Source organism: Phragmites australis, chromosome 11 (genome assembly GCF_958298935.1).
Source record: "Phragmites australis chromosome 11, lpPhrAust1.1, whole genome shotgun sequence".
Lineage (NCBI taxonomy): Eukaryota > Viridiplantae > Streptophyta > Magnoliopsida > Poales > Poaceae > Phragmites > Phragmites australis.
The window spans coordinates 30,627,374-30,696,720 of NC_084931.1; the positions used below are offsets into that span (position 1 = coordinate 30,627,374).

The window sequence follows — 69,347 nt, forward strand, 5'->3', positions numbered from 1 at the left end:
TGGTTGATGCATTAGTATAGTTGGTTGCATACAACTTTCAGCTACAATCTCTGAGTTACTGCGTGAATCTCTAACTAACTGTATGACAAAAACCTGTAGCTGTAAGCGAATTAATCACGGTGCTTAACTTATGTCTACCCTACTCGAGGCACAATTACATACTTTGGAAAGCAAACAATAATCCAAGTAGTGCTCGCTCAACGAGATAATCATCAAAATCAAACGTGTAGTTCTGCAAATGAGTGGTGTGTCGTATTTCCCTTTAGCAGCCGTGAGTAGGAGCCAGGGGCGGAGCCACAGTCATTCCTTGGGGTCCTTCGGCCCCGATGACTTCTGGCAAAAGCCTTTGCAAACACAGAGTAGACGATGACAACGACGACAGCAGCAGTCTTTGTCCTAAGTAAGTTGAGGTAATTTAGAAATAAAATCTACAAGATCCAACTAAAACTAATGAGACAAAAAATTTGTTTTATGCTGACGCCAGTGTCTCAAATTTCCTGATTCGCCCTGTCGAGCTATACCGTGGGAACAGGTGCATGCTGTTGTTCATTACTCATTAGCTGTTTATTTGAGCTGGCCAGGGGCTGTATAATATTGGTTGGATGTTATTATTAAATTTGGACAGTGATATCAAGCTTAGCGGTAGCTCATGTGTTCCTCCCTGTTACAAGTCTGTAGTGCATAAAACCTCTGAATCAGTGATAAACAGTGACTCGACTACTCCAGCTGCTCCAGCTGGCGAGTGGTGACATAAAATTTCCACTGGTTTTCGTGTCATAATTCATGGATGGGAGAAAGACATGCATCTTTTCAGCAAACCTTATCATACCTAGCTAGCATGATCATCAGTTAGCCACAATCCTCTTCCATGAAGACTGTTAATGTACTAGGTTTTCAATTCACAATTCATTTCTATAGTTGTGTACTCTTGCTAATGTTTTTTTCTCTCTTTCATGAAGATCTTTTTTTCTTGGAAATTAGTTTCTCAGCTTTCGCTAGACCTCGCATCAATCTGTCGCTGATTTTCTTCAATGTTAAGAATTTCAGAATGTTTATTATCACCAGTCCTGCATGTTATGATTTAAGTCTTGCATGTTGTGATTTATTTTTTAAGTTCTACATCTTCGATCTTTAGTAGGTATTATATACGTGTGATGACGTGAGGGTGTGACTGAGTCTACGTGTTGTAATAGGTTTGTAAAAATAATATCTTGATTTGGTCGGATACTCAAACTCGTGCCGACCCTCCAGCATGCTAAAAGGAAAGCACGTGGGAACAAATCCTAATCATGAATCAAGCAAATCAAACACAAAAGGTACAATACAAAGGCATTCCGTATTAGTTTGCACCAATAATTCTGCCCTGTGTTAATGCCAAGATTGATCTGACAATCTGACCATTCTCCTTTTAAATACCTCCAATCTCCTTCACTCTCCTTCCATCCTGTGCCATAAACGAAATAGACCGATAGGAGTAGTACTCGCAAGCTAGTCGTGAAAGACAAGGGCAAGGACGCCTGAGTTTTACAAAACGAGAAAAGAGTACACGCCGAGATGGATGAGCAGTGATCAGTCGTCGCCGATGGAGTCGAGTGGTGGCCCATGTCCTCCTGGAGATGGCGCTCCAGCGGTGAGCGCCAAGAAGCTGTGGCGCGTGATGCGCGCCGTCTACCTCGTCCTCGTCAAGAAACACCAGCCCAAGCTCGCGGCGCTCGGCGTTCACCTGCACCACCTGCTCTCCAGCAGGCGCGACCACCGCGGCAGCCTCGCCGCGGCTCGGGAACTGCACCCGGCGCTGACGTACCTGTCTTCGCTGTCGTGCCGGTCCATGGACCCGGTCGCCGCGGTGGTGCACCCTTACCCGCGCGGCCACGGCCACGGCCACCGCCGCGCGTCGTCGTCTGCGCCGGCTGGCTCCCTCTCCTCCATATCGTGCCGGTCCATGGACCCCGCCGCCGCCGTGTGCCAGTACCAGTACCGTCCCCGCGAGGTCCAGTTCAGCTGCAAGAGCACGCCGCTGCACAAGCGCCGCCGCCGCGAGCAGCGGCGCCTGCGCCTGCAGTACGGCGCCGATGGTCACGACCATTCGTCGGTGCCGGAGATAGAAAGCTACGGATCGGCCGCGGCGGTGACGAGGCTGTTCGAGCTGATGGACGTGAAGGAGGCGGCCGAGGCGACGGACGTCGACTACGACGATGCCGACCTGGACCTGGAGAGCGCGGTGGCGTGGCCGGCGCTGTCGATCGGGCCGGCGCCGCGGCAGGTGCGCATCACGGACTCGCCGTTCCTGGCAAGGGAGGAGGGCGAAGAGGAGGGGAGGGGTCTGGTGGACAGGCGCGCCGACGAGTTCATCATGTGGTTCCACGAGCAGCTGCGCACGCAGCAGCAGCAGCGCAGCACGACGCACTACTGGGTCAGATAAGCTAGTGGGTGAAGAGCAGAGCAGAATACGGCCTCCAGTCTTGTGAATCGTTCATGCATGATCATGATCAATGCATGGATTATTATATAAGAGTACATGCATAGATCGATGTGCGCATGAACGTTCCTACTTTTTGATAATCGATGTACACGATCCAGTTGCAGTATGCTTGATTTTTGTTGTTTTGAAACACAGTTCCTGAACCTGTTCATTTCTTATAAGCTTGTTAAACTTGGCTATTTTAATTTTACATTCCTAGTTGAGTCCTAAATATGTGGTGAAATGATTGTGCATATTTATTAGATGCATCCGATGAACTCAAGTTGGGCACTGAGCTAGGATTCTTGGACTGTGCTATTTTATGAGCGCGCTGGTACAATAACTCGCAACTTCTTTATAGAAAATTTTTCCCTCCGCAAATTTTTTCGAAAGTTTTCAAAAAAATTATCAAGATAAGTTTTCTGAATATATTTTTCGAATAAGTTTTTTGAAAAAATTAACGAGAAAAGTTTTGAGAAAGAATTTGCTCCGAAAACTTATTTGAAAAAAAAAATCTAGAAATAAAAGTGGGTCTGTCATGAGGGCGGCGTGAGCAAAGTAACGTGGGCACGTGAAAAAGAACCGCTCGTTTAGCTTGCTGGTGGTTGTGCCGCTTTGCTGGGGATCGGTACACGCTGAGAAGTCACTGCCAAATCTAAACTGAATTTGTGTCAAGACTTCGGAGAACAAAATGGGACAGTCTACATATATGCATCACGTTAGTTCCCACTTGGTACTAGCCTATATAGCAGTAGCCAAGTACACACTATAGACCTTAAAAAAGTACACACTATAGAGAGAGATATCGCTGGTGTGTATAGTACCTGCTTGTCAAGCTATCATACTGCACATATCCTGCACCATTTTGAGGTCGTACTGTTTTCACGCATGCATGCACATATCATACTGCATGCATCACCTACTAAAAATCACACGGATTTTCACGCATGAACCGAAAGAATGGCATCGCAATTTTCTAACGCATTTGGAGTCCGTGAAATACTACCTGTGGCGGAAAAAAAGGGTTCATGTTGTTTTGTCTAGAAAGACAGAAACTGTAAGAAATAAGCAAATCCTTATTCGTAAGGACATGTTTGATAAAAATCTAATTTTAAGAATTATTGGAACTGTACGTCTCTAGCTCTAAAAATTTATAAAACTGAAGTTGTGAGTATATTATGGTGGTTTAGTTGAGTTATCTTATTTTAATTTTAGATTAAATATAGAGACTTAAATCACTTTATTCTAATTTACAAGCTTAAGACTAGAGATGAAATTAAAGTCTAATCCACTCTGGTGCACTACTCTAACATATATTGAATGAGGCATACACTTCCGGGAAGTATAAAAGGTAGGATGTGAACCTACAAATGATAAAAAAAATAGGACGCTAGTGCCAGTGCACCAGGTAGCCCTATTGGGCTCGCCCCTACTCCAGATCTTAAGTGGATCTTTGAGTGAACCTGCTAAACGTGGCCTAAATCATAATCATATTAGTAATAATAATTATAGTAAGTGAGGATATGACACTTGTCGTATTTCTGTTGAAAAAAAAGTCACTGTCTTGGTAGTATTTTCGATCTATGATTTCCAGCCAGTGCAATAATATTTCTGGTGCTTTTTTGTAAGAAGTATGGATTGTTTCCCTTATTCGTGACGGAAGTTTAAAGTTCAGAGCATAATGTCCGTCCACTATTAGTTTATTCGTTCATGAAGAAATGAAGGAACTGATAGCTGCCTGGAACCAGATGTCTTAAGTTTCACAAGTTGAGCGGGGCTGCTGTTTTTCAAAGAAAGTGCAGAGAATGAGATAAACATCTCATTTTCGGACTGCAGAGGAACTGATACCTCAATTTAATTTTTAAAAGTTGCACTCCCTACTGTGTTTGATCTCTGGTAGTGTATCATATGCCTTTTCTATTTGGCTTAGTTTATGCTTGTGAACTTGTGATACTCCTGCATGCAAATTTCAGCTCACAAATTGCCTCAGGAACGTATGCAAGTTTGCATGTCCGGTTTCTCAGTTTGTGTAGCAGTGTCTGTATGGACTGACTTTCAAGTTGATCATGAGCTCTCCTTCTCTTTTGGAAGCTATCATTTCAAGGTGATCGTGAGCTTTCCTTCTCTTTTAGACTCTCTCGTAATTCCAAGGTCATCATGAAGCGGAGTAGCGGACAATTTAATTCTGATGGTTCTCTCGGACCTACAGTCACACTTACAGGCAAACGGCAAGGGACGTTTCCTTGAGCCAGGACCACAGATCATCAATTGCCTCGCAATTAGTTCGAACAAATCACTGACCATCCAGTTTCAGCCTCGCTCACGCATCGAAGAAATCGCCACACGTCGCGTCAACATTGCGAGCAAATTATCACGAATCATTGTCGCTAGTAATTATCAACCCCATCGTTGAAATTTCGAAAGCAGGAAAAACCCAAGAATTCCGTATGTTTTCGGTCTTCCATGCGTGGTGGATTGGAGAGGAAGTCATCCCCGTATGCAGCACCATGTCCACGAAAGGCTTGTAGACATCAGAAATATCACACGCAACAAGGGTGGATCTTCATGGGGGCGAGGGCCGGAGCGGGAGGGGCTTAAGCCCCTTACCGGCTGCCACTTCCCTATAGCTCATCGAATCCCCTCTCTATTTTTTTTTGTAAAATAAGGAAAAGAAGGGAGATGAGGTGGAGAAAAAGGAGAATAAAGTGAAAGTGGTCAGAACATTTAGATTTGTTTTGGAGAGAGTTAGAATAGAGAGATGTGAGCAAAAGCGGATGACTGGCGCCAGAGATGAGGGCGAACGCGTGCGCCCTCACGGTGGATCCCACCACGAACCGCCTGCAGGGCAAGGAACCTGCAGCGGGGGTGGCCACCAGATCTGGCGTGCTGGCTTACGAGTACGCAATAGGGCGCAATCAGATCACCCCATGGGAGGGGGACATCGACGCTGTTCAAAGGAGGCAGAGGGAGCATGGGCTTCGTATTCAGCGAGATCGATGCTGCTTGTCTGTAACCTCGAATCCAAGTGTCCATGGGGGGCTTGGGGATTCTACTCTGTAGAGCCCATTAACTTATCACTCGCAAGGTCGAAGGTGGAACGCAACAGAGTGGGACATTCTTTCGCCTCTCCGTCATCCGGGTCCTTCGCTGCCGAACCTAAATGGCTCGTCCTCGTGGAGAGGAAAGCCATGGCGGCCGAGCTTCGACAGTCCATGTTCGCTTCGAAATCCAAGGAGAATGACCTTGAATGCATGGAGATGGAGCCGGAGGAATCTAGGATGTTGCCCCCATCGTCTTAAGCTCCGGCGATGAGGATGCCGGAAGGAGCAAAGGGGATGAGGTCTCAAGTGGATTCGAGAATGGCCCAATCGCCCAATGATTTGGATATGGGCTGGATTGGACCGATCCTAGGCCCGGGCTCGTGGAAGGACATGTCAAAGCCTGAGCACATAGGAGCAGGCACGCGAGACGCCAGTCTCTCTCTCAAGGGGATATTTAACCACTCAGTCCGGATAATGTCGAAACCTTGGATCTAGATCTCGAAACAAAGCGTCATTCTTAGCTTTGGCATCCTAGCGTCAGCGGCAGAGATCCGGAGGTTAGGAGCTACTGCGCGCAGAGTGAAGAAAATCAGTGAGCCTCCACTCCTCGAGAAATCGTTCCTACAAGCGGTTCTGCAAGGGGCGATGAATCGGAAGATGAATGTAGGCCAACAGGACCAGCACGGGAAAAGAGGAGGAAAGAGGAAGACTAGATAGAGGAGGATGATTTGCTGGAGCCAGACTTCAAACGCGAGCAAGATTTGCAAAACAAGCTCCAATGAGGTTTGACCTCGCCCACATATGTTCTCTCCGTTTCCCCCCTCAAGGTTCTAGAGGCCAAGGAGGCTGCTACCAGACCACATGTAAAGATTGGGACTACGTTGGCCAAGGGGGATGAGGGAGCTGCCCTATCAGTCAAGATGGCCGCGACGGTCGTCTGCCTGGTCAATGCGGCCGTGGTCAAGGAGGACGCGAAGGCAATCCGCTAGACCAAAGAGGCCACGTAAGTGGAATATCCGAACAAGACGATCATGATGGTGCTAGAGGCCCACCTGCATGATGGCAGGAAGGCCAAGGTTCTTCCCAAGGTTAGGGTTCTTGGTCCCAAGACAATCCCAAGACTGACCACACTCGCCAGGATCCCAAAGGTAAATCCCCCAAACCCATCACCCCTGAAGAAGAAATGCTTTGCTTTCGATGTCAAACTGTTGGTCATCATCATATGCATTGTAACAATGAACCGTTTTGCTACAAATGCAAAAAATCTAGTCACATGATGGTTGATTGTCTAGTTAACAACAACAAAAAAAAAATCAGAATGTTTGGTTTTACTCTATAAAAGTTGGTAATGATAAGAAAAAAAAAGCAGTTTTCAACTCTAGTTTGGTCATGGTTTTTCAAGGTGAACCCACCGTGAGAAAATTAGAAGAGGAATTAAAGTTTATGATTGACCCAAAATAGGATTGGAATGTCAGGAAACTGGACACAAACAATTTTGTGGTTGTTTTCCCTAGTAAAGAGGCCTTGCACACCATGGCTAGAATGATATCGATGGAATTGAGATCTCTCAAGGTTAAATTATCTAGATATGATAGAGATGCTGCCGTGGTGAACATATTGCAGATAGTTTGATCAATGTGTATGTAATACCAGTTTATGCTCAGGAGGAAGATGTGGTCAAGGAGATCACATCTATAGTAGCTGAGCCCCAAGTTGTCGATGAGTTGAGCCTGATTAGGGAGGACCCAGTCAAGGTCAAGGTGAACTGCTTGAACCCTTATAAAACTCGACATTTTGTCAGGGTATATTTTGACAGGGAGGGGCATGACATCAGGTTTGTGACTGAAGGACTATTTGGTAAAGGGCCCAAAAAGGGACCAAAACTAGATGAACCCAAAGATGATGACATCAATGATGATGAAAGTGAATTTGATGACTCTTCTATTTGGGAAGGTGTTGAAACTGAGATGAATAAGACACCCAAAAAGATGCCAAGAAGAAGGAGCAACAACCAAAGGAAAATAATGGCAACCAAGAGGTTGTGCAAGCCATACCTCTTGCTATGTTTGACCCCAAGGTGTGGATCACCATGACTTGGGAAGATCACATGCAATTGGGGGCCAAGGCGCTGCCATACTCGACTACAAGGGATTTTCAAGCCCCTCTATCTTCTCAGCCCTTGCTAGAAGGCAAGGTCATCCTAAAGACTACTTCTGAGAAAAACATAGAGATTGAGGGGATTCAACTCTGCTTTTTATTAAGGGACATGAGGAATCTATTGCCGAATCCACCCCTGTTTTTATGGATCAGGACAAGGTGGATGTGAACCCTGAGGGCAATTTCAGTACCATGGGTAAGGACATTGGGGAGGGTACAAATACCCAGGTTGATCTGAATCTGTCCAGAAGGGAGGCCCGAGAAAAGGAACAAGTAATGGAGGAACATGTGATTCTTGATGGCCACATTTTGGTGCACAGTAGGGAGGGAGCACACTGCTTGGAGGCCAATAAATGGCCAGCACTTCTTAGCCTTGGAGAAAGAGATTATCTTCCTCACAATAACAGCTTTGGGGATGATGCAACTAGGAACAACATGGAACATACCCCAACACAGTGTGATAGGGAGGGGGGCACAGTCAAGGCCTCCATGGAGGAGACTCTGCTTGACAGATGTGACAAGGACACTACTCAGATAGTGTCCTCTAACTCTGAAAAAGAAGATCTAGGGTGGACCATCTCGAGAGAGCAAGTCAAAAGGAGAACTAGAGGTGGTAGACAAACTGCTATTGCCACCAGGTTCAGAAAGAAGTTCCCTAGGTATGGGGTCCCCCATCCAAGAGAAGGCCATCAACAGAATGAGAGTCAAGAACCTTGAAAAAACAGGTACTCCCTCTAACAATCCATTTACTGTACTGAATAATGCTTATGATATATATCTTTTTGAAGTTATCAATAAACTAGATGTAGAAGTAGATAATCCAACTGAACTTATCTCAACATTTAAGTCAAAAGAAAGGGCTAGGGCAGCCATAATAGAAGCTAATTACATGGAGTATTTAGCCAAGCTTGCTGAGAAAGCCTCCTCTCATAGTGAGGGAGGAAACTCAGTTGAGCTTATGGAGATCGTTGATAACACTACCAAGGGCTATGAGGCAGTGAAGGACAAGAACTTAGAATTGGATAAATATGCTCCTAAGCCTAGAAGATGCAAGAGTGCTCATGAAAACTCTATTTTGGAATGTTAGAGGGCTGGGTAAACCATCTAGAAGAAAACAAATTCAAGATTATATTTTCAGAAAATATTGGATGTTGTGGGGTTACAAGAGACCACTAAGAATGATTTCACTAGAAAGGAACTACCTGACATTTCTGGTCACATCCCTTTCACTTGGCAATGGTTGCCTACAAAGGGGCATTCAAGTGGAATCTTCATGGGTGTGAGGGAGTAAATACTTATTTGGTTCCCAACCAGATAGAGGGATCCACTTGAAGCTTCAGTTTTAAAGTTAGAATGAGCAAGTTGCTCCTCAGGACAAGGAGTCCTTGGAGCACCCCTTTAAGAGAGAGGACTTAGACAGGGCAATCCAGACCATGGGGTCGACTCTGCTTCTGGTCCTAATGGGTTTAGTGTTTCTTTTTTTCCAGAAATTTTGGTATGTTATTGTGGGGAACCATCCAAATAGTATTCTAATTAATAATCAGGATGATCATTTGCTTAATCACGACCATGATGATTAACCGGAATACCATCCTAGTAGTCCCGATATGTGTTTTGTGTCCAAGATCAGAATATATATCTTTCCAACATATAGCATCACAACAAAGCTTAAGAAAAAGCGAGTAATTAAATTATATTATAAGCATTATTATTTATAACACTTTATAGACATATTACGCAGTGGAAAAGTAAAATCTATGAACAACAACTAGATGAAGCCATATGCCCTTAGTCTCCACCTGAAAGCACGCCACTCGAGTAGATAGCACTACTCTTGCCCGCCGCTAGCATGGCAGACATGAAGTAGCCGACAACTAATCTTTCCTCACTTGCAAACCTGAACGAGTAGTGTAAGTATGAAGTTACTTGCAAGACTTAATCTATATTGGGTACATATAATAACCCGACTCTAAGGATTATGCAATTGGGTCATTAGCAAGGAGTATGCCACAAAGTTAAGTAAATTCATATGCGTAAGCAACCTTAACACCTAGGTGTGAGTACCTATACTAAACCACAACTATGTTTCTACCTTTTAACCAACCACTTACACATAAAAGTAAGTGGAACCATCTCATATAAACAACTACCATCACCCATTATAACCAACATGTTATACCAAAACTCTAAAGTTAGAACTCTACGACCGATGCAGATGGACAGAATCTTGCTCAATAAGCGAGAGTGCAGCAATTTGAATTGATTTTTACATCATGCACAGGGTACTCCTAGACCAACACGACACGAGACCAACGCCTACACAACCCGTCAGCTACGAGTGATGATTCACGTACCAACCGTTTACGTACCCATCCCGAACCTTTGTCCCTATGCCTGATGTATGTGGAGGCCACCGAGACCCCAAACGTACTACGATTTACCGGCGCTTCTCGGTGCCTTTACAAGCCCTTGCTCACACCCTTGGAGCATACGTCAAATGAACGCGACGACTTATGGTACTTAGCTTACCTGTCTCATATCCGAGTATGTGGTAAATACGAAAAAGTGCTAAAGTCAACAACACCGACGATCGGTGCTTAACCGATGCAAACGGTCTATAGCATCCAGGTTCCTCTTTCGAACTACACCGAGGAACTCCTACGGTGTAGAAGATACCCCTAGCACCGCCTGCATCTCGCCTCATTCTCACATCTCATACAACCCAACATCATAATCAATATTATTGTGGACAATAAGTAAACCCTAAGCTCGCGAACAATGGTTGCCCTATCGCTCGACTTCTACCGAGGATCTATACATTTCTAAGCATTTCAAATAACTCTTAAGTTAGACATCAACAATGTTATCAAGGCTACAAGGATATGGATCATCAACAACTCAAGGTAGAAGTAATGCAAATCAATATAGGTTCTACCCATATAAGTCTGACATCAACATCGCTCAACATGCAAACATACATATGCGACAACTTATCAATTTAGATTCCATTCAATTCAAATTAAAGGGTGTAATATGCTTAGATGCTTGACTTGCTACTCCCAGTGCTTCGCTCACGATCAGAACCGATCTGGTGTCCAACTCGACCATGAAGAAAGATGTCGCATTACTCTCTAAATAGAATATAAACGCATTGAATAAATAAATGAATGATGGAAAAGTGTGCATAGTATGCATGCTTGAGTATTAAGAGAGCGCCGAGTTTTGAAAACATTTGCAAAAGAACGTCAAACGACTCGGGCTGGAAAAGGTTCGAACCTCGGATAAGGCGACCTAAGCTCATAAGGCTTTGAGTAACTGGTAGACAGACTGCCGATGTGTAGAAGGTTTTGGTCTTTGGTGGTCAGATCGACCCTAGTGACGATCTGGTTCCTGACTAAGGGTTTAACTGAGGATTTGGTCTCCAATATGGTGGTCAAACCACGAGTACATGCCGACAGCACCTTTGCAAGGTTGCGGACAAAGGCTTCGGTGAGGTCTTCTACCACAAAGGGTACCAAAATACTCTAGGGAACTAGTGTAGTGCTTCTAGGGTGGTTTGGATAACTTTCACGAGCCAAAGTTAGAAAACTCCACAAATAGGATCTAAGCTAAGGTTGAACTTAGGTCTAAACGAAATGAGGACCGATTCGATCTCGAGAATGACAGGGAAACGGTAGGGGATACCTCACCTTAGTGTAGGGAAGCTTTCTAGTGGACCAATCCACTCCGAAGATGCTCTGATTTGGAGATCAGGCTTCAGGGTGGCGTATGGGCTTGTGGTTGGATGAACTTTCCTCCGGCGAGAAAGAAGAGGGGATGAGCTCGGGGAAACCTCCAGGGAACTCGAGGGAGTCCCCTCCACCAATCTCCGGTCGTCAAAGTCATCGAGGTGATCTCTTCTTCTCTCTCTAAGGCTGGAGTGAGGGGGGAGAGTGAGAGAGCAAAAGAAAAGAAAGAGAGAGAGAGAGAGTGTGTGTGTGTGTGTGATCGATCCCCTTAATGGGTGCTCTGTGTACTAGCGGTCAGATCACAGGGAGCCTCAATCAGACCGCGGGAGCGGTTTGATGCTCCTAAGTTATTTTCACTCTCAAATATTCATATGTATGTGGGGGAAATACGTGAAGGTTCAAAACACATAAATTTTGAAACACATTTAAACTCAAGTTGATAATAAATCGCACAAAACATAATACAATTATGATTAGGCATGCCTAATTGCGTAACTAACATTTTGGGATGTGACAGTTAACAAGGGTGATATGTATGCTATGTTACAAGACTTCAATGATGGCAATTTGGATATCAAGAGACTTAACTATGGAGTTATAACTCTAATTCCAAAAAAATTTAGACCAAAAATATTAGACAATATAGGCCCATTTGCCTCCTATATATGGACTACAAAGCCTTCACAAAGATGATGACTGATAGGCTGAGCCATGTGGCTGACAGGGTTATCGATGAATGCCAGTCAGCTTTTATCAAAGGGAGAAACATCTTGAAGGGGGTGGTCATTGTTCATGAGATTATCCATGAGCTAAGACATTCTAAAAAAATAGAGTCTACTTCTCAATATTAACTTTGAAAAAGCCTATGATAAGGTTAGATGGGATGTCCTCAAAGAAGTTATGACTGGGAAGGGTTTCCCTGAAAGATGGACAATTTGGGTGATGCAAACTGTTTAAGGAGGACAAATATGCATTAATGTAAATAGCCAAAGGGGCTCTTATTTTAAAACTTACCAAGGCCTCAAACAGGAGGATCCATTGTCTCCTATTCTCTTCAACCTGGTGGTAGAGGTTCTGGGCTCAATGTTGATTAAGGCTAGAGATAGAGGTTGGGTCTTAGGTCTGATGGAACATCTTATTCCAAGAGGATTACACATGTCCAATATGCAGATAATACGGTGATTATGATTGATTGCTCAGAGGACAACATTCTGAATCTGAAAGTCATTTTTACTATTTTGAATGGATGTTTGGACTTAAAATAAACTTCTACAAAAGTGAGGCTTTTGTGTTTGGGGTTGACCAAGAAACAAAAGAGAAATGTGCCAACATGCTTAACTGCAAATTAGGGGTCATGCCAATCAAATATCTCGGGATCCCAATTGATGATCAGTGTATAGGTCTGGTTGTTTTTGATCCTTGGTACAAAAGCTTTGGAAAGGACTGGATGCTTGGAAAGAGAAAAACATATCCTCAGGGGAGGCTTGTTTTAACTAACACCCACCTGAGTAGTCTCCCCATATACATCATAGGTTTTTATCTCCTCCATGATGGAACCCATAGCAGAATGGACTCTATTAGGATCAAATTTTTCTAGAGAGGTGCCCACGATACTTTCAAATATCATTTGATCAAATGGGAGGCTGCATATAGACCAAAAGACCAAGGAGGTATGGGTATCATCAACACACAAGTGATGAATTAATGCTTAATGGTGAAATGGATTTAAAAAATCCTGAATAATGGAGATGACCTATGGTGCAAACTATTAAGGGCAAAGTATATGAGATATGGGGATTTTTTTAGCTCTAAGAGGAAAGGTTTTCTCAATTCTAGCAAGGTCTGCACAAGGTTAAGCATCTTTTTTAATGGGGGTCATCTACAAAGTTTACAATGGGAAAATGATTAGATTTTGGATTGATGAATGGGTTCATACCACCCCTTAAAGTCCAATTCCCTGATCTTTACAATATGACCTCGGATGCAACTGCCAAGGTGACTGATTGCTTTGAGAATGACACCTTCAAGATCAATTTCAGGAGAGCTCTGACCCCCTCAGAGTTAGGGAGTGTTGAGGAGTTAATGACGTTGATAAACTCCATTCATTTGGATGAGCTGGACAATGAAATAGATTGGGCGCTGAAGAAGTCCAGGAATTTCACAACTAAATCCTTATACTATTTTATCTTGGATGGTGGGATAAGAAGCACAATCAGTAGGAAAATTTTGAAAAGCAAAGCCCCTCCAAAAATTAAGGTTTTCCTCTGACAGATGTTTAACAATAGACTCCAAACGGCAACCACTTTTAAAAAAGAGGTTGGAAGGGCAATGATGCCTACTGTATCTGTGGCAATAAAGAAAATGCAAATCACATTTTCTTCCAATGCGTTCTTGCTATCTTCACATGGAGTGGATTAAGGAAATGCTTTGGTTGGCCTAGACAACCTAGGAACCTTGATGAATTTACTATTGGTTGGCCAAGTGGAAATTTAATCTATCGGCAAATATGGGTTTGTTCCTCTTTGTAGGGTTGTACTGGGTGATATGGCGGGTTTGCAACAAGATGACGATTGAGAGGATCTTCCCCAACAAGCCGATTAATATTCTTCTCAACTGTCTTTCTTACTTGCAGAAGTGAAAAATATTGCTCAAGGAGGACGACAAGGAGAAATGTGACGCAGCTCTAGTGCAACTTATGGAGTGGTGCAACAGCTTCCAACCTAGTCATACTACCCAATTTAATATCTGGGAGTACTTGGAGGAGAAGTCTAGAAGGTTGGAGACCTACCAATGATTTACAGTGGTTCCCTCACCCCATTCGTTTGTGCTGCTAGGATCTAATGTGGTGAGCCCTACCTTTGTTGCTATGCTATTTAGCTACTATGTGTTTGCCCGAGTCCTATATAATGGTTGTGCTTAGTTTTCTAGTTGTGCTGCTTGTATCTTGTTTTTATCTCTAGCTGTATCTAGTTTTTTTTGTCTTTGTTCGTGGATACTGTTATCTGTATGATCCTATATTAGTTTTTAATATAAACTGAGTTAATCTCGTTTGAAAAAAGGAGAATAAAGAAGATCAGCTTCTTTTACGCCTCCACTGCATTCGCCACTGGGCTAAATACGCGCTTTTGGTGTGAAATCCTTGCACCGGTAGAGCGGGATAGAACACCGCCTTACGAAACCGTAGATGTGTTGGATGTTGCGGTTGCTGAAAAACTTGGCTATTCATGCGACCATATTTAATTCCCGGTGCAATCCAGTCCACGAATCCGGCCACGGCACGCACCTAACCTGTGTAATCCAGGCTCCCCTGGTTGGGGGTTGCATTCTCACCACGCAATAATGCACAGCGCGCAAATGACTGGGCGTAGGCGAGCGGGCCGGCGCGCATAGAATTCACACGCCCCCTTGCTTGCAGGAGGTGGACGCAAATTGATGAGCGGAAAGAGTTTGCGCCTATGCGCAATGATCGAGCGAGCGAGAGGACCGGGCGACGGGGTGGTGGCATCGAGGTGGCGTGACGGGAAGGGGCTGGTGCACGTTGCTTTCTCGTGCGTTACGGATGGGCGCCGGCTCGGCACACGCTCTCCCGTGCCATGCCGATTTCGGAGGCGGAAGAGAACCGAGACTGAGATTGTTGGGGCTTGAACGATATATGGCGGGAGGTGAAGCTGGAACGATAGAATGAAAGCTCGAAGTCTCAAACTCAACCGTTGGATCAAATGATCGGATGGCAATATGAGATGATGCTAATCTTGCGAACGAGCACGGAGCTCGATGGCAAGACACAAGGATGTAATCGAACTCTCCTAGATTTGATTTTCGAGTGTCGCATACCTCCAATTTAACCTCTAATGTAAGGCCCAAGTAAGGGGGCTGGGTGTTAAAAGAAAATTTGACGCTAATCACTAGAGACTCAAACCACGTTCTCCACACACACAAAAAAAGATAGACTCGAACCGCTCAGAAGGCTCTTTGACCGGAAATGGCGTTGGAAAGGTTATCACATCCTGAATCAAATACGCCTTCGTGATACGTGGACGTATAGGCCGCCGACGGCTCCAACTTTTCGTCTTTCTGAGACGCTGACGGTACAACCGAGCCCGTCTTCCACCCAATTCCAGACCTGCTAATCCTCTCAACAACCACTCGCTCCTACCGGTCAGTCAGAAATTCATAATGGTAGTTCGTGGCTTCGTGCACGTGCCGTGAGACCAGCCGCTACGCCTCGTGGAACGCGCCAGCCAAGCTCTATGCGCCCTTTGGCTCTCATGTCATGCATCACACGCCCACCGCAACGGCTCGATGGAGGCGGCAACGTTCTGCTTCGTCTCGCTCCTCACGTTCTGTTTCCTCTGTCTCTTGCTCAAGCCACACTCGCTCAATATCGTATCCATTGTGATCATACTCTCAATTCGCGGTGTTGTAACTGGCATTCTTCGATTCACTGATGGGCAGCGTCCATGGCGTTGATGCTGGGGTATTACGGCTCCGTGGAGCTGGCCGTCGGCCCGGGATGCTCGCGGCTTGTGCAGGCCAGCTCGGTCTTTGTGCGGGGCATCAAGGTGAGCAGTCAGCAGTCTGAGCACTGTGCTGGCACGGTCGAATTCTGCGTAAGCTAGCCGGGCAAGAGGTGTTTACTCTGGTGTGATTCCGTGTTCCGTGTTGAATTGCAGGTGAGGGTCGACGAAGGTTCACAAGGGAATGGGGGGCGGCTGGAGCTCTACGGGCTGGCCGGGGCTCCGCCGCTGGACGTGCCGGCCGAGTGGTCGGAGGCTCGCCGCGTCGTCGTGCCCGTCAACTCTCACAGGGTATTGTCGCGTTATCATTCGTCTCTGAATCCAGGGTCTAGGGTTATCCTAATTTACAGAACTATTCTTTAGTTGTGATGGTAGATCGAAGGTGTCATGAAAAATTTAATCCTCTTTGTTTTAGTTTTACTAGTATGCTTTAATAGTCTTCAGTTGTTTACTTTTTCAGCTATGATAAAGAGGCTAAACGGTCGATAACTTCTATAGGCCAGTTGTTTCAAGTTTCACTTGTGCTGAAAATCCTAATACAACTATCGATTAGGCTACTGAACCGGTTAATTAGCAAATTCCTCGGCAAAATACTTGTGTACTGTCATAAGATCAATAAGTAAGAATTATAACTACAATAACAAACTCTATCACGTCATATTTTTTTATCTAATAATTATTATCAGTATTGGTAAGTTGATCCCTCAATGTTTGATTACCGACTCCGCCACGTCATAGAGTACTTGCTTCAGAAGTTTAGAACGTTGGTAGTCCAGGACCCCGATCCTCTGAGGGGAGAAGGCAATGCGTTTACTGTAGCAATTGAAAGCGAGTAGATGAACAGTACTTCGTAGTGGTACTGTAGCATTTGATAGCTAAGAAGTGTACTAATGTATTTTACTGTAGCTCTCAACTGCAGAGGATCCGATCGGTCAGGAAAGTACCAACCGAGTCTATCTTCTAACTAGTGTTACCTTCGTGTCGTGCAGGAATGGGTATATATCCTGAACAAGGGAGCTCAAATAGAAGTCGCTTACAGTGTCAAGTCTGAAACTGACGCGCCTTATCCACTCTGCGTCATCATTGCACAAGGTAAGACAGCTTCAGCAATAAACAGAAGCCATCCTTGGTCCCAAAAGAATAGAGGGAAGAAGATATGCCAAGGGGTTGACAGCTAAGTTCATAGAACTTCGTTTCTCTTAACTGCAAGATGCCATATAATACACCACTTGCTGATAAACTAGTATATGAGTAGCCAGCATCAGTTAAATAATGACTTGATTGCAATCGCAAAAAGGAAAAAAAAAAGATGAATCTGAAAAAAACGAATCCATCATCTGAATTTTATCGAAGAAATTAGGTTCATAGATTCTGAGACTAGACTTACAGTAGTACTGCCACTCATCTGCCCCGATACCGAGAAATCAGAAAAAAAATGAATCCATTGTATGTTTGGCGCCATTCTTTTTTTTGCTTTTAAAATCTGGTTGTGTTGTGGTTTTCCATATACAGGTAAGGAAAGCTTCATACAGTGGACTGAGAAGCCATCAGTACACAATACCACAGTGTCTTGGCACTTAGTGCAGGGTAAGCACTGTCATTGCGACTAAGAACTAGTTCAGTAATATTCCAAATACTGATGCGATTAGACTGCCGAACCACAGGAAATGGAACAATTGAGCAGACCGTCGATCTGTCCTCTGAGTACTACATTGCCGTCCACAACTTAAACGATCGTCAGGACACAACGGTAAAGTAGCCATCATTAGGTGAAAGCCTGGAGTTCCTAAATGCTGTGCAACAGCATTGGCTTTTCTTCTGAAGGTTTCATTCGGCAGGTGCAGCTGGACTTCGGATTCAGGACCTTGTCCTACAACACCACTGGAGCAGAGTACAGATGCTCACCGGCTCAACATATTTGCACCTACATATTACCATTTTTAGGACAAAATGTTGCAGTCCTGTCATCCGGTCTGAAAGAGGTAACAGTAAGCATTCACTCATAATCTTCAGCTTCTTTCACATTCCATTTTTTTTATACACCCAAGTTCATGTCCACTTTAGTTGCACCCACTGTTGTACTGATACGTAACCTTTCATCAGAGACTGGATTCTGACGAACAATACGTGAAAGTGTCATACGAACCTCGCTGGATAGTGTACGTTGTTGGATCAGGTACTAGCTCAAACAGAGGTAAAATGTTCACATATCCTGTGCTATGATTGCCAACTAAATCCCTCGTGCATTTGCAGCCGTCTTGGCTGTTGCGCTGCTTCTCTTGTACGAGATACTGAACATGCTGTTCGGCGCCTGCACCGGAGGCGGCGGCGGCCACGGCGGTGCGGACCGGAGAGCGCCACTTCTTGCGAACAAAGAGGAGGACAGCGCGAGCCTGGGCTCGTCCTACGACTCCGTTTCGCACGACGGCGACGACGAGGGCGCGGAGGAAAGGGGGGAGGGCGGCCGCGAAGGCTGCGTGGTGTGCTGCGACGCCCCCAAGGACTGCTTCTTCCTCCCGTGCGGGCATTCCGCCACCTGCTACGCGTGCGGTGCGAGGTATGATCCGGACTTTGAAGCGCACGTGCGATGCTATCGTATGGTGACAGGTTGGGTCCTTGAACGGGGGATACAAACGGTGTTGCAGGATCGTGGAAGAAGGTAGCAGCTGCCCGTTCTGCCGGAGGAAACTGAAGAAAGTGAGAAGGATCTTCGCTGTCTAACTGACCTGACGGCCGGCTTCTCTTGTGATCTCGTTCTGTGCCGGTGGCCAGCGTGCTGCGTGTGCTTCAACTTCTGGTGGTGTTTCTGGCCAAGGCTGGCAGGAGCAAAAAAAAAAAAAAAAAAAAAGTAAACAACGAACGCCCACCGTGGGGCTCGAACCCACGACCACAAGGTTAAGAGCCTTGCGCTCTACCGACTGAGCTAGACGGGCTTTTGAGATGGCGTTAATTATAGAACGTAATAAACAATATAATTCAAGACGCAACTATGTACTAAGAGCGTCAATAAGCACTCTGGCGTAACTTTCTTTGTCAGCTATGTCGAGTCTGGAGAAGCTTTTGTTTCAAAAGAATCGATCACCATTCAAAAATCATTTTCAAAGTTCATTAGGAACATGATTACACGACCGCGTGACAAGTTGGCCAAGGTTTTAAGATTGCAGGATGTGTCAGAAGTCAGAACTGCGGCAAATAAACCAAATGGAATAACAAGCACATAAGCTAAACTTGTAGCGCTATACAGTCTATCATCTTAATATTTAAGGAAAAAAATCATCCATGTTCTTTTTCTAAGCCAAAAAATTACCATGTTAATAAAAAAATATAGATCACTCATTGTTATAAATATCTAACGGTCAAGATTAAACTAAAAATTATCCATATCAAATACGATTAATAAATAGCTAAATTAGTAATTAAAAATTATAGAAAATATATTATCCTAATATTTGAAGGAGAAATGAGACTTTACATTCGCTCTTAAAGTCACAAAATTACCTTATTAATCGGGAAAAAAATATAGATCACTTATTGTTATAAACATCTAACGGTCTAGATTAACCAAAAAGTTCATATATCAAATATGATTAATAAATAGCTAAATTTGTAATTTAAAAATATAGAAAATATATTATCTTAATATTTAAAAGGAAAAATGAGCCTCCACGTTCGCTCTCAAGTTCACGAAATTACCACATTAATAAAAAAAATTTAAACCACTCATTGTTATTAGCATCTAATAATCTCGATTAAACCAAAGAATCAATATCAAATATAATTAATAAATAGCTAAATTCAGAATTAAAAATTATAAAAAATTAACAGTTCAATTTCCATACAGTTTGGAAAGCAAAATATATAAATAAAGAGTCTAAATAAAATAAAATAAATAATAATTGAAATTAGGGTTAGAATAGAAAAAAAGAAGAATGCATATCAAATATAGCCCTAGAAAAAATAAATTATTATAAAAATCAAATACCTAAATAAAGAGACCATATAAAATACAATTAATTAATAGATAAAATTCATAATAAAAAATATTGAAAAAATAAAATTCTTACTAAGATAATTGATTAAGAATCATCGTGTATGTCGGAGGATTAACTCCAGTCGCAGAGATCCCGAGAGACCCTTTTTTAGAGATTCGGCCGGGGGGATGATCCTGAATACGTTCGTCGGAGAAATAAATGGGAATGAATGCAACGGCCGGTGGTGGGGGTGTTGACCTAGTGCAAGAAAAAGTAAATGCACCGGAATTTAGACAGGTTCGGGCCACACGGGGGGCGTAATACCCTACTCCTATATGGATATTATAACTGTCCTGAGGAAGTCCCCCAAGGATGTTGCTGGTTACAAGAATCTTGATCTATCTAAGAGCCTGGGGCTCCTTGTTCTTCGGCTGTGTTGTGACTGGGCTCAGCCTTCCCTGCCGTGTTTCTCTTGCGCTGTGTTCTTGTCTATGCTTCAGGATCTATTCCAGATGAATTCAGCTTCACCCTCCCTCGTTTTATGCCGCCAGCTGCTTTAAGTACCCGTCGGCCGTAACGTGCCCCGAACGAAAGGGGGGGCACGAGTTCCGAGACACCATAAATGGAAAGGGCGTCATCATTTCCTCTAGGCGAAGTGACCGGGGGTGAAAAATGCGTCGCACGCCCGGTCATCCATCACAATAAATGCCCTGGCAACGGGCGCCGTGGAGAGGGCCCACTGGGCAGCCGCAGACCAGCCCGACGTGCCCGCCCTGTCTTGTTCCCCTGCCACAGCAGCGCGGTAGACGGAACGCCTTGGTCCTTACGACGTTATCTTGAGACAGGCCGGATGGCACGGGACGGGACCCGTGCAATTAATAACCCCACGCCTCTCTGCCAGAACGTGGCAGGAACTAACGCTGAGCGCGGCTGTCGGTGTATCTGGAACCGGGGGTCCCTGAGTCCCGAGGCCAGGCCAGCCATCCGCCACGTGTCACCATCCCGCGAGGTCCCTCCTGTGGGGTGAGGAAAGTCCAAGTTCCGGGAGAAGGTGCTCGGGGTCACAGTCCCTGATCCCTGAGCACCTCAGTTCCCCGATGATCCGCAGAGTCTAAGTACCGGGAAAAAATGCTCGGGGAGGTGCCCGGTCACCCCCGAGCGCTCTAGTCCCCCGACGATCAGAAAAGCTAAGTTCCGGGAGAGAGTGCTCGGGGGCTGCGTGCGGCAGCCCCCGAGCGCCCGGTTCCCCGAGGGTCAATGAGAAAGTGCTCGGGAGAGAGTGCTCGGGGCTGCGCGTGGCAGTCCCCGGGCTCTCGGTTCCCCGAAATGTCTGTGGAAAAGTGCTCGGGAGAGAGTGCTCGAGGTTGCACGTGGCAACCCCCGAGCACTCGGTTCCCCGAATGTTCGTGCGAGAGTGCTCGGGAGAGAGTGCTCAGGGGTACTGTTCACCTCCCCGAGCACTCTATCCCGAGAATACCTTTCCTTGTCCTCGGGGAACCGAGTGCTCGGGGATACTGTTCACCTCCCCCGAGCACTTTCTCCCGGGCACACTTGTACGGATCCTCGGGGAACCGAGTGCTGGGGGGTTGCCGCACGCAGCCCCGAGCACTCTCTCCCGGAACTTAGCTCTCCTGGTCGTCGGGGGACTAGGGTGCTCGGGGGTGACCGTACACTTTCCCGAACACTTTCTTCCCGGTACTTGGATTCCGTGGATCATTGGGGAACTGGGGTACTCGGGGGGCCATCGATTGTGGCCCCGAGCGTCTTCTCCCGGGACTTGATCTTTTCTCATCTTGCATGAGAGACCCCGCGGGATGGCGCCATGTGGCGGATGGCTGGCCTAGCCTCGGGATTCGGGGACCCCCGGTTCCTGATACACTGACAGTGTAGCTTAAGGTTGTCGCATCAAACAGTCAGCAAGCAAAACACAATACGCAAGGCAAACCTATTCTAATTTTGATTGAGTTAACACATAATTTTAATAGTTGATCAAAATATATATGAATCAAATCAATATATATACGATTTGGAGACAAGTTTAGAGCATAAATAATTTGCTTTTTCACTAATATAATTTTATGTCTTCTTCTAATGTTATGTGTTTTATAACCAAATGACACTGGCAATTTTGAATCAAAATTTATGGTGACAACAAATTACATTGAAGCTAGCCATACTATTAACATGTGTCACTTTATTAATTTTCTATATTTTCAACCACAAAGGTAAAATATGAATCTTCAATCTTTGTATCTCCAGCCTTCGCTACATATTGTGTGAGTGTCTCTGTGATGCAAGAGTATATATGCATTAGTTGTACTGATTTCTAAATAAAAGTAGAGTATGAATCAGCGTCCCTAATCTACAGTTCTGGTATCAAAATTGACTGTGGGTCCTCTGATTAGAGGATTTATTTTTGGGAATCCCTATTTCGCGGTCGGCCTCTGCCGCGCGAGCTCGGGGTCACTCTCGCTGGTTGCTACGTGCCCTCCTCCCGCCAAATGCTGGTGAACCAGCATGTATGAGTCTCCTAATCTCCCAAACCTTTCAAATTGAGAGTGGAAAAGTTTCAATTCACAGCTTAAAAACTTATGATTCTTGAGGGAAAACTTTTGAGTGGAGGCCAGGAGCTTTCAAAACTTTCGATTCAAGGATAGGAACTCTCGGTTCAGGTCAAAATACTCCGATTGAGGTATCGTTTCTTAGGAAAAAAAATCTTTTGATTCGAGTTAAGGAGCTTCAAATTTGTGAGAAAAACTTTTGATCGGTGCCCAAAACCTTTCTATTTAAGAACAAGAACTTCCGAATCAGGTCGAAATACTTCCGATCAAACCAAATCCCCCCAAAAACCTTTCGACTCATGGAGCTTCACTGAAACAAACCACGGTCCTTGAGGAAGAAAGAAATAGGAATACAAAACAAAAATCAAGGGCTCGCCGGTGCTCGTGTGACGCAAAGCTCGCCGGGGCTCCCCAAGGCGATGCCGTGCTTGTTCCGAACGGCGGCGCGGCGTCTCGAGCCGAAGCCAGCGTGTCGAATGGGAGAGACGGCGAAGAGATGCGGAGGAAAAGGTGTGGACGTGGCTGTTCCACGCGTCATGCGGCAGGCTGCCGTCCGAGGTAGTCGGGGGATATAGCCCTATGCTGCCACGCGTCACGAGGAGGAGCGAGGCTGCGAGATGGACTTCTAGCGGGTGACCTCAAAACAAGTTTTTTGCATTTATTTTTTTTTACTGTACAGATGTACCATCGATGCGGGGTCGGGATAGTTCAGTTGGGACAGCGCCAGGCTCAAGATCTAAAGGCCTCGTGTTCATCCATACTCAACACATTATTTTTCGCATTCTTATATTTTTTATATAGAGAATTTAGTAGTCTGAATGAGGCGATGGTAGCCAATGAGATTTAAGGTTCGGGAAAAGAGTTTTCAGGATTGTTGATATGATTTCCAAGCTCAGAAGAATGTCTGAGGAAGCAGTCCGACCCGATAGAGGATGGCCAATGTAGGGTGACGGTGCCTCGCGTGATAAGGTAGCGCGATGAAAGCGGGGATCATGAGAGCGAGGGAGTCATCCGGAGGTTAAAAGACAGCTTTTCACTAAACCGATCAATATCAGGATAGCATGCAGCTAGCCAGTTTCCATGCCAACGCATGCTAGAACAAAAATCACAATCCTGAACCCCTGTCCCCAACCAAGTTACCAGTGCCGGCAGTGCATGAGATAGCAATACTGATATGATATGGTGTGGTTGAACCGGAAAAGCACAATAATTCCCAGCAAAGTAGGAATTACCCGGCAACAAATAAGCAGTATACCGATGTACAATATGCACCAGTCTTGACACACGTCAGAACATTTGGCACACAAATGGGCATTTCATGATGTTCGATCTGCCTAATCAAAAGATAAAACGAGATCAGGGCATTTTTTTGCCACTTAAATGTTTCAAATTTCTAGAGTCAAACGTACATCGGCCCTACAGCTACCCCATGATTTTTCACATTTCTTGAATTACAATGCACTTGCAAGATACAAACGAGCATCCGAACGGTGCTCTACTATTGCCATCTCTTAGAGCCTCTCGCTGACGAGCCTCCTGTAAACTGGTTTGTTGGAGCTTTGGTATGACCTGATCAATCAATAATTCAATATCATTCTCATTAGAATAGCCACATTATAATCCCATAGTATAACTTTTTTTGTGTGTTCTAGTGTGAGTCAATATATTTATCATTAGTATCACCACACATCATTCCTACATGTGCAAGTAGCATGAGTGCGTGGTAGTTTTCTAAATTTTGAATGTTCAATTGTCACAAAAAAATTTAGCAACTATTGTAACAACAGCCTATTATGTCAAAAAGTTGCATGCCTAGCAGCCTAGGTGGTTTACAATACATACTCGGAGTCTGCAAGACAGCATCCCTTGGTTTTGATCTGGACGGCTGCCCATTCTTTGTGAGAGAAAATCTGGTTATTCTTGATGGAACTCTATGCCTGTAATTGTTTATCTTTACCAAATAAGTAATCATACTTGCCAAAAGATGCAAAGCACTCATTATGATGAACAAAATCATAAAATGAAAAAAGCACAATTGACACCGAAATGAAGGTTTGCTAGAGGTGATTAAGCAAGTTGAAATGGCGTACATCCGTTCCGTTGTCATCTCAGCAGTTCTGTCTGAGTTGGAATACTCAGCTTCTCCCGCTGATAAACCATCGTCAGATGCGTTATCTTCATATTCTGCTTCATCCAAGCCCACATGTGTAGTGTCAGTGGGCGAATTATGATCATGATCTCCATTCACCTCGGCATAACTCTGCGGATCTGATAGAACTCTGTCAGTAGACTTAAGTATTCTTTCACCCAATAATAGTTGGCTCGGTTGGTTTATTGTGTTCATCAAGAAGCCAGCCCCATTTCTATCAAACGATAAATTTGTAGATTTAACTTTGTCTTTGATGAGTTGGAGCTGCTCAATTTCCGTATCTTTGCGTGAAATCGTATCTTTCAAAGATGCAACCTGGATAAAATATGTCAAATGTTGCTTTTACAAATTGAGATGTCAAAACATTCATAGTAAAAGATGGAACTGTCATCAGTAGCATGTATTATTAAAAATTTACATCACTATCAACATACAAGGTTTTCTAGATACCTAAAACGACATAAAGTTTGGAATTATAAAAGGCACAACGAAGGTTCAGACATTGATATTTTCCCCTTTCTTGTTTCCTTGTTATAATTGATCCAAAAGTATATTTGCAGCAGGCTTCTGTGACCTATTTCCCAAAACAACCCCTGAAGGACTGATGGTACTGGTTTCTGACTCCTTACGGTTTGTGGCAATTCTTAGGGGTAACTGGGAAAATAGTATTGAACAAATACTAGACACAATCACACAAACCTATAGAAAACTTAGCTAGCAAGAGCTTGGAACGAGTCTACTATTCTTTTAACAAAAACTGAAGGATTCCTAGTCATGCTGATTCTACCACATTTTCTGCACAAATATTGTGAAGAGCAGTATTAGCATCAATTGAACATGCAAAAAACTAATCAGAATAAGCTAATGTAGTCCATAGATTTTGAGTAACTAACTAAATGCAATCAACACAACCACTAGAGTTCTGAAATCGAGTCCTAAGCTGGGATAAGTGATCGTAGAATGCAAACGTACTTTGGAAGTTGAGCTTTGCTAAATACTAACATTACATTTATATAAAGGCCTGCCTTTTTTTTTTGACACGCGACTTATTTTAGGACTAAAAATAGCTCAGTAAGCATGCAAAAGGAAAACAAACAAACTCCAGTTAAATGACAAGTCAGAAGGATGCTGAAGTATAAGAACCTGTTCTAACAGCTCTTTTATATCTTTTCCCTCTTTGTTACTTCTCGCAGCACCTAACTCTACTCCAGACACCCTTTCAGCAAACTTTAAAGTGCTTATAGTTTCTGAATACGACTCAACATCAGGATTTATTTGAACAAACATTAGTGTCTTTGCTTGTCCACCTGCAAGAAAAAAAAATAGAGAAATACTGAAAAGAGTCACATAATCAACTTCATATCCATGATTTACTACTAGTAAGTATATATGTGATTACCTAAAGAACTTTGAAGAACTTGTGTTAGCTTGCTGTTTCTGTATGGCACATGGGCATTTTTCTGTGCCAAAGCAAAAATCACATCACCTAAAGCAGAGAGTGATCTGTTGATGTGTTGAGCCTCTTTTAATCTATCCCCAGTTGCTTCAGACCGCTCAACCCTTTCACTTCCAGCAAGATCAATGAGATGTAAACAGCCCCTAGAGGTGGATCCGTTCTTCAAATCCACCCCCCGAACATGTACAGTCAAAATGCTGCATGGAATAAATACTTTTAAAATAAGCTGAAATGCTTAAATACATGTACAAAAACTTCAGTTATCAGTTCGCTCAACCTGTGGGATCGGCTACTCCTTTCATTGAGAGCGGTTGAACCAACTGCTCTATTTGCTTGTCCAATTTCCATCAAGTCTAATACATCTGATGTTGATTTAACTTGATGCAAGCTTGCATCTGGGACAACAAGCCCATTAGGCTGAGAAGTGTTCCAAATTCCGAGTGTTTCTTTATGTTAAGGAAAATATCATTGATATTTTCGACTTAACAATAACATCACATTTTTACACAAGTCTATTTTGATTGAAAAGCACACAAGAAATGTAATGGAAAAGACTATAGTGACAGTTGAAAAAAGGATATCGTTTCTGTGCAATATTATTGGACAAAAGATCACGCACTTGTTCATTGTATATCTCAACCATTTGTACTCCCACCTCATAGGAGAAGGCGTTTCTCCTACTTAGTGAAATATCAAACAAATCATTCAAAGCTCGATAATTGACACCCCAATCTTGCTTCGATGTGCTAGGTCCACTCTAAAGAACAAAAAACATAGATAGCAAAGAAACAAAGATTATAATCAATAGTATTACTATTATAGAATAATTTAATCACAACATCCAAATTAGTTAATAGTTTTAAAAAAGATCCACGTTAGTTTGTACCATAGTGTAAGTTTTGCCAGAACCTGTCTGGCCGTATGCAAAAATACACACATTGAATCCATCGAGAACTGATCGAATCAAAGGTTGTATGTCTGAGAAAACCTCAGCTGTGAAATGAAAGAGAACAATCAAACTACAATGCTATTACTGTGAAACTAGACTATCAACAAGTTTTAAATTTGATAAAAACATACCTTGAGAAGACATTGGACTAAACACTTTGTTAAACTTGAACATCCGGTGTCCATCTTTTCCTTGCTTAAATGGATTTGAAATAAGAAGCTCACCATTTTCACCAATGTAGTCAACTGTGGTAGATTTTTTGTCTTGACCCGGAAGAAATGGTCTTACACGACAATATACCCTTATATTGCCTGAAAAGAAAAAAAGATTGATATAAAATAGTCACATCTAAAGCTGTGAGCTAACGTTATAGAGAATGTTTTGAGAAACAAAATACCTTTTAATTCTTGCACTTCATTGAACAACTTCTGGTTCTCGGCCAGAACTTTGTGATAATTTTCAGCAGCATCAAACAAACATTTCAAACCAGATCCTACACAAGTTTAAGCTTAAATTGACTATCAACCATTAAAGTAAATTGAGCTTTTATACAACACAAAGCAATAAACACGTACCTAAATTTGACATTTCATCTCTCCACTTCATTTGAAGGGTATAGATATCATTCTTTACTGATCGTGATGTTATCCTTATGTCCTATAATTTTTAGGTACTACCATGTAAATAAAATAACAGGACACAAATAAATTTAAAATGACTATAATAAACAAACCTTGACATGCAGTTGTTGATTATCCATGTAACTCTGAAAAATGTTCTCCTTCTTGTTCCACAATTGTGATTTTAACTCGGAGACAGACTCAACTTCTTCAATTTTCTTGTTTGATTGCAGTAAAAGATACTCAACTTCCTTAACTTTGTTAGTTAGCTGTTCCTCCATTTGCTTTGCCTTTCTTTCAATTTTCTCAAGCTGTTGTTCGTGCATTCTGCTCATATCTTCCATTTGATTCTTGAGGCTTGTTATAATGTTTTCGGAATGCTCTTTCTCTTTCATTAATCGAACAACATCTTGTTCACCAAGTTTTCTTCTCTCTTCAATTTTTGAATTATCATCCTATAAGAAAAAAGACACACGACAGTATGTTACTCCTAGCTAACATAACTTCTACTAACAATATAAGTGGTAAAAGAATGATGTTTACTGAGTCGTCCTTTTTATCGTGATCAGATGTTATGTTTTTTATGTTTTTACATTTCACTGATATAACAGTATAACTTAAGCATACAAAATGTAGTAAGTAAAGAACAAAGAGGAAAGTTCCAAAAATTTACGATGGGTCAAACCTTGATTATCCGAAGTCTGTTTATTGCCATCTGAAAGGGGGGGGGGGGGGACATATGTCAATATTATAAGAGGAGAAGGAAGCGTTTGAATAATCATAATTTTGTCTAATCATCAGGGAAATGAATCATTACCTGGTTTTCTTCATTTGTGCCATTTACTAATATTTCAAGTGCTTTAATTTTTGAACGGTACTTCTCTTCTCTTGTCTTGATGATAATATTTTGCTGCAGAAAGGGATAATCTAATTCAGGGCTAGTATTAATATGCCAAAAAAAGAAAATACATGTTTTAGAAGATTTCTTACACTTCTTATGTGCTCTGCTTGCATACAGAGACGACACTCAATCTCTTGAACGACTTTCCTCAGTAAGTAAACTACACGCTGTGGGGAGGAGGTTAAAGTTAAGCATTATTGTAAACAATCATCAATAGAAAGGAGTGGGGGACTGTAGTTCAAAATAAAGGCATACATGTGGTATTTCTCCCTTTTTCCTCTCTATGCTTTCATCCAAAATGCCATTAACAACACTAACAAGTGACTGAGTTGGTGCCTTCTGTGAGAATACTATTATTGTTAGGACAGGGAGACCAAATAACAGGGTAGCACAATGCAGCAATTTTGAGCAGTAGCCTTGAAGAACTTACATCTAAGCTGTTAGAATGCATCATCTCTGAAATCTTGCCAGCTGGAAGATCAGAATAGGATCCACGTTTTAATTGGAAAACTTCTCGAAACTTTTGTCCTGCAGGATATGTAACAATATACCACAGAATTGAAGGATATGGAAGCAGCAGCCCAACATAATGTGTGGCACTTGATACAAAGCGCAACATGTTATTGTGGATATAAAGCTTGGAAATGATATTAAATTAATACTGATAATTGTTTTTGCACAAACAATTTAAGATGTAACCTCACTTTGAATATTACTTTTCCAGATAATTCACGAAAATTATGTCTTAAAACAATATTTGCATACCAGAAAAGACAGATGTTTTATGCTGGGACTTGGGATGTGGCATACCATGTCTTCTGCCCTCTCCAGGGGATCTTTTCCCTTGTGCTGCACCAGGAACTTGAGGCCTGTCCATTTCCGGAACTCCCCATTGTTTTCTTACAGGAGTCTTGTCAACATCCAGTGGAGTACCATCACCTAATCGAGGATCCACGCTGTCCCTCAGAACCAAGAGACATTCCACTACAGAAGACATTGATCCCTGTAATCATCAAGTGTATGTGAGTTAACAGAATGTGTCAACCAGGAATATAGAAAATAGTATGTCACATCTTAGATTCACAAATAGATAAACTGGGGAATTTTACTCCAAATTTCCATTGCTTGCAAGTCTCGGAAACATTAAAATATTTGAATGCCATGACATGTTACGAGTTTACAACTATGTTGTGACCTATGAAGCTACAACCGATCTTTTTTGTAGTCTTGCTTCTTGAAAGCGGTCAGAAAAGTACAAAAACCAGAACTAACACCATGTCTTGTATCATGGAGCCAAAGCTTTTTGTTATCGCTGCAGTTCAGTCATAGCTACACATTGACATGATATCAAGATAAATCGCCTCTAGAAACACACTCTATACTTCTACTTATCTGTGCATAGCTGACTAGAAACATGTCAGAAGTACAAAAGTATGACCAACAATGTTAATCACCTTAGTATGAAGTACTGCAACAAGAATAGCATTCGTGCAATAAGAAATGAGCTTCAACAGTTATGGCAATTCAAAGCTCCTGCATGCATACCAACTACTTTGTGTGACGAGAACCCTCACCTCATCGAGATCCTTCACACTGAAACCTGGCAGCCCCATATCAGCAAGCACTGAGAGGAACTTCTTCACACTGCCCGACCTCTGATCCGACGATGCATAACTGCCCCACGACCCCTGAACAAAAAACGCAAGCACTCAAAGCACAAACATCATCTCCGCAGCTCAACAATAATAATAAAAAACATATTATCCTAGTACAAAAGGCTCACCTCAAGAACACCGGGGATGAGTGTGCTCACAATATGGCACAGGACCGTGCCGTCACTGAGCAGCTCTCGCAGCTCTTCATCGGACGAATCCGATGGCAAACTAAATTCCGGGAGTAAGGCATTGAGCCATTCAACCACCTCCGCACGCCGATTAGCTACAAAGGTTTTTACAACACCTTGTGAAATAATTAAGATAAAAATGACACACACTCCGAGTTCAACAGCCGCAAACTAGAATCTCAGAGCAAACAAAAGCATAACAGCAACGGCCTCGCACACTGATCTACTTAAGTAAATCTATTACTACCAGAGAAAAATCAAACATCGAGATCCAAACGATGAGACCCCCGAGCTAAAATTCAACTCTATAAACAGAAAACAAGAGCTTACAATCAGTCGGTTGCCTTAGCTCACCAATTGACAGCACAATCGCCCCAAAATCACGAGAGTTCTCTCTAACCCAAATATTGAGCTCCTAGGCTCGAATTTAACAACCCAATAGCACCCAGGTCAGTCGCCTCACCTGCGTGGATCCCCTCGACCTCGCCGTCCACGCTCCCCATTCCTCGCCGCCGGTGGCCCCGGCCCAGATCGAGTCTGCCGCCGGCGGGATTGGGCGGATTTGAGCTCCGGTCGAGGGCGAATCGGAGGGTTTCGGGGCAATGCGGCGCGGGGTTTTGCCTCTCCCCACGGGCGCCGGGCGCTTTGGGCTCTGTGCTCTTTGTTTCGTTTCGGAATGGTTCGTTGTTTTCTCGCGTAGGTCGGGGTCGGGGGATTTCGAATTGTTTTTGTTCGCATGTTGAATTGCCTCTCGCTCTTCCTGAACTTGCGCCTCCGTCACCGTTGCCGTTAGTTAGCGAGGCACTGAGCAGAGTGAGGCCCTTTTTCCCGGTATTTCCATGTGTTAGTTTGGTTTTTTAACTAAAAGCAGGAGCACTGTTATTTTATGTACAAAAGGTGTCTCGTTATTAAGGAAAAACGAGATCAAACCGTATAATGCTCGGTTACTTAGAAAAAATCAGACTAAAACAACAATAACTACGGGCAAATAAACTAGCTAAACTAAGCATGTAGCACCGTAGAGCGACCTAAGCCACAACACCTAAACAAGTAACTAGCTAAACTAGGCATCATGTCATCACATTTGCTGTCGATCTGACCAATATCGAACATAAGCTAGTAACCACCAAAACACAGGGAGGACCTCTATGGTAACATCTCCAAAGAAGACATGACGTTAAAGATGTCATTGTTGTCTATCAGAAAATCATAATTGGATTTTCACCTAGAGATCCCCAAATAGAAGGGAGGCAGGGGCGCTACGACGATGCCTCTAAGGAGAGGACTCATGTCATCATCGCTAGCACCAGCACCAAGTCAGGCAAGGCCTTTGTCCAGAGCCCATTCACCCTCCCGCCCACAGAGAGGATCCCCACATGGGCGAACCGCACACGCATTGATAGAAATCACTAGAGCCGTGATGGCGATGAAACAACAGCCAAATCCACGCACGCGCACCACTCACGAGGCCACCACCCAATCGCATAGCTATCCACATGCCAAATATGGGGGAATAGACATATCTTGTAAGGGGATGAGCTAGAGCGGCTTCAGAGGTCAGGATAGGGCGAGCGTCATGGGAAGAAGATTGGCGGCCGCAAATCGCGGTTGATGCATCACAAAACACAATGTCCCAACTCTCGGTGGCTCTGCACAGATCTTGCCATCGCGCCACCGACCACCGAAGAAGCCTGCGATGCGGCGATGAGCGCTAGTGCCACGGCCATCACGCGCACCATGCCCGAGGAATTTAGTTTATGGCTTCTTCAGAATACGGGGTATGAAAAACTCAATAATAGGAAATATATATGATCGAAGGTGTCAGGTTTTCTAAATCCTATGGAAAACATAGGGATATAGAAGAGAAACTCTTTGGAAGCACCGTAGAATTATTTCCAAGTGGTCTTACCTAATGTCTAATTTCTTATGGAGTTTAGGTATATGAAAGCAGCATATAAAATCTGTCCCCTAGCTAAACCAATGTCACAAAAGAGCCTCAAAGGAAAAATAGGATCTAGAATCCTACAAAAATCATTTGAGGACGTATGTTCAAATGGGCCTGAGAGATCGCACCTAATTTCCAATCATCCAAATAAGTGTTATGTTCCAACAAAAATGTCTGGAATTTAAATCGATATATCAATCTTCTTCTAACAACAATTACCACCCTTAGATAGCGAAGGTGGCTGAGACTCACATCGCACGTGAGAAGTGAGGCAGGAGACGAGGTATTGCTGGTAAGATCGACATAACTTGTTCTCCCTTGGAAACACCTAAGGAGCAGGCTATGGAATCCCTCGTCATGTGAGCTTCTAGATGGATGTTCCACTTAGAGATTTGATATATGGGATGTGTGTTTCTAGCTAAGGGAGAGGGCCGATATATCAGTTAGACTTCTCATTTTCTAAGATGATAAAAGCTACTGTATCTCGATTGATAAATCTTCCTATAAAATACTTCAAACCTGCGACTGCTTATTTAGGCTTGAACCCGACTGCAGCGCACACCCCTCTTTTAAGAAAAGCCTAGCTCCTTGAAGCTTGACCTTATCACACAAAAATTCATAACACACAAAATTTCATAACCACTGTTTCAATAGAAGATATGATAGTTCGTAAATCTTAGGACGTGAGCCTACTCAATTGATGGAAACTTTGTAATTTGATTTCTCTTCGGCTCCAACGCACATACATATTTTTCCTCTGTACCTAGTTGCAGTCTCATGTTCTCTTTTTGGGAAGGTTCACGAACTAACGACGTCAAATTTTCGGTCTCCAACAATCCACACAACGTGCCCGCCAGACGCTTTTGAAGCTTTGGGGAGCCCAAGTTCAAAGCCCCCCCGGACACTCGAAAATCACGGGTACACCCTCCCACGCTGCTCTCACCTAGCAGCCAGAATGGCACTTCCGTTAATCCATTGGGTCATGGGTCCAATACGGTTCAGCGAAGGGCAATCTGAGATCCTTCCATGGCCGGAATGTGGGGCCCACCTGGTGGCCGGCACGTTCGACAGAGCTGATGGCGTCAAACAATTCAATCGTGCTCCCGCCTTGTGCACTTGTGGGCTGTGGCTACGTGTTGGTTCTTCGGTTGGATACATTCAAACATAGTCAGGAAATTGTGCATTTGTGCCGCTGGGTCTTCGTTAAAAAAAAGGAAAATGATAAAACCCCACTTATATGACAGGAGGTTTTTATTTACTAACTCATAAAAAATTTCAACTTAATCTTACACTTATAAATTTAAAAGGTTTTTAGATATTTTCTTTAAATCCATATATCGTTTTCACCATCACACGTGTGCGTCACATGACCGCAAATTGTGTCACATGTCCTCCGTCAGCTCGTCCAGCGTGGTGAGCGTGCGGCTTTGCTTCTTTCCATAGCTCTCCACAACTCGGCTCCACTATATCGTGCTCCCCTCCCAAGCTTATCGCCCTAGCACCCCTACGCCCCTGCCATCAACCGTCGCCCCTCACCAAGACCTTTGTCGTTGCCCCTCCCCTTTCACCACTCCTCCCTAGGTACTAGATACGTCGAATTCGAAGGCGGTGCGCACGGGCTGGCGTCACGGGGATGTCGGCGGCGAGGTGTCGGCCGGCGCCCACCTTTTTCTCCAGGGCATGGGCCGACTGCACCGGCCAAGCATGGGTGGGTTGCAAAAGTCATGCGTGCAGGGCATGGGAGGAGAGAGGGCGCGAAGGAGAGAGAGCGAGGAAGCGGAGGCTGGTCGGCGCGCGCGCGGGATATTTCCTGGAGGAACGATGGCGGCGAAGTCGTCGTCGCGCTGGAAGGGAGGAGGAAGGAAGGGGGAGAGAAATGAGCCGTTGGATTGGCGACGTGTGGACGGCCAGCGATGGCGGGGCGCGGGCGCGCGCTGGCGCGAGCGTGAACGCGCGACTGGGCCGGCAGCGTGGTGGCGTGGGCCGATTTCGCTAGCACGCGTGTGAACGGGCTGAAAGCACGGGAGAAGAGTGGGGGGAGAAGTGGGCCAAATCCGTGGGCTGGAAAAGAAAGAGGGGAAGGAATTTCAGCTCAGGGTGAAAAAAAAAAGGGAAGGAGAAAAGGAAAAGGGAAAAAAAGAAAAGAGAGAGGGAGGAATTTTGGGAATAATTCGAAATGGAATATTTTGAATTTAAATTTTGACTTGGGATTAAGATCAACTTAATTTGGAATATTTGAACTTTGATTTGAATTTGGAATATTTGAACTTTTGATTTGAATTGGAGCCGAAAGAATCTAAGAGTAGGTTTGAAATTGAGAGACATTCAATTTTAAACCTCCATATAAGAATCAAGAAATCTCAAACTAATGCATGAACCACTTAATGCAGAGACTATTTTGAATTCGATTCTAGTGCACTTTAAAATACCTAAGCAACTTATATACATAAATGTACATATATACTGGTATATACACATCCACTTACATAATCTCTTAACCCATAGTTAGCCTAATTAATTCTAAAAAGTTTTAATTTAGAGTGAATTTTGTAACTAATTAACATGCTCAACTCAGGGTGTTAAAATAGACATGGATGATATGCTTAAGAATGGAAAAATATAGAACACAAATTGGAATTGAACAACAAGATTTAGATGAACTGGAGCTGGACAACTCACATCTTTCGGGTTCAACCCAAAACCTCTGGGTTGCCTGATTTCGGGCAAGAATTCTAGGGTATGAGAGACTTATCCAATGCATTTGCAAACCCTTATGAGATATGATTGTATGATAGATATGGAGCATTTTCACTAAAGGGAATCGACTTTAGAGCATGGCATTGAGAGATTAGGAAGATTGGGCTTTAGGTATACCTTCAGGAACAACCGATGAACCCGGAGTTAATTTGGAGGATTGCCCGAAGTATCTAACCTAGGGAGGGACATCTCAGACGAAGATCTTGAGATTTTGATGGTGAAACCTTGAAATCGCTGGAGGTGCCTTCTCCAACGTGAGAGGATGAGAGATGATGAAAAAATTGGAATGAAAGGTTAACTCCTCGGGTAGGGGTATGAAACTGCTCAACTCGGAACTTTCGGGTGGAACCAGGAACTTTCGGTTTGAGGTAGAGTTTGAGACAGAGAAGGGTTACCCAGAGGGGAACTCAGAACCTCTAGGGAACCTCTAGGTTAGCTGATAGAATCCAGAACTTCCGAGTGAACCCGAAATTCTGGGCTCTATCAACTCGACAGAGAAAAAATAGGAGGCTGAGGACTTCCAGAATCTGGAACTTTTGGGCTGAGTCCAGAACTTTCGGGTTCTGGAGGATGACAGTACTGAGATTAAAAATGAGATTTGATTTGGATCCTTGAGAGATTGGAAAGTTAGACATATAAGAAATTTTATCACTTGTAATCAGCCAAGAAACAACAATATATAACAATGATCACAAGTAGCAACATATGATCATAAGATCGAAGAATCAAATCTTTTGAAAATACCACTGAAAAGAGATTTTCGCAAACTTCTAACAATCAAAACTATAAGACTAGAACAATCAATTGTATGCAACATATCAAGTCACATTGCAAGAATCTGGGGTACTTAGCTCACTTCTCAACTCGTAAAACATTTGCTTATCTAGTAGATTGGTGAGTATATCGGCAGGTTATTTTTCGATTCTCATATGACAAATATCGATATCCCTTTTAGGTGAGTTGTCTCTCAAAAAATAGTGTCGGATGTCTATATCTTTGGTTTTTAAGTGTTGCACGGGATTGTTAGCTATTTTTATGACACTCTCATTATCATAGTGGAAATTTGATCATGTTATAGCCATAGTCTCTCAAGTTTTGCCACATCCAAAGTAGTTTAGCAAAACAAGCACCCGCTGCAACATATTCGGTCTTGGCGGTGGATAGGGCTACAAAATTTTATTTCTTTGAGGACCAAGAGACCAAGGACCTACCTAAGAATTGATAAATCTTCGAGGTACTCTTCCTATCTACATTGCAATCGGCATAACCAGAATCCGAATAGCTAATAAGGTCAAAGGTTGAACCTTTAGGATGCCATAAGCCAAGGTAAGGGGTATGAACCAAATATCTAAGAATTCTATTAATGACCATTAAATGAGACTCTTTTAGAGCAGTTTAAAATCTTGTACACATGCACACTCTAAGTATTATATCGAATCTAGATGCACAAAGGTAAAGTAAAGATTCAATCATGGAGCGATATACCTTTTGATCCACGACCTTACCTTCTTCATTGAGATCGAGATGTCCATTTGCTTGCATGAGAGTTTTGATTGGCTTAACATTCTCCATGTCAAATTTCTTGAGCATATCCTTGATGTACTTGGTTTGATATATGAATGTCCTTTTCTTGAGTTATTTGATTTGAAATCCTAGGAAGAATTTCAACTCTGCCATCATTGACATTTCAAACCTCTTCGTCATAATCCTACTAAACTCTTCACAAAAATATAAAACCAAATATAATATCATCGATATATATTTGACAAACAAATAAATTATTATCAACATTTTTAGTAAAGAGAATAGAATCGACTTTGCTTATTTCAAAACACTTTTTGATGAGAAAGTTCGTAAGGCATTCATACCATACTCTAGTTGCTTGCTTAATCCCATAGAGCACCTTATAGAGTTTGTATACATTGTTAGAATAGTTGAGATCTTTAAATTCAGGTGGTTGTTCTACATACATCAATTCAAAGATTGACCCATTTAGAAAAAGCACTATTCACATCCATTTTATATAGCTTAAAATCATAGTGAGTAGCATAGATAAGTAATATACGAATTGACTCAAGCTTAACTAAGGGAATATAAGTCTCACTAAAATTCAAACATTCTATTTGTGTGAAGTCTTGAGCAACCAACCATGTTTTATTTCTTGTCACAATCTCGTTCTCATCTTACTTGTTGCGGAAGACCCATTTGGTGTCAGTCATATTTTGATTGGGTCTTTCCACCAAGGATCAGGCTTCATTGCTCTTGAAATTGTTGAGCTCTTCTTGCATGTCCATCACCCGATCTAGATCTTCAAGTACGTCTTGTACATTTAAAGGTTCCAAAGAAGAAACAAAAGAGTAATATTTACAAAAAATTGTAATTCTTGAACGAGTAGTTATCCCTTTTGTATATCACCAAGAATGTTATCAATCAGGTGATCTCTTTGTATGTTTTGGTGAACTTTTGGATGTGGCACTTGAGATTGGGCTTGAATTGCTCCCTCTTCATCATCGAGGAAATTGTTAGAGTTATCATGAACTTGATCTTGAGCTTGATCTTGATTTTGATTTGATGTAGATGACTCCACTTGAGTTGATAAACATGCATGATATTGATCATTGTTGACCACTTGTAGCTCTCAGGGCTCTTGAGGCTTAATTTCACTTATTGCCATCTTCTTGATCGCCTCGATTGGAATTTCTTCATTACCTAAAATACTAGAATCAACTTTCTCTACTTGAGAGCTGTTAGCTTCATCAAATATCACATTACGCACAGTTTTAACACAAACGGTGGTTTTGTTGGAAACACGGTATGCATATGCATTTGATCCATATCTAAGCAAGAAGTCTTCATCAACTTTAGGTGCAAACTTAGAACTTTTTGCCTTCTTATTTTGAATAAATCACTTACTACCAAAAACTCTAAAGTAAGACGCATTTAGCTTGTTACCGGTTAGAAGCTTGTAGACGATCTTCTTCAAGATCTTTTAGAGATATAATTGGTTGATAATATGGCATACAGTGTTGATAGCCTTCGCCAAAAATTGATCCGATATCTTGTACTCATCAAGCATGGTTCTTACCGACTATGAGAGTACTATTCTTCCTCTCGACAACCTCATTTTATTGAGGGGAGTAAGGTACTGAAAATTCATGCTTGATCGTTTCTTCATCAAGAAACTTTTCAACTTGTGTATTCTTTAATTCACTTTCGTTGTCGCTTCTCACCATTTTGATATTCACATCAAATTTATTTTGGGTTCTTCTCACAAATTTTTTGAATATGACTTATGTTTCACTCTTATAATGAAAAAAGAATATCCAAGTGAAACGAGAAAAATCATCAACAATAATTAACCCATATTTGTTACCGTCAATGCTTATGTAGGCGATTGGTTCAAACAAATCTATGTGAATAAGCTCCAATGGCCTTGTTCGTCATTAAGTTCTTGGCGGGGTAAGGCGCTCTAACTTATTTTCTCGCTTGACATGCACTACAAATTCTATTTTTCTCAAAAGAAATATTTGTTAGTCATAGGATGTGCTCTCCCTTTAAAAGTTTAGACAAATTCCTCATACCAACATGGTCTAGTCGACGGTGCCATAATCAAGCCATGCTAGACTTAGTAATAAAACAAGTTTTAGGCATCACTTCATCCGTTGAAAAATCAACTAGTGAAAGCAATTGAGGAGTCATCCCTCCTAGAGGCAGTCACACCATCATTAGTAAAAAGACAACTATAACCCATTCCACAAAGTTGTGATACATACAATAAATTGTAGCTAAGAGATTTAACTAACAAGATATTTGAGATAGAATGATCATTGGAGGTAACAATTTTACCTAAATTAATTACCTCTCATTTTCCATTATCTCCAAATACAATGTTCTCACATGATCCTCTATTTTCTTCAAATGATGAGAACATATTTTTCTCTCTGGTCATATGATCGGTGTATCCACTATCAAGCACATAACTTGATCTACCGGTGGAGTATGTATACAAAATAAATTATGATTTTGCTTTAAGTACCTAAATTGTTTGTGTCCTTTCATGTTAGTCACAAGAACTTTTAGCATCCACACATTCCTTTTCATAACTCGATTCTTTATGCGAGCACCAACATATAGAGCAACCGCTTTACCACGGTAATTTCTCTTAAGCACATAAGAGACATAAAAAGTAGCTTGAGGTGCATGGCCTTGAGATTGCTTGCCTCCCTTGATGAACTTGATGCACTCCTTATCATTTATTACCATGCGCTCACTTGGCTTGCTCATATGCATGTCAAAGTCAAGCTCTCTTTTGCTTGTTGTCCTTGGCTTCAATGGTTTTATATAGGGCATCCTTGAATTTGTATGCCTTAAAGCACCCATTAGTAGAATTTAGCCTCTCATTTTACTTTTGTAATGCTTGCAAGGATTGAGCATTACTAGCACAAATATTTATATCAATATTATAGCAACGAGAGCAACATTGACTAGTGAACGCATTAGAGAGCAATGTTGCATCATTAGAGAAAGATGTGCTATTCCTAAGGGCATTAAATTGTACTTCAAGAGCTTTATGAGTTTCATCCAAGCAATTAAAATTCTCTTGAAGTGTGGCATTGCTATCCTCTACATTAGGGCTGGCAATGGGTCAGGTCGGGTCTGGGTGGAGCAAAACCATACCCGACCCAAAACCTGATAGTTCCAACCCGACCCACACCCAAAGTACTAAATGGGCGAAAAATTAAACTTGAACCCAAACATGTTGGGCGCCCGTCGAGTTTAGGCTGTCGGGCGCGTACTACCTCCTTGCTTGCATCCTTTCCCGTGCTCTCTCTCTCTCTCTCTCTCTCTCTCTCTCTCTCTCTCTCTCTCTCTCTCTCTCTCTCTCTCTCTCTCGGCCTCAAATCGTGCCACCAACACAGCCACAACCTCGATCCACCCATGCAATCTTGATCCACGCTACCACCGGTCTGGATCTACCATCTACGTCGAGCACGCAAAAAGGACGGGGAGCTCGAGCTTGGTGGCATGAGGCTCGATTCTGATAGCAGGGGAGTCTCATCGTGAGCTCAAACGATTGGGAGATGCACTTGTGCAATGGCTTGATGGTGAACTTGTGGAGAGACAATGGGATCCAGGCTAAATCTTGTCAAAGAAGCTTTGTTCAACCTCCCGTGTTGCTTTCCTCAGCTTGTGCTCACCGGATATGCTCTTAGCTCGTCAGATTCTAGCTTGGCGGTGGCTATCTGTGGAGCTCGATGGTGTGACACTAAGTAGAGGGAGGAAATGAGGTGAGGGAGAGAGCAGAGGAGTTAGGAGCATATGAGCTGGGAGCAGTGGGGCGACGCGCAGGAACGGCGCGGCGGCGTGGGGCTCCGGTCGGGCGACAGGAGTGGTGGAGCGCGGGGCGACAGGAAGGCCAGATAATGGGAGCAACAGGCTCTAAGTAGACTGGACAACAGGCACTGGGAACTAAGTAGGCTTTTCTGTTGGGCTGGGCTGCAATGCGTTGGGCTAGGCTACATGCATATGCATCTACCGGGTGATCCGTGGGCACCCGCGAGCAAAATTTAAAATCCGAACCTGACCTGATCCGATTCAGATACCTGACCTGCCAAACCCATGGAAAAAAATTGTGACCCAAACCCGGACCCGTCGGGTTCAAAACCTGTGGGTACTCGAACCCACGGGTTGGATTGCCAGCCCTACTCTAGACTAGCAATTGAGATATTAGCTAAATCAAGATCTTTGATCAATTTCTCAACTTTCTCCTTATTTTTAGGAAGGATCTTCTCAAGTTCAAAGTTTCTCTACTTTTTAAGGATGATCAAGTCCTTTTGTTTCTCGAGAATCTCCTCTTGACTCTATATTATTTCTATTAGATCTTTTATTTTAGACATGATATTTTTACTTAGACCTTTAAGCAAAGATTCATAATCACTATCGCTATCGCTATCACTATCTAGGAGCTTTGGTTGTGTTTTTACCTTGCACCCTTTTGCCATAAGACACTTGGGAGTGTCATTATCGTCGTTTATGTCACTAAAGAGTGACTTTGTTGGTGTAGATGAGCAAATGGTGATAGTGGTGACCCCTTCATCATCGGAGTCAGAGTCAGAGTTGGAGTCTCACTCCTCGCTGATGTGAGCTTGACCCAAATAGATCTTTTTGTGGATCTTGTACTTGTCTTTCTTATAAGGCTTGTTCTTCTTTTCTTTCTTGTATTTGTTCTTCTTCTTGTTAGGACAATCGGCGATGAAATGACCAACTTTGCCACACTCATAGCAAACTCTATTGGATGATCTTCTTTTAGACTCGTCTCTCTTGTACTTGCTATACCCACCCTTCTTTATGAATTTCTTGAACTTCCTTACAAAGAAAGCAATTTCTTCATCATCGGAGCTCTCTTCTTCACTTGAGCTCAATTCTTTATCTTGGTTGCTCTTGCTTGCCTTCAATGCTACTTATTTGTTCTTAGAGGTTGAGTTTTGCTTGACAAGGTTCTTTACTTCATTGGTTTCCTCCTCCATGAGCTCGTGATAAAAAATTCTTCAAGCACATCACTTAGTGTGAGTCTCTTGTAATCCCTTCTCCCATAGATAAGTGTTACCAAGGTGAGATTCATAGGTGCGAAGGCTCTTAATAATCTTCTCACCACCTTATTGTCATCTAGCTCTTCACTTCCAAGCCCTCTAATCATGTTCACCAATACCATCATGCGGTCATATATTGCTTGAGGGGTTTCATCGTCCTACATCACAAATCTTCCTAATCTCCCTTCAAGCAACTCTATTTTTAATTCTCTCACACTTGTGGTGCCTTCATGAGTGACTTAGAGTGTGTGCCATATCACTTTGGCCTCCTCAAGCCCGTCCACTTTGTTGAACTCTTCGGGGCTAAGGCACCAAGCAACACACTTATGGCTTGTGCATTACGGTAAAGGTTTTGCTCTTGTTCGGGAGTGAGCTCTTTGTCTTCATCTGGTAGCTTAAAACGTGTACACACAATCTTCTAAAAACTTGGATGAAGAGAGATAAAATGCAATTTCATTTTGTGCCTCCAAACAGCATAGTGTGTGCCATAAAAGTACGTCGTACGCCCAGACGACACAGAAATGTAAGAATTAGATGCATTCAATTTATCGTAATTGAACTCAATTGCAACTCCCTTGCCCTTGCTGTCGCCTGATGTATCATCCTTCGAACTTTTCTCTCCCGATGTCGACATCTTCAAATTCTTCAAATGGTGAAGTCTTGTAGGAGATTATGCTATGATACCAATTGAATGTACGAGATGTTGCCTAGAGGGGGGAGGTGAGTAGGCGTTCCTACAAAATAAAAAAATTTCGTAGTGGATTAACAAAATCTGGATATTATGGGTTTAATCCTAAACTTTTGGGTTCCGGAAGTTCCGAGCTCAAGTTTGATATTCTGGCAGGAACACGAAATTGAAAAATAAGAACACTTAAGCAAGTCTAGATGATTCCAAATGTTACCACATGTTCCAAAGGATGTATAGAGGTTTTTTAATGGAACACTTGCAGCCACAAACTCACAAACACATAGATCAGACAAATCGCCCAAGAGTTAACTAGAATAAGAATGAACACAAGAATGCAAAGGAGACACGAATTTATTTTCCAAAGTTCAGATCTAAAGATCCTATGTCTCTTTTGAGGTGCTCACAAAGAGCCGGGGCCTCTTTCAATCCTTATCCTCACCAAACGACCATAAAGATCGAGCTTGAGCTTACTTGATTGTCTTCTTCCCTTGTGGAGGCGAGAATGACCTTCACAAACGTCCTGTGACACTCCAAAATATTGGATGCTCACCAAGCGACACCTAGCCGTCTAGGAGGATGAACCTCTAAGAGTAAAAAATATGACTCGATCGGCTTGACGATGAACTCAAGTGCTCAAAGATTTGAATGTGGCTCACTAGTATTCAATCTCTTGCTCTCACACCCAACTCTCAAATCCTTGCATGAATTGATGCCCTAAAGGAGCGGGAAGAGCTATTGAATGGCTTTTAAGGCTTTTGTCTTGTGGTTGTTCAACAACAAAAGAAGGGAGGGGTGAAGGGGTATTTAAACTATTCCCCCTAAAACTAGCCGTTATGTAGTTTTTTTACTAACATAGAACTTTCGGGTTGACGCGAGACTTAGCACCAGAGGACCCTCGCTCGGAAGTTAATCTGGAGGGTCCGGACACAACATAGAATCCAAAAGTTCCGAACCAACTTAAAAAAATGGTATTCGTGGGGTAATTTGTGTCTTTTATCTTTAGATTAAAAATGTTACTTTGAGCATTGAGACACCTTCAAAACTATCTATATGCATCCCTCTTGATAGTACGTCATACTTATACTCAAATTTAAAAATAAAATTAATTTAAATCTAACGAGTAACCACATGCCGCTTCTCTTTTCTTTTTGAGGGACGCCAACGCCTTTTAACATTTTCAATGAGACTAATACCTATTCACAACCTCATTAAATTTATTAGTCCCTTAATTATTTCTCATCAATTATCTAAAACCCACTTAGAGAGCCTAGATATACTTTCAATTAGGTGGATGAGCGACAAGCTTGGGAGGGGAGCACGATGCAGGGGAGCCAAGCTGTGGAGAGCTATGGAGAGGAGCCAAGCCGCACATTCACTACGCTAGACGAGACGATGGAGTCCATGCAACACGATCTACAACCATGTGGCGCACACGTGTGACGGTCAAAGCGACATATATTTGAAAAACACTTCAAATTTATAGGTGTAAGACTGAATTATAAGTTCTTTTGAGTGGGTAAATGAAAACCGAATGTCATTAAGTGGGTTTTTATAATTTTTCAGAAAAAAATCTAGTCATGCTAGGTTGTGTAGTCCTCGTGGGTGGGCGGGTATGCCCATGGACGATGGGCACATGTGACATTTCTTACCTATAGTGGATGACAAGCACAAATATGGGTTCAAGATTTAGCTTACGGACATGAATTTGGATAGCCTCTACCCGCGGACATGGTGCCTGTTGCCGTCCCTACTTCTTGTTACATTTGAACTTCTTTTTTGAAGCCGGCCGTGCTGAAGCCAACGCGTTCCACTTCCAGTATGTGAACTTGTGAAGTGTGTGCTGCGGTTCAGCTGTTTTGCGTGGAAAACACTGTAACATTCACAACATTTCTAAGTAGTTGCGACTTCGCAATCAGGCTGAGAAACGAGAATATATGTGCTCTAGTTATTAGCTCATTCTTGCCCATGACAGACCTTGTTAATTCAGCGATGTCCATGAGACCTCAATGTTACCGACAGTTTTGAGTAGCTGCACATCAACCCATCCCAATCTGGATGACAGCATGGACGGGACAAGGGTGCATGCCATGATGCAAGCTTGCAAGCTTCATCGAATTTATTCGATCATATACAGAAGCAGACACATATCACGTCCACCAGAGCATATCACCGTAGGACGCCAATAGACTAGTCGGCAAGACCAGCTTACGAGCGAGCCTTTCTGGAATACAGGATACGGTAAAATTCCGGTGTCACAAACGGAACATACGTCTTATTCCTGGGCGATCTTTACTGCTAGTCGGCAACAATCCCGTAGTGGCGCACCAGCCCTGAATGCCAACAGCCAGTTGCTTACACGGCCCCAGGCCTGGTTGCAGTCCCAGCAGGACCGGCTTGTCGCAGCAGCTGCACACGGGCATGTTATGTTAGCGCATGCGATGAGGTAAGCAAGGTGATGACTGGTTCTTTTTTTTTTTGAAGGGAATACGGAAAGGGAAACCCTTCCGTGGAAATGAAACTTCTAGGTTGCGACCCCAGGGATTGAACCCAGACGGGCTGGGCGAACAGCCTCGCACCAAGCCACCCGAGCTACACTAGGTTTTCGGTGATGACTGGTTCTCAGTAGCAGAGTATGAAGATGGTTGACAAAGATTACCTGGAAGTAGGATTCCAGCTTCTGCCTGAGGACAGCATGCTCCCGCTTCACTTTTTGGAAAGATCTCATGCAACTGCGCAATGAAGAAAGCAGATGTATGAGGAATGAATAGTAAGTAATGAACAATAAAAATGTTAATAGCCTGTCCCTGAAGGAAAAAAATAACTAGCCCGTGAAATGATCGATAGACAAGACATGGTAGTGCCAATCCAATTGGAGTTAACTGCCAGCCTAACACCAGAGCATGTGTGGCTAATACAGTTCCACATGCCTTGGCCAAGCCATGCTAACTCCAACAAGGTGGCATAATGGCATTGGTCGTCTTGGTGCTTTCTGCGAAGTGCCCATGGGTACGCGAAAATCAATGGGAACTAAAGTACCTTTACCATGCCTTTTTCTTCTTTAAGAGCGAGAGACATATATCTTGTGTAGTCATCTTGAGACTCACAGTCCGGTCACAAATTGAATTATCAAAAAAATCATAGTGCAAAATCCACACATTTGGCTAGTGTAGTCATCGCAGTATTTGTTTTATTTTAAGGGTTTGTAGTCATTATAGTACTGGACCACACAACCATGCAATATTGGTCCCAATTCAAGTGTTTAGTAGATAAAAAAAACACCATGCGAACTGAGGGAGGGAGGGACGGACATACCCTTCAGCATTCTCGTCTCCACAGTTGTTCCTGAACGATGTGCACTCGTTCTTCATCCTAGAAGCACCAATGCTGTGACCAGTTGTGTTACGTAAGCATGGATAAACCATAAACACATAAAGGTGTTACAATATAAACACATCTCAGAATGTCCTTATATCATGTGAAATAAGCTATAAGAGCAATATCATGTTATGTATTCCTTCGATCCAACGTTGATATCTGCATGCACAGAAATTTCAGTTGGCATGGACGTACATATTTAGCAGTGGACTGATCAAACCAATAAGTCTTTGCGTTAGCAGGTCTTGTCAACAACAAAATATGCTTGCACATTTAGCAAGGCAGTCAAGAGATGCATTTCAAATAAACTAAAAATGATGAAGCAGTCCAAGCAAACGAGATAAGTAGCTGCTAGCCATTGTTTCCAGAAGGTGAGGATGCACACCCAAGAAAAGGGCAGTGTTCAGGTACACCAGATTCCAGTAGCTTATGAAACCAATAGTTAAATAGTTGTCTAGTTATTTGCCTATCCTGGTTATATAGGAGGGCAGAACAACTAAGCCGAGCTAGAATCCAATTTGACTTTCTCCCTTTAAGGGAAGTATTTTCAGTTTTGTCTTTCGTGTCAATTTTTTGGCAAAATAAATTAGGTCCGATCTTAAATTTGTTGTGTACTTGTGCATATTTGAAAGTTAGTAACATATGAAGAACAGTACAAAACCTCAACTATCATTTTCACCCATGAAAACGACCTTGGCCATTTGTGGCTCTCCTTCACTTGGCAATGTTTTTGTCTAAATTAAGTTGGGAAGTTGTTGACAAAAGCAGGATTTTTCTCCCCCACCAAATAGGTTACCAAATACCAACACATATCTTGAACTTGCCTAAAAGGGAAAAAATCAAACAGCTTCTAGAAGTCCATCACCAATAATTCTGTCACATTGGCACAGATCATATGTAGCCAAACAAAGATGTTCAGAAGAAACTATATGGAGCTACCTAGAACAGCTTCCTTTTAATTGCTGCATGTGTGCATCCCATCTATTGAAATCTCTTGGATACTTCTCCCTGCACAGTGTTGTTAGATATTACCAACAAAAATTGATACAGCTGAATGTGAAAAGAGAATATAGTCACCGTAGTCCATGGCATTGCTAATACTTACATAGTTTGCTCAATATTTGTCATTAGTCTAGTTGAGTCCTTGAGGAACAAGGAAACAACTTCTTCTGCAAAATTAGGACTTGCTTCATCCTGCAAGTCCTCAACCTGACAAAATTGCTCATCCAAGTATCCCTGTCACCACAATATAATAAATCAGCATATATTTTATCAGCACAGATTGGAGTAAGGTAAATAGGAAAATGAGATTTCCAAAACGGTAATGTAGATTTTAGCATTAGTTTGCCAAGGGAAGGTTCTTCTTAGATTTGTGCCAATGTTTGCATTCAGCAGTGATCCTTGTCATGGTAACTAATATGAAATGACTGCAACATGATCTGCAGAAAAAAAAACAATCTGTTCTACTCCTAGATAAATGCTGAATAGAACATGCCATGCAAAACTCCAGACAGGAAGGACAGAGAATTAGAGTTGCGTGGCCTCAGAAAGTGAGTTTTTCCCGTGGTATATGGGATATATTGGTACCAATACTGGAATACTTCTTGAACAAACAGGACATGTATGATTGAGAAGAATAGAACACAAGCCTGATCGAAGAGGCTCTTTTTCAAGGATGCTGCCTGGCGTTGCAAATTAGCATACTCCATTTATAAGTAATGAATGATGGAAATAGAGGCAAAATGAATGCCTTGAAGGTAGGAGTAGACAAAAAATGAATATGCAACTGATTGATCACTTTGGCTGTGAAAAGTTGTACACGAGGTTCATTTATATAGCTGTGGAGGCTGTTGCTATCCTCCAACATAAGTGAAATTGAAGATATTTTAAAGTATGAAAGGCGAATATTAGCATGCCATGCACACAAGTGATTTTATTGCCAAGGTGTGCAACATCTATCCACATTTAGGACAATGACTTGAACAGCTGCGATTCTGATGCTCCTTTTGAGGTGTATTTGTTGCGCATTTGGCCAGCAGAAACCATAGCTACTCTTCTTTGAACTACGCAGATCGATTACTACCTCCAGTATTTTGTTTTACTTTGCACAATGTCCATATACAAATTTCCCAATCAATGTTTATGATTACTTGTGATGATAAATTGGTAAACTGCTATTACTTCCCCGTGAAAATATAAATATTTACAACATGTTAATGGCTCAAGGACAAATTTTCTTTTCCACGTCAACTTAACAAACTCTGCTGTTTATGAGCTGACGTTCTTCCTCATGATACAGAAAAGGTATCAAGGAATATAGCAGGCCCAGAGTATAACATAAAGGTGTTTCTTTTGCTCAACATCAAAAGAAAAACAAATGAACTATTTCAGAAATAATTAGTTGAGTGTGGAATAATCCAATGGAAGTATCTAAACTGGAAAGTTCCTTAATTTAGTTAAGCAGCCCATTCCAGGGGCATAAATGATAAAACCTGAATCTATCACATAACTTGATAAAAGCATACATGAAAAAACTTCTGTATAGATCTTCCAAGAATTGACACCATTAAACTCAGATAAGAAAAGCAGACACAAATGACCATTCTGGGATGGCAAAACAGAACAGCAGTTTCCTTCAGTGGTGAGGGGAGCAACTTTTTACAGAAAATCATGTGGCTAAGATTAAGAGTCTGTTACAAGTTTGCAAAATCAAAACAATGATCACAAAAACTAATTCATCCAGTATCATGCTTCATCTGATGACTGTCTTTTTACACTCAAAGGATATATGTTGAATCTAAATATATGAATTGTCCCAACATTTGTAGGGCGACACATTGCGGGAATGAATGTTGTCTGACATAAGGGGAAGGGTACAAGGAGACTTTATGTTTTTGCCCCTCAAAGTTCAAGCATAATGTGGTGGTGAAATCAAAGAGAACGATGGAGAATTAGAATATAACTACGAGATGCCTACTTTAGACAAGAAAAAAGGTGGACAAAGAAAACAATTTTAATAGTTCCTTTCAGAAAACAATAACCCTCTCAAATCATTGAACCACGTGGCAAACTAGAAACCTTTGGCAAAAGGGGTAAAATATATCCATTCAATGATTGGTCCGGTGAGTGCCATTCACCCCTTCAGTCAGCATCACATCTTGATAAGAGAATCTGACGTGGAGTGAAACAACCAGAAAGCCTATTGACTGAATGGATCAAAAAGCAAATTCTAGTCAGATCAAACTGCCATGACAATGAATGATGAAATGAATGGACAAATATTGTCTACATGAAAGTTATGCAGTTGCCACCGTCCCTGAATGCTGCATGTATTTATATAAAGATGTGATAGCATGGTTTCACTATTCATCGTTACAGAGGCATCGCTTTCCCTTTATCTATGGAACATTCTCATGACAACATACTCGTGAAAGAGTGTACCGACCTCAACATACAGAAGGCAATGAAATATCTCCCAAGAAAATGTGACAAATGCATAGTTCACCTGATGCATTTCTAAACAAATACAACAACAGAATCAAACTCATTATGACACATACAGTTGTAACTAAAGAAGTGAATTCTTACCTAGTAATACATGAAATATAATGCCATGCCAGCACTGCTTGCTTGATATGCTATATAGAAAAGGAGAATATAAACATAGCACCAGTGGTGTGATCTGACATGACTAATCATAATCAAATGATGAAGTCTCATGGTATTTGTATTATGCAAGAAACAATGGACATCATGGGGTAACTGCTTGCTACCCACTGTTCATTAAAACAAGGCTCAGTTTTGTTTTCGTGCTTTCTGAAAATTGTAAGAGAATGATTTTCCTGGAAGCTTTGGCATTTCTTGAAGTGTTACACCCTTCGTCTCAGATGTTAATTGACACATCCAACAAACAGCATATCATAGATAGTGGACCACCGTCATATGATGAGATTCTCCAATCGTGGCCTAAAGATGCACCGTATACATGGCATGCATATCCTCTTGCGTGTACCAAGTTTATCTATACCAATGGCTTGTGTCAGCTGAAAAGAATAGGTATTCAGCAATCAGCACGCCCTTCATAGCAAGTTAGCAACCACAGGCGCAGCTTCCCCCAACTGAAACAACCATCACTTAGCACGACATAAGCTTTATATAACTGACACCTGACACTACCCTCCAACAAACTCTAATTTGTTTTGCCCTAGGAAGATCCTTCCTTTTTCTTTTGTATATATAAGTTCAGTTGCTTTTGAAATTATAGTTTCAATCCTAAAGAACAAACTGAATCTGCACGCACCAATAATTGGCGTGCGGTCGACATCCAGGTATCACCGCATCATCAGCAAAACTAAACTGATAGTCTGGTTAGGCAATTGAAGACTTTGTGCAATTGTATTGCTCCAGTTATTTCCCCATAATTGGAACTCGGGACCATGGGAGTCCAAACACCACATCAAAGCGCATAGCACGCAAAGCTCAGCCCATACTCAGTGGTGCATACAACGTGCTTCTAACGAGATCGCAAAACTAGCTCAACGAGATCTATTAATTGGAAAACATAAACGAATACCCAAGTTGAGCAATCCTTGTCATACGGGCACTGGGCAATGCATGCCGACTGGATACACTACCTCTGTTTAGATATCTTGATTCGTTGGCTGATGTGATGGCACACAGCAACCGATTCTCCCCCAAGTGACATCCAAATTGGGGGCAAAGCTGCAGTGACGCCTACAAAAGCGACACATGATAGGTTCCCGATTCGCCGAGCAATCAATCCATTTCCTGTTCAGTTCAATACGAATCAGCGTAGACGCAATATAGCATCGTAAAGTCCCAAAAAAATCACACAAATACTCGAACTAATCGCTACGTCCGGATTAGGAGTACCGGCGAGCGTGCTTCCTGCCAGAGGAACGAAGATATGCAAACAGGAGATGGAGAAGTGAGCGCGGGAATAGTTACCGTCTTGAGGGGTTGGCACGCCGGCTCCACGGCGGCGGGTGGACGCGGCGGATCACGGATGCGTCGCGGCGGAGTGTGTACGGACCAGGTGGGCCGCGCAACTGGGCGTTAGGATAAGGACTAGTTATGATTGGGCCGTATACGCGTGGGCCGCAGCGTCGCGAAGGGTCGCTATGACAACACGATGGGTTTATAAAAAAATAAAAAACATTATTATAATGCTTATAAATTTAAAATGCTATTAAAATTATTATGATTTTTTAAAAATTATAGTGTAGAAGATGTTATAATATAGTTTTTCAAAAAAATTCAACTTAAACAATTACTTTTATAATAAGAAAAAGATAAATTTTATTATACACAATAAAAATTATCTTTTTTCTCACTGCATGGATCATATTTTTGTCTATTTTTTAAAAATTAGATCATAATATCTTCTACACTACTAATTTTTTTAGAATTTTTATGACAATTTGATATTATTTTAATGTAAAGTATTATTTTTTATTTTTAACTTATCGATGTAGTTTATTCCTATATTTTTTTTCATATAGACATCTATGTTTATAATTTTTTGATTTTCGAAGTATAAAACTTTTTTTGGAGAGAATTCGAAATATAAAACTCGTGACGGGTCTAGAGAACGATGGGCCGTGGCGTCGGGAAGTGTCTAGAGAAAGATGGACCGCGGCACGGCCCAAATAGAAAGTTGAGGGGACGAACCGAGCTGAAGAATCCAAATCTCGCTTGCGTTTTAGGTGTGGTGTCTCCGTCACCGGCACAGGCGGGCGTGATGGCGGACTGGAACGGGATCCCGGCGCGGGAGCGGCGACTGATGGAGGAGATCCTGCAGCTCGACGCGGAGGAGCTGAACGTCGAGGTGGTCGACGACGATGACGAGGAGGATGAGGAGGGCGGCGACGACGACGAGGACGACTCCGTCGAAGCCTTCCTCAGGTGACTCACAGACCCACAAGGCTAGGGCCTACGGCACAAACCTATCTCCGTATGTTTTTTGTTACCTTGTTGTTCCTAGATAGGGTTCCCCAGTGATAACCTCGCTGCGGTGTGCCTGTTGTACGGATGGTACTGCACATTTGTACTGTAGTTGATTCTACCAGAGGTGCTAATTAGTGGCGATTAATCTGCCCATGCATTTGATGATGAGGATTTCGTGGATGTGGCTGGAGAGCGTTTAGCTTATATATGGGTGCTTAATGCCCCAGTTTTGCCCTTGAAGTTATCTGTCTATTGCGGGGGATTTGGGGATTTCTGGAAAAGGAATAACAACTCTGGAAAGCCGGGGGAAGGGTCGATTGGCATCCTTGACCGAAATTCAGTTCGGATGTGCTGAACTCTTAATTCTTTGTAACTATTCCTGTTAGTGGTGCTTGTGCTGTGTTACAACTGCGGTTCCTGATCAAGTGTGGTGACTGGTGAAGGATTGCAGAGCTCAGCGTTTTAATTTTTGTTGATTCACTTCATTAGTATAGACAGATTAGCTGCCTTTGAAGATTACCTGCAGGCTTTTCAATATTTTGTTTTCTTTGGATTTCTGAGATATTTGTAACCATTCCGTTCCTGATTTTCTATGTATCAGAGATAACGATGGGGATGCAGTTGCTAGCACCTCCCGACCTTTCACATTCAATACATCTCTAGCCTCACTGCACACCTATCTTGGTGGTAAAGATCCTTGTATCAATATATCTTATGACACTGTTTTCAAAGTGTAAAATTTTCATTATGTATCACTCAGAGGTTGATGATACACGGGGTAGAGTTTCACTCTTGGATGGTGGTGCAATCCTGAACTTACCAATTTTCTATCTTCAAGGTAATATATGTTGTTTTCGGGTAATCGCTCTTCTATATTCGTTCTTTCGATTATGTTCTCAACCTTGAAGATCGAATTTCATCATGCGATTCTTTAGCAGATTTTGTTTATCTGTTATTCTGAGTTCTGACTTTCTTTGTCCCTTTTGGAGTATTTTTATACAAATTGGATACGAAATGTTTTTTTGCCATTGCTGTTGGTACTGTTAGCAAGGAGTAAGAAATTTGTATAGTTTCGTAATATATGCATTTCAAAGGAGCTTAATTGTTGAAAGTGTTATTGTTATGTCACTAATTTATTGATAAATCAAAAATAAAAGGGTGCACATCTACTTGCTTGGGATGAAGCTTAATAGGCATCTCAGAAGGATTTGCGTTTTCTCTTGAGAATTGATAATTTACTGTGATTATACGAGTCAAATTCATTATTGATAGCCTGCAAGTTCCTGTTAAAGAATCCTATAAGTTGATCACTTGCAATTCCAGTCCTGTGGGATCCTGGTATCGATGCTCTATATCAACTCTCTGAAAAATCACTTCCTAGCTGCAAAAGCCAAATGCAGTGTAGATTAGACACGCATCCCTGACTGCCATTCACTTGACTTATTCATAAGTATACATTAACAGACTGCATACATAATGTAAAAATAACATGATACTTTGTTGTAGATTATTAAATGTAACAGTGCCACATTTTCCTTCTGCAGGTGTTGTTCTGTTTCCAGGAGCTACCCTTCCTCTGAGAGTAATTCAGTCTAGATTAGTAGTTGCTATTGACAAAGCTTTGAAACAGGTCGACGCTCCATGCACAATTGGTGTGGTGCGTGCCAATCATGTTGAATTCAGATGCTACTTTTACTTGTGGATTATGTGTTTTTAATGATTACGATCCAATGTTCCAGGTTCTCATGTATCGACACCCAAATCATCGACATTATACTACCGCTTCGGTTGGAACAACAGCAGAGGTCTTGTAGACTTGTTTCTGTTATGCTTCCTGTTGCATTTTGCAGACCAGTTAGGAATTGTTCACCAGTCTTCCACGTGCTTGGATATTTTTGGAGAACCATGACGAACATATATGCAGTCATGTCTCAATTATGTGTCTGCAGGCAAAATATTCTTAATCTGTAAAGTACATAAAATTTCAAGATAACCCCTTAGTATCATATGGATACTAACATGGTAGTATGCGTTTTTTTTTCTGGGTTTCATTGTAATTTAGATAACAATCAACATCACAAGTTACATCTAGTTCTTCTGAACCTGGCCAGCTCAGCTGATATTTTCTGTTCGCTTTAATAGATACGTCAACTTGGAAGGTTGGATGATGGTTCATTAAATGTTGTTGCCCGTGGTCAGCAACGATTTCGTCTGAGGAGGCATTGGATTGATGTTGATCGGGTGGTAAGTCCAATATTAGCCATTATCTCAGAGTAGCTTGTTCTATATGCTTTTGAATTTGAAGTAGCACAGAACATAGCTCCATTTTATTTAACTTTTGTCATAGGTATGGGGTGAAGTCCAAATCATTGAAGAGGATACTCCTTTGAGAACTCCAAGGGATGCATTTGCACAGCTAGCTGCATGTAATAGCTTCAAGCCACACACTTGTTCACCCATTATCAGTTTGGATATGTCTCCAATCAAACAACAGGATCATATGGATTCAGAACCAGAATGTGATACTCCATCACCTCAAAGTAATACAAGCAATCATTCATCAATGGATACAAGGATGTGCCATCTAGGTTCACTGTCAAGTGACTCGATTAAATCCTCAGATGAAGATGGAGATTTCATGCACGAGCAGTTTTGGAGACGGAAGTTAAAACATGTGAAGGGAAGTGGCACATCAGGTCAGTCAGACAAAAATACCAACATGGGCAATGAGGATGGTCTTGACTTGACATCTCTTGAATCCTTGCCAACAGCAAGAACAAGAGATACTAAGTTGCGGCGGCAGTACCAGGCTGCTGGTTACTCAAAGCAGGCTTTTCAGGCACCATTATCATTTTGGCCTCGGTGGGCTTATGAAATGTATGACTCATATACACTTGCTCGTAGGGCTGCAGGTAGATAAGTGTTTCTATGTCATCAAACTGCTGTTTCATATTTTGTTTTTAGATCCGAAAGATGATAATTTTGTCCTTACGATTCTAAACTAAGTGCAAACAGCCTTAGGCACTCTTGGGATGTTTGGGATATTATTTTTCTTACTCTATCCCCTTTGTTGCAGATTTATGGAGACAGATAATTGCAAACCCAACCATGGATGATCATGTAAGAAAGCCAGACATTTTGTCATTTCACATTGGAAGCAAACTTCCTGTCTCAGAATTTGTGAGACAAAAACTGCTGGAGATTGATGGAATTTCGTATCGCCTACAGAAGGAAATTCAACTTCTTAAGGCCTTTAATCTTATTAAATGCAGAAACTGCCAGGTATAACCTACTGTATTTGGAAGTGCTATTTCATTAAGTTTCTGATCCGAACTAATGAGCCTTTTGGTAGGATTTGCTTATTATTTTTCATAAGAAAAGGATTTTCTACAGTCAATTGGTATCACAGCATCATTGTTTTCTTTCTATGACCGTTTTAGATTAGCTCTGTAGGCCCCTTTTCCTATTCGCTGTAAGGTCTGCGTTATAATTGCAGACAGACACTATAAGCCTCATTGTTTGCTGTTGCATGATAAGAGTGACAGTTGCATCCAGATAATCGGGTTCTCATTGGTTGATGTGGCATGCTGCAGCTGCATAATAAGTAGTGGCATTAATGGGAAAATCAAGCTTGTTGATAGTTCATATGGCAAATGTTGGCCATTGCTATACGCCAGAGTAAAATGCAAGAGCTAAATCGAGGAATTTCAAGATTATTTTTCTTACTTCAGTGCGCTGACACATTTATTTTTACTGCAGTCTCTTATAGCAAAACGCAGTGACATGGTGGTGATGTCTACTGATGGGCCTCTCGGTGCCTATGTCAACCCTTATGGTTGTGTCCATGAGACGATAACAGTCAGCAATGCAACTGGGCTCGCTCTCGTTGGCAATCCTTCAAAGGTTCACAGCTGGTTTCCAGGGTATGAGCTTATCTCTAGTGTCCTCTGTTCTTTTTTTAGTCTCAGTTTGTGTAATACAATCTTCGACTCTGAAATCAAGTCAGACAATACCTCTTGGAACTTTAGTAAGCTCGTTTTCTCACTGTGCAGGTACTCGTGGACGATTGCATCATGCTCGGCCTGCGAGTCCCACATAGGCTGGCTATTCAAAGCCACGAAGAAAAATCTGCGACCGAAATCCTTTTGGGGGATCCGCAGCTCACAGATCGCAGATGATGCACAGGTAGATCAGAACGAGTGATGCTCCAAAGCCTCCATGTATACACAGACTATAGTAGTAGTGAACTACTAAACTATGTATGACTTGTTGATCCCTCTGTGCGTCTTCCCTTCATCACCGGTCCATACGCCCCACAGTACCTGCCTTTTATCTCCTGGTATAATTAAATAGTGGCAGAAATAATCAGTCTCAGGTGTGTTGTATTGCAGAATCCTTTTTTCCTTAAAGAAAAATCACTTTCATAATTTGCACCCTGTGGCTTTTCAGAGTAGACTCGTTTCAGTCTGTGCTTGAATTCTTGTCTTGCCCTATGCAGCGCAGCTGGTGCTTCTTATAGGTGTTTGAGAGTTAATTTCTGATAATATATTTGGGTATATCAGATGATAGAGCGTGATCAATGTTTCCCTTAGCTGTTGGTACGTGTGTCGAAGGAATTTAAGAACACTAGGGTTCATCTAGTTTTAGATCTCTTATGGGATAACAGTCATATATATTGTGTATTTTTTATGAGTTGAATGAATTTATCCAGAGTGTCCCTTTTACAAGTTCGGTCATTTCCTATTTGTATAGTAGATGATATATATATATGATTAGTTGTTTTCGTTAGGCATAGGCAATCGTTGTATTTGACACAATTTGCTTATATATATATATAGAGAGAGAGAGAGAGGAAAACTAGTATGTACTCCTGGGTGTATGTACTCCCACCTCTTATATACCATTTTTACACGTGTGTTATACTTCTTTATCACTTTAAATATACTTCATTAGTAATTATAAGATACTACAATACAAATCCCACGAAAATTTTTATGAAATTCCATGATTTTTATCTTAATTTGCGTATATACTTCTTTTATGTATAAAAAAGAGTATATAGCAAAAATGAAAGGCTAACATTGAATTTTTTTTCATACAACTCATATTGGAGTATCTTAGAATTAGTATTAGAGTATACTAAAAATGATAAAAGAGTATAAAGTGTTTGTTTAGGTGGTATATTGCATGTGGGAGTACATACTCCTAGGAGTATAGAATAGGTGTCCTATATATATATATATATATATGCCTAACGAAAACAACTAATCATATGTCATCATTACAGGGAGTGGACATGTCTTGCATGTCCTGTCACATCCACCAAAACGTTATCATGCCAGCTTGCCTTGTAGTATTTAATGCTATGGAACGGGTCACTCCATCTCTGTGTCGGCTCACGATTTCGTTTGTAGAAAGGGTGTCTGGGGAAGAAAAACACATGAGTGTATGACATCAAATGCGATTAGATTGGTTAGTTGTGTACCTACTCTATGACCAGCAAGGGCTGGTCACGGGGTTTCCATCTGCGATTAGGGGTTTGGTCACGTGAGCCCTGCCTGGTCACGCGGTGGGGCCTTGGTTTTGGAAATATCAACTACCACTTGGCATTTGTCGATGTGGGCCCTTCGATATGAGACTCTCTTATTCTTTACATCAATAGTAGCCTCAAGCTCCATCGCGGATGGGGTGGACTGAGTGGTTCACGCCTGGTTTTAAGGTCGTCGGACACCATTCGACCGTGGTTGGACCTGATCGAATCACATTGGCCCCGTGTAAACATAAGTCTGCTCAGGGATTGGTCATCGACGTGACCCGCTTTTGTGGTCTACTCAGGAAACCTCATCCTGAGGGGAGGTTAAACGTTCGGACAGAGAGAGAAATCGTGGGGGAGAGAAAAATGTGAATGGGAGAGAAACATTAAATGCCATTGGACCTGAGAGAATTTCAATTCCCCACATGCGGCCTTTTGAAGTTTGAACCGAATGGACATTGCGACGGTTGGGATATTGCGCCAACCCTATAAATTGGAAAGCCAAATGTTCCCCATGAATCCTTTCGTCACCCCTCACAGCCTCCAAGCCTTTGCGCTCAAAGTCCTTCTTCTCTATCCCTGTTCTTGCACCCACATTGGCGCTGCACACCGGCAACGAGCCAAATTTCCTCAAATTCAAGTGCAATGTGGCGAGGATGAAGCAAATGCACGACAACCACTAGCTCCCTCGCCACCTATCCTTGGGGTACTGCGCTGGCGAGAGCGTGTCGGCCCCTCGTTAGGGGGACATCGTGATGTTTGTTTTCTTTTTCTTGGTCAGCCTCGTGCTGCTCTTCTCTGAGTTCTTCATCACCATTATTTCCTTCTACAAGATCTATCACCTCCACCTCAACCCTAATTCTATTATCATGCTGAGCGTCTTTGCCCATATGTGCAAGAAATTTATCAGGTCGATCCATGCCTTATCTCTTTAAGTTTTTCTATACGGCCAGGTTACAAACTGGGCCAGCCACTGAAAGTTGTGGGTTTCATCTTCGTGACGACATCACAGGATCCTACCTTCGTCGTGGTTAGGCTAGAGAGAGGATTGGTTCTACCTCACGACGGAAGACTCTTTTGAGACCATGCGCGTGTCGAGCAAACAAGCATAGGTCATAGAGAACTAGGGGAACACCCCCACGACAACTCTAGAGCTGATGAACCTCGCCAAACGGGTTAAACAACTTAGGAAGGCTAGGCAGATGGGATCAGACGTTGTCCGTGATTTCATCAAGCGCTGGTTGTGCCCTTTACGGAGGAGAGCGCATCCAGCATATTAGTACACCGGAGGCGAGATGACACCCCAGAGTTTCGCAGGTAACCCCGCCACTGCTTCCTTATCTCTTGTTGTCGATTGTGTGACACCTTAAGTAAACTTATTATCCAGATCTTCCTGACAAGACCATTGACTCGCGGGTCAAATTCCTAATGGTGACAACCCCCCGGGAAAGATGGCCCTCCGCGCGATGCCCCTCCGCTCTGTGATCTCCCTTCGTTGAAGAGGGTTCAAATCAGACTATTATGTTTAGCATTTTCTTAGATTTTTACCTTCAAGCCTTCTCCTGGGTGAGGGTTTCATGGTTAGCGTCGCTGCAGGGTCTCCTTGAGATCGACGTCCTGAGCCCAGTGATTGATGAGGTCATGGGGGTCATCTAGGAAATTAACTTGGACGCTCTCCTAACCCCTCCATCGCCTAGTACCGCTCTAGTCGGCAGTCAATCTGGTCGCGGTGATGATCAAGATGCATGGAGATGGCTATCAACCACCAGTGGAGGCCCTGCGAGCGGTGCCGTTCAGCAGAGGGTTGACCAACCTTGCCCTGACCAGACTCGTTTTGACCAGGCCTGCACTGACCAGACACGCTTCATCTAGGCCTGTACTGACCAGATCCGCTCCGACCAGGCTCGCTCTGACCAGGTTCGTCCTGACCGGAGTCACCCCGACCACCGTCGCCCCGACCAGGCTCGCTCTGACCAGATCCGTCCCGACCGGAGTCACCCCGCCAGCGTCGCCCCGACCAAGCCGGGGCTATCAGGTTGCTGCTAGCTAAGGCTCTACGCCAGCGGGGAAGAAAGCAGTGGAGGACCTGGCTTTCGTGGAAGTGTCCAAACACACTCGTGGGACACCAGTCACCGGCGGCTTCACGAGGACGAGGCTCGTGCTTACCTCTCTGCCCATGCGGTAAGTTTCCTGGTTAGGTGTAGATGCCTTGGAAGTTTTCTTTCTTTTTCTGACTCCATGATCTGTAGTCGCTACAGGTCCTCAACTCCACCATAGGCCCCGATCATAACTCTTTAAGTGCCTCAGCAAGATGATCTAGCCCCCAGCCTCCAGTAGCTCCGATGCCGGGAGCATTGGCCATGACTTCTGCGCCTGTGGAGTCGATAGTGGAGCCCGCTCTAGCTTCTAACATGCTTTCCTTGTTGACAACCTTCCTGCCTCCATCCGAAGACTGATCACCGAGAGAGAGGCGGCATAGAGTGGGTGCGTCAAGCTAGAGAGGCTGGTGGCCAAAGATAAGGAGGCGAGGCACTTACTGCAACGGGAAAATGCCAAGCTTCAACACGAAAATACCGCGTTCACTGTTGAACGTTCTCAGCTCAAGGAGGATGAGCGAAAGACCCACGGTATTCTTGAGGAAGCCTTTAAGGCAATCCGGCGACCCCTAAGGAGCGTCGAACTGGACATTGCCGACCCAAAGGATGATAGGGCTGCTCAGGGCTAGGCCTACGCCATCCATATCCTGATGGAGAAGTTTGCTCAGCTCCCGAGCATCCTGACGGTGGGGACCTCGAAGGACATGACGACAACAACGAAAACCATGGTGGCATATGTTCTCAAGTGCTACCACTGTCGTGACTCTCACTTCAACCTTAAGACTATCCAGGAAGGGGTAATGAACGGTGGTCCTGTAGCCATGGAGAGGCTAGAGGCGAAGTGTCAAGGGTCGTCAGATTTTGTATGGTCTATCTTCTAGGTGGAGACCATCAAGGAGGCCGTAGAACAAGAGTAAATCTTGAACTATAATTTAGACTTGTATTATACATGAATGAAGCTTTTAATTTCTCTGATAAGCTTATGTCGCTGCTATGGTCGTAGAGTCCTAGAATTGATCGCTCCTCCTACTCACTTCAAGCCCCCGATCACGCCTATTGACAACGCCGACGACCAGTGTAGTCTGGAAGCGACGGTCGAGTGCAAGCTTAGTTTTGCAGTCGAGTCTGCAAAGCGATCTTTGATGTGCGTTGGCCCTACCACCATTAATCCATGTGTAGTCCCAAGCTAGTCAAGTGAGGCTCGATCAACTGACTCCTATATGGTTTGCGATCTGTTTCCGTGACCAGCTTGTCGGAGGAGCTATTGGCGGTGAAGAGAGACTTGGAGCGAGTGATGAGGGAGGACGACCAGTGGTGGGCGTGTTTCTATGACCACCTCAATCATGCATTCACCCCCTTCGACTCATTGCTCTGGGTCAGCGGCATTTAGATCCGCCTCACTCCTGGGGACATCGTAACTAGTCATGTTGATTGGTGCTTGGCGTCCTCCGATGAGGCGCGTGCGCTCGAGCAGAGGCTGCGAGGGAACATCAGCGATGACTTGTTTACGACCACAATCTACAACGCTTGCCTTGCCTTTGCTTGTGTCAGCGAGCACTTCCCTGACCTAGACCTTGTTCCGGCAATCTCTGAAGGTTTCATTGGTGTACGGAAGACCACAGAGGAGCTTCAAGACCTTACAGGGTCATTTCTTTCTGTGGCTCCGTCTCTGCTTTGGTACGTCCGATTTGACCCGCATATGGGGCATCTTTGGATCCTAGAGATACTGAATAAAACCATTAGAAACAACCGACGAGCATTACCCGAGTGATTATTTTGTAATGCAAGGACCTGCTTTTATGTAAACTTTCCCTGTGTTTATGTGACGAGTAGATTCTGAGTGCTTGTTACATTTAGGGGGACCAATGATTTTCTTACCACTCGCCAGTTAAGTTTGTGGCGCCTAGGATAACTCTTGGCACGACAAGCCCTTCAGTGGCGACTAGCGCTTGACCCGAGTTCGGGCTTGTTGCTTCATGGTCGTCCCCCCCCCCCCCCCCACCAGCCGCCTATATCCTTGAAACTGCACGGGTGGCAATTTGAATCCCGACCCAAGTTGTCAAGCCTTATGAGCGAACATGCCAAATAACTAGCAGCATAGAAACAAGAAAAATGACTATATAATCTAAACTGCTCTAGCCCCCGACCGCCTGGTCAATAAAAAACCTGCCGACCAGACTGTCAAGTCTTAGAATAAAAAAAACTTACAAGCCAATGAGAGATTGTTATTTTCCAGGAAATACTGCAAAACAAAGAGTCTAGTTTTTTAATCGAAAAAACTTACAAGTTATGTTCTACACTCGTATGGAAGATCCTACACAATAGAGAAACAGACTCATCTTCGAGTAACCCTAAACATAGAAGTTGCGCAACTGGGCTATGTTCTAAAGTTATGTAATTCACGAATGTCCTTCATGGCTAACTTAACTGCATCAGGTCGGGTAACATCGACCACCTTCTAGGGCCCTTCTCACTTGGAGGAGAGTTTATTCTGACTTGCTTTATTTTCGATTTGCCTAAGGACGAGGTCGCCTACGATCAATGTCCACTCCCGCACCTTGCGATCATGATAGCGTCTAATGCTTTGCTGATATCGGGCTGCTCGAATTAGACCACGATCGCAGAACTCTTCGCTCAGGTTTATGACATCCTCTCGTCGCGCCACCTGGTTACCGTCCAAGTATCTGATCACTCGGGAAGACTAAAGGGTGATTTCGGAAGGGAGCATTGCTTTTGCACCAAAGATCAGGAAAAGAAAGGAGTTTCGGCTGTAGTCCTGCTAGGGGTTATTCGCAACGACCAGAGTACTATAGGGTGCTCGTCCACCTAGCATTTTGAATAGCTCTTAAACCAATCGAAGACCCGAGTTTTCTTTAGTGAAATCCATGTGTTCTTATTCCATGCATTTTGTTTTGTCTTCCACTTCAGGTGGGAGTGTGTTTACCTTGTTTCTTGAATGCTGTTGCAGGTTTGCACGCAGCAGTCATGAAGAGGCCTTATGGTGTTGGACTCCTTGTTGCTGGACTGGATGAGTCTGGAGCTCATCTCTATTACAACTGCCCGAGTGGGAATTACTTCGAGTACCAGGCGTTTGCTATTGGTTCTCGCTCTCAGGCCGCCAAGACTTTCCTTGAGCGCAGATTCAAGGGCTACAACGACTACAAGCCGGAGCAGCTCATAAAGGATGCCCTCTCCGCCATAAAGGAAACGCTGCTAGGCGAGAAACTTACCAGCTCCAACTGCACTGTCGCTATCGTCGGCGGAAAGGACGATGGCACTGTCGAGCCATTCGAGATGATCGGCGCGACGAGGATCCAAGAAATAATCGACTCCATGGAGGCCGCCGAGGAGGCGCCCGCTGAGCCGACCTCCGTGCAGGAGGACGACCAGGGTTCGGATGGTGCGCCCATGGACATCTAGGCCTCCAATACTTGTCATCTCGAGCCTTACACCACAATTCCGAGTTCCCAATGACTGACTGCTTTAGAAAGTTGAGTTGTGACTCTTGTGTACTCTTTCTTCCATGTTCCAACTCTGTGATGATGTCTTCGACCAGCAGTTACCTGGTTTTGGAGTTGGGCCGATTATATATCATGCGATGCAAACAAAATCTTTTGGTTCCGCGGACCAGCTTAATTTTCCCTATCCTTGTGGATGGCGTATGGCATTCCATTTTTCACCGCGGCAAAATGTACTTGTACACTGGTGGCGCGGGCGTGCGGTAGACAGTACACCGGTACATGGTGGGCAGTGGTCATGGCATTGTGTGGATAGTTTTTGTACTGTGCTGGTGCTGGAGCTGGAGCCAATGGCAACTGCATGAGCCTTGCTAACTAGCGGCAGCCGATGCGAATGGCATGGGCCATGGCCGCGATTCTACGTATTGTCCTTTTCTTTTGAGCCACATTCTATGGAGCTGCTAGCGATTGCGCCGGTCACGGGTAGCAGCAAACAAGCAAGAAGAAAACGAACGGAAAAATAAAGCTACAGGAACAGACTGGATGGCTGGAGAGGAATCGATCAGATGGGAGGAAAACAAGCACTTCTCTGCGTTTGTTATCTACCTAACCTTACATTATGTGCTGGAAACGTTCAAAGGTACCTGTAATATAATCAGATGGTTGGGTGAATTAGTGAGAAGGTGTTGTCTGTCTAGTTTACTGCATAAGCTGCTGCTACTGCTTCATGCTCACAGCAATATCTCAATATATTCGATTAATGGTTGCATGGCAGTAGAAATAGATGAAATGTGTGGTGGAGCTAAAGACCTCCAACGGCAGGGATAAATCGGCAAAAAAAAATTGCGCTTCCTGTTTCTAGGGGGATAATTATGGTAACCATCCACGCCCTTCAGAAACTAATTGCTGAACTCAACAAGTACAGAAGATACAGTGCTCCAAACAAAATCAATCACGGGGTCAAGACAATACGCTCACGCCAGTCCGAACCAAAACCCAGCAGATAATTTTTCTTGCTATCGGTCCCGAGACATTCCTGCACAAGAAATTCTGCAGACGCAGCGCGGCGCAATTGTATCTGTCAGCATGCCATCTTTGCTAATGAGACAGGGGCGAGTTGAGGCAGCGAACACGAACACATGCATGTGCTACGCCACCGGCTAGATGCGCGCGCACGCGACACAACCAACCAACACAGTAGCCTCCCCTGCGACTCGTGAGTCGTGTCATTCCATCGCTCCTTCGCGCTCGCCTTGCCCGTGATCTCCTTGAATTCCCCAGCGCTATCCCTAGAAATAAACCTGGCACCCCTGGCTGCTTGCTAGTTATCGCAGCTCACTGGTGACCACAGCGACCACCACCGCGCGGTTGTCATTGCGATGGCCGTGTCGTCGGCGCGGGCGCGGCTCTTGCTCTGCGCCGCCTTGGTGCTGCTCGTCACGTCGCCGGGAGATGTGGCCGCCGGCCGGCACGGGCAACGGCGCACGCACACGAAGCGCCTGAGGCCGGGGAAGAACGCGGCCGCGAAGCCGTACCCGGTGAACGCGACGCGGGTGGAGGCGATCGAGCGGCAGTTCACGCGGTGGGTGCGGTTCATGGGCGGCCTCGGGCACAGCACGTTCAACCGCGCGCTCAACCGGGCGTTCCTGCCCACGCGCACGCTGGTGGTGGACAAGAACCCGGCGTCCGGCAACTTCAGGTCCATCCAGGCCGCCGTCGACTCGCTCCCGCTCATCAACCTCGCCCGCGTCGTCATCAAGGTCAATGCCGGCACATACACGTACGTACGCAAGTGCGTGGCCGCGCAACGTCGCGGCATTGCGCCGCGCCCCTCTTGCTCACCTGTTATCTTCGGCTTACTCGGTGCTTAGCGTAGGAAGAGCTTAAGAGCCAACCGTGTGCCGCGCGGCGTGCAGGGAGAAGGTGAACATCTCGCCGATGCGCGCGTTCATCACCGTCGAGGGCGCGGGCGCCGACAAGACGGTGGTGCAGTGGGGCGACACGGCGGACACGGTCGGGTCCGGGGGGCGACCCATCGGCACGTTCGCCTCCGCCACGTTCGCCGTGAACTCGGCGTTCTTCGTCGCCAAGAACATCACTTTCAAGGTGCGTCGACGTAGCAACCAGCTCCTCCTGTGCTGCGCAGTACAATCTTCTCCGTTGCTACGAACCTGACGCGGTGCTGCCGTTCGTGTTGACCAGAACACGGCCCCGGTGCCGAGGCCGGGGGCGCTGGGCAAGCAGGGGGTGGCGCTGCGGATATCGGCGGACAACGCCGCGTTCGCCGGATGCAACTTCCTGGGCGCGCAGGACACGCTATACGATCACCTGGGACGGCACTACTACAGGGACTGCTACATCGAAGGGTCCGTCGACTTCATCTTTGGCAATGCGCTCTCCCTGTTTGAGGTATGCCGTATGCAGCTTATGCGCTGTGCAGAGTAAACTAAACTATGCTCGTTTCTTACGTTATGCAAAAGCAGAGCCCCAGCTTACTCGATCAATACTAGCTCACCGTAGAAAATCAGAATCATTATCTTTCGAACAGAGCATGCATGTTGCCCTCAGTGGCAGTACCGCAGTCCGTATCCCAGGTCCCAGCACAGATGCTGTCGTTGCAGTATTGCCCTACGGCACTTCAAGGACACACAGACACTATTGAACCCGGGACTTCCATCCTAGGCAGGGGGCTGTTTTCGAACTCGGGGAAACCCATTTCTATTAAAAAGTTTAACGGGATTCATAACAGTACTAAGGTCTTACACCAATATAGGTGGGTAGGCATAGTACCAGAAACATAAAAACATTGTCCTAGACAGGCACGAAGAAAAAGGAAGGGACATAACCGAGATCGGACAAATCTATTACATATATTAAAGAGCAAGAACCGGAGGCAGGTTGAGTTACTGTGGATATTGTAGCTATGGGTTCCGCATATATGTATATATGTATATTTACATATATAATATAATTTTTATTTTCAAGAAATTCTAGAAAAATCGAAATGAATATTAGTTATATTAATAAATCGGCTGAAATAATCTAAAATGCAAAGAAAAAATCTAAAACTCAAAAAAATATGAAAAAAAATTGTTAGGTTCATGCCGTCTATATATTAAAATTAAGGTTGAGTTACTGTGGATATTGTAGCTATGGGTTCCGCATATATGTATATATGTATATTTACATATATAATATAATTTTTATTTTCAAGAAATTCTAGAAAAATCGAAATGAATATTAGTTATATTGATAAATCGGCTGAAATAATCTAAAATGCAAAGAAAAAATCTAAAACTCAAAAAAATATGAAAAAAAATTGTTAGGTTCATGCCGTCTATATATTAAAATTATTTGTATGTATGAAAGTACTATTGTTTTCTCTATAATTAAATAAATATAATAAATATTGATAAATTCATAAATAAATATTGAAATATCTAAAATTAGTTAATTTAATTTTTTAATCTTATTTTGCATGCTCTATGTAACAAAAAAATAATATGACGTAGGTGCGCCAATCCGTCTAAGTACTCATACCGTCTAAGTACTCATAAATGCTGCAACCCTCTCATAACCATCCAGCATAGGCAGGGGACTCTAAGTACTGTGAGCCTGTGATGTCGTCCCAGCAACCATTCTGGGACAAATCACAATCTCATTCCGTGCTGCCACGCACACGCCGATCTTGGTGACAAGCTCACAACCTCTTGTTTCCTGCCCGTAAACTTCCGGCCCTGTTCTTGTGACCGGCCCTACAGCACGTCCATCCAGGGAAAAGAGGATCTTGTACAGTACCACGTTTACTGCCAAAGAAAGTCACTGAAGAGTTGGTGCAAATGGAATGTTGATGCCCATTAAGTAACCAGCCTTTTGGTTTTTAAATTGCCGCAGTGAGCTAGTACTGAACCTGCCGTGTTGCGGAACGCTTGTCGTTGGCGCCGGTTTTCTGAAACCTGCAGGTTCTCTGATCCCTGGCCCCAGGTGCCGGCCAATAGAGCCGGCCCGTGACGCCATAGCTGGACGCCTCGTGCTTGTCTGCTTTTCTTCTGCTCCCATGGCTGTAAAACCACCAAAGTTTCTTCTGCTCCCATGGCTGTGTGCTGCTGGTGGTTTCAAGATCACTACTCACTCGTGTGGTGCGTGCAAACTGAAACGCAAATTTGCAGGGGTGCCACGTGCACGCGATCGCGCGGAACTACGGCGCGCTGACGGCGCAGAACCGGATGAGCATCCTGGAGGACACGGGGTTCTCCTTCGTCAACTGCCGGGTGACGGGGTCCGGCGCGCTCTACCTGGGCCGCGCCTGGGGCACCTTCTCCCGCGTCGTCTTCGCCTACACCTACATGGACAACATCATCATCCCGCGCGGATGGCACAACTGGGGCGACCCCATGCGGGAGATGTCAGTGCCCGCTGCCTCGCCGTTCACCTCTCCATCTGCTGCGTTTCCGCTACTGATCGATACCTGCTGGCTGCGTTGCAGGACGGTGTTCTATGGGCAGTACAAGTGCACGGGGCCGGGGGCCAACTACGCCGGCAGGGTGCAATGGTCCAGGGAGCTCACCGACGAGGAGGCCAAGCCGTTCATCTCCCTCGACTTCATCGATGGGTTCGAGTGGCTCCGCTTGTAGCATCTTATATTTACTAATTGGAGATTTTTTTTCTCTGTGTTAATTTTAAAAAAAAATTAGAAATTAAAAAAAAATATCCGACCGTCGAATTGATTGATTGATAAACTGTAACCATGATCAACGACCAGACAAAACAATAGAAGATTAAAAAATAAATCATAAAGTCTAGTCCCAAAACTACTTCTTATCTTGCCTTTCCTTCTCTTTTTTTTAATTGTAGATACCCTTTATCTAACAAGTTTACGTTAGCAAACTTCAACTTAATTACGTTAGCAATCCACATATTTTTCCAAATCAATTAAAATATGTCAATTAAATATGCGTGTAATCAAACATTATAAAATTAAAATAACAGGACGCAAACATATTACGGATTATCACATAAAAATAATGTCAAAGAATTTATAATGTATTTTAAAAAAAAGAGATACGACATTAAAAATAATAATAATTTCAAAAAAATCAAGAAACAAATAAAAATCAATTTGCATAACACATAAAATGAAAAATATAAATTAGATCTATTCACAAATAGTAAACATGATTCCAATATTATGAACAAAAATTATATTTATATTTTACATTCTAATATTTAAATATAAATAGCTGATGTATCTTAGCATACAACTATTATTAATATAAATATCTACAATTCAACCGTAAGTTAAATTTCTAGCATGTGCAATCACACAGGTTGATACGCTAGTTAGATAAACTCATTGACCTTGTGAAAAGAAAAAGGAGCATAAAGTAGTACAAAATCTTAACACTGCAATTGCATTAGATGTTTTTTTGAAAAATCTCAAGTACAACACGCAGACACACAACGTCTACTGAGATCGAAGATACAAAATTTAAAAATTAACAAATTCACTATAGACATCTTATTATCGAGGATAAATCACGTACTGCTAAAAGAAAATTTCTTTACTCTCTCCTTAGCCTCGGTTAAAGTTGGCAGGATCATTGCAAAAAGCTCGAACATCATGTTATGGGCCTGCGGCTTCTCCGTTTCAATTTAGAAAAAAAAAATCATAAAACTAAATATCTCATATCATCCAACAATTCAAACTGGTGCAATCTACCTCGTGAACTGGTTTTGATGATAGTTTCGTTCTACGTGGCGACAACTCAATCTGCCTTATTAGCTGTGTTTCGCTGACGTGTCATCAAATATTCAAAAAAAATCATAAAAATCACAAAAAAATCTAAAATATTAGAGACAATTCCAAGACATTATGTGAAAAAAATTTAAAAATAATGTCATTTGCATCATATTTCACGGAGAGAGCTTCGAAAAAAAGAAAAGGCATGCTTTAAAAGACGTGCAACTCATTTATTAACTCACGTCAAAGGAAATTATTAACCTGCAAATACATATTTTTTTTGTGTGTAGCGTGTAACTTAAGAGGATCTATAAAATTAGTTTCACTTTATTTAGAGTTTTATTAATTTCTCCATAATTTTTACAAAGTTCATATACATAAAGTGAACATGTTAAGAAAAATCACTGTAATTAAAATTTTCATATCTAACATTATTTTTTCTACACAAATAATTATTTATAAACTAATAAAAGTGGTTTCACTAAATTTGGGGATGTGATGGATTAGTTATGAATTAATTTAGTTGCAACACATTTACACAATCATGCACATTAAAATAACTATTTCATAATTTCATGTATTTTTATAAGATAGAGGATAATGTAAGAAGACTAAAAAATTGGTTTCATGATTTTTGAATTATCAAATAAATAATTATGTGTTTAACTAGATTTAGAGAAATAAATTTTGTCACATAAAATATACAACTTTTCATGAGTATAAATAATTTTATAATGTATATAATGTTACAAGGAAACCAACAAAAAATTGTTACACTTGATTTAAAGCTCAGATGAATTAGTTATCGATTTTACAAGGAAACAACAAAAATCAATATGTTCAC

The 69,347-nt window shown here is 43.0% G+C and overlaps 7 protein-coding genes and 1 non-coding gene across 17 annotated transcripts; 5 read left to right on the forward strand and 3 right to left on the reverse strand.

The window, feature by feature from the left end:
- Positions 1-1,403: 1,403 nt before the first annotated feature.
- Positions 1,404-2,693, forward strand: LOC133883848 (uncharacterized). Its single transcript, XM_062323232.1, has one exon. It carries the CDS (start codon positions 1,559-1,561, stop codon positions 2,420-2,422), a length of 864 nt encoding a protein of 287 aa, XP_062179216.1. The 5' UTR covers positions 1,404-1,558; the 3' UTR covers positions 2,423-2,693.
- Positions 2,694-15,558: 12,865 nt separating this feature from the next.
- On the forward strand, positions 15,559-18,760 carry LOC133885289 (E3 ubiquitin-protein ligase APD2-like). 2 transcript variants are annotated; one of them, XM_062324980.1, is made up of 10 exons: positions 15,559-15,741; positions 15,843-15,949; positions 16,061-16,195; positions 16,894-16,996; positions 17,417-17,491; positions 17,569-17,654; positions 17,743-17,886; positions 18,008-18,080; positions 18,158-18,461; positions 18,550-18,760. In XM_062324980.1, the coding sequence occupies exons 1-10, from the start codon at positions 15,690-15,692 to the stop codon at positions 18,623-18,625; spliced, it is 1,155 nt and encodes a 384-aa protein (XP_062180964.1). In that variant the 5' UTR covers positions 15,559-15,689; the 3' UTR covers positions 18,626-18,760. The 2 variants fall into 2 exon arrangements, with proteins under 2 accessions (XP_062180964.1, XP_062180965.1); XM_062324981.1 differs by having other exon boundaries at positions 17,749-17,886.
- A 4-nt stretch (positions 18,761-18,764) lies between these two features.
- TRNAK-CUU (transfer RNA lysine (anticodon CUU)) lies at positions 18,765-18,837 on the reverse strand. The gene has a single exon. It is a non-coding gene; the product is annotated as a tRNA-Lys (tRNA).
- A 4,793-nt stretch (positions 18,838-23,630) lies between these two features.
- On the reverse strand, positions 23,631-31,075 carry LOC133885548 (kinesin-like protein KIN-14K). Of its 4 annotated transcripts, XM_062325275.1 has the most exons (22): positions 30,818-31,073; positions 30,295-30,449; positions 30,086-30,199; positions 29,322-29,514; positions 28,942-29,039; positions 28,767-28,850; positions 28,601-28,678; positions 28,428-28,520; positions 28,296-28,325; positions 27,724-28,065; positions 27,566-27,647; positions 27,388-27,483; positions 27,122-27,301; positions 26,928-27,034; positions 26,622-26,798; positions 26,319-26,482; positions 25,985-26,238; positions 25,729-25,892; positions 24,527-24,900; positions 24,279-24,373; positions 23,899-24,005; positions 23,631-23,766 (listed from the first exon to the last, which is right to left on the reverse strand). In XM_062325275.1, exons 1-21 carry the CDS (start codon positions 30,855-30,857, stop codon positions 23,935-23,937), a joined length of 2,991 nt encoding a protein of 996 aa, XP_062181259.1. In that variant the 5' UTR covers positions 30,858-31,073; the 3' UTR covers positions 23,631-23,766; positions 23,899-23,934. The 4 variants fall into 4 exon arrangements, with proteins under 4 accessions (XP_062181259.1, XP_062181260.1, XP_062181258.1 ...); XM_062325276.1 differs by lacking the exon at positions 23,631-23,766 and having other exon boundaries at positions 23,772-24,005; positions 28,767-28,847; positions 30,818-31,074; XM_062325274.1 differs by lacking the exon at positions 23,631-23,766 and having other exon boundaries at positions 23,772-24,005.
- A 13,182-nt stretch (positions 31,076-44,257) lies between these two features.
- Positions 44,258-50,809, reverse strand: LOC133885161 (pseudo histidine-containing phosphotransfer protein 5). Of its 6 annotated transcripts, XM_062324824.1 has the most exons (9): positions 50,678-50,809; positions 50,344-50,497; positions 49,298-49,347; positions 47,359-48,915; positions 46,815-46,945; positions 46,649-46,717; positions 45,647-45,718; positions 44,991-45,063; positions 44,258-44,740 (listed from the first exon to the last, which is right to left on the reverse strand). In XM_062324824.1, exons 4-9 carry the CDS (start codon positions 47,416-47,418, stop codon positions 44,687-44,689), a joined length of 459 nt encoding a protein of 152 aa, XP_062180808.1. In that variant the 5' UTR covers positions 47,419-48,915; positions 49,298-49,347; positions 50,344-50,497; positions 50,678-50,809; the 3' UTR covers positions 44,258-44,686. The 6 variants fall into 6 exon arrangements, with proteins under 6 accessions (XP_062180808.1, XP_062180807.1, XP_062180810.1 ...); XM_062324823.1 differs by lacking the exon at positions 49,298-49,347; XM_062324826.1 differs by lacking the exons at positions 47,359-48,915; positions 49,298-49,347 and adding an exon at positions 49,646-49,752.
- Positions 50,810-51,398: 589 nt separating this feature from the next.
- On the forward strand, positions 51,399-56,109 carry LOC133884879 (uncharacterized). Its single transcript, XM_062324458.1, has 10 exons — positions 51,399-51,634; positions 52,278-52,363; positions 52,437-52,514; positions 53,221-53,333; positions 53,416-53,481; positions 53,819-53,920; positions 54,024-54,588; positions 54,753-54,958; positions 55,436-55,599; positions 55,729-56,109. The coding sequence occupies exons 1-10, from the start codon at positions 51,471-51,473 to the stop codon at positions 55,877-55,879; spliced, it is 1,695 nt and encodes a 564-aa protein (XP_062180442.1). The 5' UTR covers positions 51,399-51,470; the 3' UTR covers positions 55,880-56,109.
- A 6,101-nt stretch (positions 56,110-62,210) lies between these two features.
- On the forward strand, positions 62,211-62,921 carry LOC133885608 (proteasome subunit alpha type-1-like). The gene has a single exon (XM_062325338.1). It carries the CDS (start codon positions 62,291-62,293, stop codon positions 62,723-62,725), a length of 435 nt encoding a protein of 144 aa, XP_062181322.1. The 5' UTR covers positions 62,211-62,290; the 3' UTR covers positions 62,726-62,921.
- A 1,118-nt stretch (positions 62,922-64,039) lies between these two features.
- On the forward strand, positions 64,040-67,414 carry LOC133885227 (probable pectinesterase 53). The gene is made up of 5 exons (XM_062324904.1): positions 64,040-64,543; positions 64,680-64,869; positions 64,966-65,172; positions 66,933-67,168; positions 67,250-67,414. The coding sequence occupies exons 1-5, from the start codon at positions 64,143-64,145 to the stop codon at positions 67,395-67,397; spliced, it is 1,182 nt and encodes a 393-aa protein (XP_062180888.1). The 5' UTR covers positions 64,040-64,142; the 3' UTR covers positions 67,398-67,414.
- Positions 67,415-69,347: the final 1,933 nt, after the last annotated feature.

Coding starts and splice junctions, on each gene's coding strand:
- LOC133885161 (XM_062324822.1), bottom strand. CDS start 49,223: ATGCATCAGGTGAACTATGCATTTGTCACATTTTCTTGGGAGATATTT. Junction 46,718..46,814: donor ACAAATATTGAGCAAACTAT/GTAAGTATTAGC, acceptor AACACTGTGCAG/GGAGAAGTATCCAAGAGATT. Junction 45,719..46,648: donor TTAAAAGGAAGCTGTTCTAG/GTAGCTCCATAT, acceptor AACTGGTCACAG/CATTGGTGCTTCTAGGATGA.
- LOC133885608 (XM_062325338.1), top strand. CDS start 62,291: ATGAAGAGGCCTTATGGTGTTGGACTCCTTGTTGCTGGACTGGATGAG.
- LOC133885548 (XM_062325275.1), bottom strand. CDS start 30,857: ATGGGGAGCGTGGACGGCGAGGTCGAGGGGATCCACGCAG. Junction 30,200..30,294: donor TCATCCCCGGTGTTCTTGAG/GTGAGCCTTTTG, acceptor TTTTTTGTTCAG/GGGTCGTGGGGCAGTTATGC. Junction 24,374..24,526: donor GAGATGACAACGGAACGGAT/GTACGCCATTTC, acceptor AAACAATTACAG/GCATAGAGTTCCATCAAGAA.
- LOC133885227 (XM_062324904.1), top strand. CDS start 64,143: ATGGCCGTGTCGTCGGCGCGGGCGCGGCTCTTGCTCTGCGCCGCCTTG. Junction 65,173..66,932: donor ATGCGCTCTCCCTGTTTGAG/GTATGCCGTATG, acceptor GCAAATTTGCAG/GGGTGCCACGTGCACGCGAT. Junction 67,169..67,249: donor GGCGACCCCATGCGGGAGAT/GTCAGTGCCCGC, acceptor GCTGCGTTGCAG/GACGGTGTTCTATGGGCAGT.
- LOC133883848 (XM_062323232.1), top strand. CDS start 1,559: ATGAGCAGTGATCAGTCGTCGCCGATGGAGTCGAGTGGTGGCCCATGT.
- LOC133885289 (XM_062324980.1), top strand. CDS start 15,690: ATGGAGGCGGCAACGTTCTGCTTCGTCTCGCTCCTCACGTTCTGTTTC. Junction 17,655..17,742: donor ACGATCGTCAGGACACAACG/GTAAAGTAGCCA, acceptor TTCATTCGGCAG/GTGCAGCTGGACTTCGGATT. Junction 18,081..18,157: donor AGTGTACGTTGTTGGATCAG/GTACTAGCTCAA, acceptor GTGCATTTGCAG/CCGTCTTGGCTGTTGCGCTG.
- LOC133884879 (XM_062324458.1), top strand. CDS start 51,471: ATGGCGGACTGGAACGGGATCCCGGCGCGGGAGCGGCGACTGATGGAG. Junction 53,921..54,023: donor GGATTGATGTTGATCGGGTG/GTAAGTCCAATA, acceptor CTTTTGTCATAG/GTATGGGGTGAAGTCCAAAT. Junction 55,600..55,728: donor GTTCACAGCTGGTTTCCAGG/GTATGAGCTTAT, acceptor CTCACTGTGCAG/GTACTCGTGGACGATTGCAT.